Source organism: Podarcis filfolensis (assembly GCF_964270895.1).
Source record: "Podarcis filfolensis genome assembly, chromosome: 9".
Classification (NCBI taxonomy): Eukaryota; Metazoa; Chordata; class Lepidosauria; order Squamata; family Lacertidae; genus Podarcis; species Podarcis filfolensis.
This window is the reverse complement of record NC_139610.1, coordinates 43781754-43853842: the sequence shown is the minus strand read 5'-3', so window position 1 is coordinate 43853842 and position 72089 is coordinate 43781754. Positions and strand designations below refer to the sequence as shown.

General features: G+C 41.9%; 1 protein-coding gene across 1 annotated transcript; it reads right to left on the bottom strand.

Annotated features, from left to right (window-relative positions):
* Positions 1 to 26230: 26230 nt before the first annotated feature.
* PCDH18 (protocadherin 18) lies at positions 26231 to 34944 on the bottom strand. The gene is made up of 4 exons (XM_083572142.1): positions 31935 to 34944; positions 30790 to 30875; positions 30514 to 30677; positions 26231 to 27409 (listed from the first exon to the last, which is right to left on the bottom strand). The coding sequence occupies exons 1-4, from the start codon at positions 34620 to 34622 to the stop codon at positions 26742 to 26744; spliced, it is 3606 nt and encodes a 1201-aa protein (XP_083428268.1). The 5' UTR covers positions 34623 to 34944; the 3' UTR covers positions 26231 to 26741.
* Between the last annotated feature and the right edge of the window lie 37145 nt (positions 34945 to 72089).

Below are 72089 nucleotides of genomic sequence, written 5' to 3'. Positions count from 1 at the left end.
CACTCTGGCTCCGGAGGTGGTTGAGGACTCAGTGCCTACAGGTGAGTCTCCCCCTGGGTCCAATAACCCTTCAGCCTCTCCTGAGCTGCAGAGGCTCAGGGCAGAGAGGTGAAGGGAACTGGTTTCTCCCAGGAGGAGTGCTCGCCTTAAGGCCAGGAGAGGCGGGTCTCCTGGGGGCCGGGACCGCCCCTGGCCTCAGAGAAGATAAAGGCCAGTCAGCCCAGTCCCAGGTTGCGGGAGCAACGTCGTTGAAGAGCTGTTTCGGCCAGCATCCAGTCCTGTTCCCCCAGAGTTCCTGTCCTTGCCCGGCTTCTCGCTGTGGACCCCGCTTCACCCGAGGAGGACTGTCTGCCGACCCTCAACTCAGGTCCTGGACCTCGCCCCATGGTAACCTCCCTCCTGGACCAGCACACCCTGGAGAACTTCCACAATAGCAATGTTCTACCTCCATTTTAAGGGACGCGGGTGGTGCTGTGGAATAAACCACAGAGCCTAGGACTTGCTGATCAGAAGGTCGGCGGTTCGAATCCCCACAACGGGATGAGCTCCCGTTGCTCGATCCCTGCTCCCGCCAACCTAGCAGTTTGAAAGCACGTCAAGGTGCAAGTAGATAAAGACTGTATTTTTCGCTCTATAAGAAGCACCAGACCACAAGAAGCACCTAGTTTTTGGAGGAGGAAAACAAGAAAAACATATATTCTGAATCTCAGAAGCCAGAACAGCAAGAGGGATCACTGCACAGTGAAAGCAGCAATCCCTCTTGCTGTTCTGGCTTCTGTGATAGCTGCGCAGCCTGCATTCGCGCCATAAGATGCACACACATTTCCCCTTACTTTTTAGGAGGGAAAAAGTGAATCTTATAGAGCAAAAAATACGGTAGGTACTGCTCTGGCGGGAAGGTAAACGGCATTTCCGTGCACTGCTCTGGTTCGCCAGAAGCGGCTTAGTCATGCTGGCCACATGACCCGGAAGCTGTACGCTGGCTCCCTCAACCAATAAAGCAAGATGAGTGCCGCAACCCCAGAGTCGGTCACGACTGGACCTAATAGTCAGGGGTGCCTTTACCTTTACCTCCACTTTGCCATATGATACCTTTTATTGGGAATCACAACTGGGGAGAGATGCTGTTACACTCAGGTCCTGCTTGTGAGCTTCCCATAGACCAGAGTTTTTCAACCTTTTCGAGTCCACAGCTCCCTTAACCAACTACCTTCTTTCTGCTGCACCCCTGTGGGGCTCAGGAGCCCAGTTATGTCATCCCTTGCCTGCAGAGCTGGCAACCTCTCGCCCTTCTTCAAACACCCTCCCTTGTGGGGTGTTCCCTCAGCCTCCCCTCCTCTCCCTCTCGTTGGGAGTCCTCTGGGCAGCAGCTGCTGCTGTCCCTGGTCTCTGAGCTGCTTGCCTCCCCTGCCCCAAAGAGTGGTGCCTCCCAGAGGCACCATTTGTGTGTGGAGTTTATAGCCAGAAAATAAGCAGCTGTGCAAGCCTTCAGGAGGCAGAGGCACGAGAGGGCATCAGAGGGGAGGGAAGAGGGACAGAGGCCAGTGTTGTCCGCAGAACCCCTGCACATCATTCAAGGCAGCCCGGGGTATCACGGCACATTGGTTGAAAACGACTGTCATAGGCATTTGTTTAGCCATTTAAGGAATCAGGATGCTGGATTAGATGGTCCTTTGACCTGATTCAGCAGGGAGGTCTTCTTCCATTATTCTATTTATGCAAGACCTAGGGACAAGAGGTGCTATGTGAGATTGATAGGATACGATAAGAAGTTAGGAGGCTGAGAGTTAGAGGAAAGAGAAAAACAGGGAAGCAGGAAGGGGTCAAATTTCACATACTGACTCAGTGGTATGTGACCAGTCAAATATTTGGCTGCATATGTATATTCCCATGCATAATTCCACCACAAAACCAAGGGATACACATAATAAGCAATGCCCTGGAGCAAGAGAACCATGACAACATCCCAGAGTCCTTTGACACACCATTTCCTAATAACACAAGAATACATAGCCGAATTTTATATGGAAGTAAAATAGTCAAATCTCGTTAGAGTAGTCTTTTTTCATATGACTAACAAATTGATAGAACACACAGCTTAAATGTTAGGCTCAGGGAAGAATGAAACATTGACATATATATTTATCAAGAGAATCTTGGCCAAACATTTTCTAAAGGAAAGAATTACCAATTGCCAGCTTCAAGGGCACAGGCCAGCACTCTCTCTCTCTCTCTCTCTCTCTCTCTCTCTCTCTCTCTCTCTCTCTCTGTGTGTGTGTGTGTGTGTCTATGTCCTGGCATCTGAATAATCTGTTATTAACCACTGTCAAAAAGACTCAGTGCAACAACTGAACTTACCCCTATTCTGATCTGGCATGACAGTAATGTGCACGATATTTTTATATGATTCTCTCATTCAACTGTGAGCCTTGGTTAGGGTCTTCCAAATCTGCAGTTATTTTGGGGAGTTTAAAACCCTGCCCTTGCAGAGAAGTGATAACACAGAAGACAGCTCAGGCTGATTTCACTATAGCAGCATCCTAAGACTGAAAATGAAACATTTCTCTTTCCTTAAGTTGCAATCATAGAGCTGCTCAGACATAACTGTCTCCTCCTCCGCAGTCATTAAATTTCTTTAGAATTTCTCCCATCCTTCCTTACCACTTGCACCCTTCCCTTAGTTTTGAGCCACTTAGCAGTTCTGCACAAAACCTTTATGTGGAATATGTCAATATTAAACTATTGTATAGCTCTTATCCTCAGTCAACTCATGACAGCAGAACAATACTTCCATCCATAACCTTGATCTGGAACAGAAATTTTACACTCCATTCAACAAATGTACTTGCTATTACATGAGCTCCAATCAGTGGGGTGTTTTTGAAGAGAAATAGGCACTGGTTTACCCTAAAACCGCCTCTGTACACATTATTATTATTTGTTGCTGTTGTTTATTAGTTTTAACTTGATGTTGTGTTTGAAATTTTATTTTTATTCTCTTCCTCCTCCTCCTCCTTCCTACACATTCTTATACAGTCATACCTTGGAAGTCGAACGGAATCCATTCTGGAACTTCCAAAACATTTGGAAATCTAAGCATGGCTTCTGATTGGCTGCAGGAAGCTCCTGCAGCCAATCTGAAGCCACGGAAGCCCTGTCAGACGTTCGGCTTCCAAAGAATGTTCACAAACCAGAACACTCACTTCCGGGTTTGCGGCGTCCGGGAGCCAAAACTTTCAACTTGCAAGGCGTTTGGGATCCAAGGTGCAACTGTATACATATTTTAAAGCCATAATACATATTTCTGTAGTGCATTAGTCAAGTGTGCTTGGGAACCTAGTTTAAGCATGCTTGCCCATAGGTAAGCTCTCTTGCCGGCTGGGAATCCTTTTTTTTTTTTTTTTTTTTTAGTCTTGGGACCACATTTCTTCATGGGGCCTGCACACTTGTGATGTATGTGGCAAAAGAGGGTGTGGCCAGGCATTTACCACTCTCTACTCAGGCCATTAAGATATATCAGCACAGTTCAAGGACACATTATTTCAGTTAAGTCAGATCTCCAGGGGAGGGCACAGAAGAGTCCCAATGTTATATGGTCTGGGAGGATGTGGCCTATCCTAGGCAGAACCCCAAGGGCCAGACAAAAATGCCTGAAGAACCACATGTGGCCCCTGGCCCTAAAGTTACTCACCTCTGCTCTGTTGCTTCCAAAGGAAAATGTTTCATGGGTCTCCACAGGTCATCTTCTGCTAATGTAGATGCCAATGCCGAGTGTTGTGCCATACAGGAGCTAGATCAAGAGCAGGACAAAGCCAGTTGTTTAAAGAAATCCACTGCTGTGATTAAATTTCTTACATGTGCACCAGACCTGGGACATTTTCGCTGAAAAAGTAGTTGCAGCAGGCACTGATATATGCTGATGAAACACTATTGTTCTGACCATTCCTTCTACAAATGTTGCATTGCCAGTATGATGTAATGGCAAGTTTTGGACTTTGACTGGAGAGACCCAAGTTGAAACTTGTAGCCTGCTGTGAAACTAGCAGGTTCTCTATGCCAATCAGTCTCTGTCTATCTCTTTCAGCCTCACCTGTGACAGGGTTGTTCTGAAAGGAAAGATCATGTGTACTGTCCTGACCTCCTTGGATGAAGGGTAGGATAAAATGTAATAAAATTAATTACAGAACCGTGTATGGACAGACACATAAATATAGCAAGGAGAGAGTCAAATCGCAAGGACACACCAGATCGGCACATAGACACAGCAGTCAGAATTGATAAGACTGATGTGTTATTGCCCATCTGGTGTGTCCTTCTGGGCTGTCAAGGACAGGCACACAAATTTGGGGACAGTTGTCCAAGTGAGCCGAAAGGAGGTGGGTGATCCAAATCTGGCAAATGTAATATCGCAGAGTGGCAAACAAGCAGCAAGGCTGGGGTTGCACTCCAAGTCAGCTATCAGGAAACAGGAGCAGAAACAAGAGTTTAGGCACCATTCTTACACCAGAGATAAGTTGCTCAGCAAACTTTAAGGCTAGAGAGTTATAGGACTTGGAAGTCAGGAATTGACCTCTGGGGTCAGCTGACTGAGGCTGCATACATACATTTAAATAATGTGACTCCCCCAGCAGAATCCTGGAACTTTGGTGTGCCCCCTCACCACTGAGCTATAATTCCCAGCTCCTTTAACAAACTACAGTTCCCAGGATTCTATGGGGTGAGTCACATGCTTTCAATGTATAGTGTATACACAGCCTGAGTATACTCAAACCTGCTGGTACTGCAGCCTAGGGGACACTCTTGAAGCACAGAGATCAGTCTGCTGAGAAACCTGGCTTCATATCCCCCCGATACCTTGAACAGTCCATTTATCCTTTATTCAACAGGATCCTTGCTTTCCCTACAATTGATACAAACCATTTGCTTACTCAAGCAAATTCTGCCCACACAATTCTGGAGAATAACTTTGAGGCACGTTGGTGATATGAATACTTAAAATGAACACTTAAAAGCCGTCCAAATTAAGGATAACGATGGTGTCAGACAAGCTTCAATGGGGAGAGCATTCCACGTGTGTGTATACGTTGCATTTTGCTGTAGTTTTTATATACTTCCCTGGGAACTTTATATAGCCATATCTATAGTTTCATTCTGTTACCTGGAGTTACCTTCTCACTGTGACTTTCCCATCCTACTGCTGCCCCACCTCCAACCGTTTTGTTACTACCCTTGGCTTTTGAATTCCAGGCCTGACATTTATGACCTGACCTTAATTGCATCCAGACTGACAACCTTATGGCTGTTTCTGTGTTTGTTTGTTTGTTTGTTTTGTTAACTCTCAAAATATTTGCCATTTAGTACCATTCCTGGTGGTTCATGTAAGAATATTCCCTGCTTGCAGTGTTAGCGTAGTGAAAAAGGAGAGCGCAAAATATGGTCTGAAGCTCAACATCAAAAAAACCCTAAGATCATTGCCACTGGTCCCATCACCTCCTGACAAATAGAAGGGGAAGAAATGGAGGCAGTGAGAGATTTTACTTTCTTAGGCTCCATGATCACTGCAGATAGTGACAGCAGTCATGAAATTAAAAGACGCCTGCTTCTTGGGACACTGAGGTCCAGCGCTGAGGGTCTTCTGGCGGTTCCCTCACTGCGAGAAGTAAAGCTACAGGGAACCAGGCAGAGGGCCTTCTCGGTAGTGGCGCCCGCTCTGTGGAATGCCTTCCCAGCAGATGTCAAAGAGATAAATAACTACCTGACTTTTAGAAGACATCTGAAGGCAGCCCTCTTTAGGGACGTTTTTCATGTGTGACATTTTAATGTATTTTTAATCTTTGTTGGAGGCCGCCCAGAGTGGCTGGGGAAACCCAGCCAGATGGGTGGGATACAAATAGTAAATTATTATTATTATTATTATTATTATTATTATTATTATTATTAAAGTGATGACAAACCTAGACAGCATCTTAAAAAGCAGAGGCATCACCTTGCCAACAAAGGTCCGTATAGTTAAAGTTATGGTTTTCCCAGTAGTGATGTGAGAGCTGGAACATAAAGAAGGCTGATCGCCGAAGAATTGATGCTTTTGAATGATGGTGCTGGAGGAGACTCTTGAGAGTCCCATGGACTGCAAGAAGATCAAACCTATCCATTCTTAAGGAAATGAGCCCTGAGTGCTCACTGGAAGGACAGATCCTGAAGCTGAGGCTCCAATACTTTGACCACCTCATGAGAAGAGAAGAGGAAAAGACCCTGTTGTTGGGAAGGATTGAGGGCACAAGGAGAAGGAGACGACAGAGGACGAGATGGTTGGATAGTGTTCTCGAAGCTACTAACATGAGTTTGACCAAACTGCAGGAGGCAGTGGAAGACAGAAGTGCCTGCGTGCTCTGGTCCATGGGGTCACGAAGAGTTGGACATGACTAAACAACAACAACAACAACAACAAAGGTGAAATGGAGCTTCCAGTATCATTAAACATTTTGAATTGGTGCTGTCCCCAAAAAAGCTTCCCCTACCCTTCACCCACACAATCTCTATCAATTCACAAGAAAGGAAATTTACACTTGAAAGTTATCAAAGGGGAGTAAAAAAAATAAATTGGTTAAATTTTCATAAGGAGTATGCAGAGTTTGTCACATGTACCTTCTGAGCTGGACAAGATGCATTTCTGAGTTTCCTTTCTTTCATTTGGGGTGGGCAGGCCAAATCTAGGACCTGAGGAGAACTTCACAGCCACAAAGCACTCCAAGCTGTAGTTCTCATAACTCACCACATGGGGCAGCCACACACACAAACATAACCTTGCTTCTAGTTTCTAACCTGGGAGCTTCTGCCACCACAATGGAATCACAGAAGCATAGAATTGTAGCGTTGGAAGGAACCATGAGGGTTGTCTTGTCCAACCCCCTGCAATGCAGGAATCTTTTGCCCAACATGGGGCTTGAAATCATGACTCTGAGAGTCTCATGCTCTACCCACTAAGCTATCCCAGTGGTTTCCAGCTTGGACCATTCATTGCTGTTGGTAGTTTATTAGCTGTTCTGCAATACCCTTTCTACAAATTCAGCAGCTTGTTAAACAGCTCATGTAGCCAAACACCACTTACTTAGATATGGATTCTTTATCTAATCTTCTCTTACCCTGCGGCCACTTATGCCTGCGTTGCATGGTGGAATATGGTGTCAAGTGTCTTTAAACAGGAGAAACAAAAATTAGAACAATAAATCTATCTCCATAATGCAGATTTTTTTAAAAAAAGAAAAATAATGAATAATGTAATCCTACAATTGCAGAGTTGGAAGGGACCACAAGGGTCATTTAGTCCTACCCCCTGAAATACAGGGATCTTTTGCCCAACATGGAGCTTTGAACCCACGACCCTGAGATTAAAAGTCTCCTGCTCTACTGACTGAGCTACCAAGGCATGCAAGTCGTTTTGCGAGATGTGTGAAAACGAAGAACACAGGAAGCTGTCTTACGCTGAGTAGGACCATTGGGCCCTCTAGTTCAACATTGTCTACACTGGCTGACAACTGCTCTGCAGGGTTTCAGACGAGGATCTCTCCCAGCCATAGGAGGAGATGCCAGGGATTGAACCGGTGACCTTCTGCATGAAAAGCAGATGCTCTGTGTTAAGTTGTAGGTGAACATATCAGACGACACAGCAATTCTTCAAACAGCTCTTGTTTATTCAGAGGCCAGAACAGAACTGAGCTGAAGGGCTCAGTCAGCCTGCTTATATAGAGCTCCAGTACACATAATTGTAACAACTTTCTAAAACTATCCAATCACTGAACTTCACTTTTGATCCCTTATTTGCATAACTATCTACAGTATCCCCCTGCTGGCCCAGGGTGAGAACTTCAGTACATAACACTCTGCCACTGAGCTACAGCCCTTAGTAGGTGAAGGTGGGCAGGGGACTTCACCAGAGAATGTTTTGCTTTGTGTTAGAACGGTGGAGGTGGTTCATTTTTCAAGTGCTCTTTTCCAGAGCCTGTGTCTGAATGGCAAACCACTGCAGTGAAAAATATCAGAACCTCTATAACGTAAGTATTTGACCCCTTCACATTGTCACATTTCACAAGGCCAGATCGGAGCCCTGGTCTCAGAGATGGCTTTCTTAACTGTTTGTAGATGTGTATATCAAAATAGTTTACAGTGGGGATGTGGGGGTGGGGGAGAGCCTTCCTCTCCAGAACAGTTTACCTTTCTTCTTCTTTTTATATGGCGCACAATCACTTCCTTGCCCTGCTCTGTGGTTCCAAAGTGAGCAGCATATTTTGTTTACTATAAATGTCAGGCTCCAGATGCTCAAGACTGTGCTTTTATAATGGAATCTTGGCAAACACTTGCAACAAAGAAGGAAAGAAGGAGGAGAAGGGCTGCAGCGAACAGAGTTTTTTGCCTTTCAAAAAAGCAGATGGTTTCTGAACCATTTGCCAACACATACACAACTCCCACCAACCCTACAGCATGGGTGCTCCTCTTCCAAGCCTGATTCTGCCTTAAAGCTGCTGCTGCTGCTGCTGCTGTGTTTTCTGTTAAGTCTTAGAAAAGTCACTCAATCTTGGTTTTCTTTCCCATGTGATTTGTCCTGCTTCTAGCGGTTGAAAAGAATGTGGCTTTCTTTTTTTTAAAAAAAAAAAAAAGCAGAAACAAAAGATTACAGAGGCAAGAGGAGCAAAATATCACTTTGGTTGAAAACTTTGCTATTTTTAACTTGAAGGTCTTTAAAGGACTTTTTGTCCTTCTCATTAAAGTTTAAATGTTTTTGGGTTTGGGGTTTTTGCCATTTTATATGACAACAGAGTCAAAAGAGCACACAACCCTTTATATTTACATTGGCAGTGCATCTAAATTACTTTCAAGTAGCCTTACTCTTTGGCACCTATTCATGTCTACACGTCTCGTCTGACTTTGGTCTCTCACTCACCCAGTTACCAATTTTTCCAGTGTTTCTGTCTCCTAGTATGCTGTGAGGCAGAACAATGAAGACAAAAAGAAATAAAGAGGCAGAATAGGACCAATGAAATGTTTCAGCAAACTAAAACCACTATTTTACTTTCCTTCTTTCCATGGAAGAAAGTGGGAATTCTCCCATCAAATTAGGAGAATTTTCCATGTCTCTTGAAGCCATTCCCTGCCCTCTTTATGGATTCAAGTTTTTTTTTGGTTTTGACTTCCTTTATCCTCAGAATACCCACATCAAGGATAACCTCCCTCAAGCTGAGAATGTCTGGGCGAGGCTCCCTTCAGAGTCTATTAATGCTTCTTTTTGGATACAGCCAGAAGGGACACTGAGGACTGACATGAGCTGTTCTCTCCACTCTCTGCTCCCTCAAAGTGTTCTGAAACTTGGACTAGATGATCTCATATGCATTTTCCCATCTCATGTTGCAATGTTTTAAATAGAAACACAGTATAAATGTTGCCTTTTCTTGTTCTTCCTGAAAGTAATGCCAAAAATAATAGAATGACCTCAACAGAGATCATGCATTTCCCCCTCTTTTTCAATTAAATGAGGTTGTGTGGCAGAACTAGCTTTAGTTTTTTACCTTAGGAGAAATTTTGCTATATGGCACAGCTGAGCCGAAGTTAACCAGTTTTAAGTCTCACTGGTCCATGGAAATCAATGGCATAGAAGTGTTTAACTTTGTTTGGATCATGGTGTTCTCTGGTCGGCAAAGAATTTTGCTAGAGGCCCATTTTAAGGGGTGAGTATAATGTGGTGAGCCAAAGCCTCAAGCTTCTTCACTCATGCTCCACATTTCCTCCAAGTTTCTGTCTCCCATTGCATTTGATGTTAAACTTCTGGGTCTAGTAGCTGTTGTCCTTCCCTCACTGTTCTGTTGTTTGTCTGGTTCCAATGAGGTTTTCTTCGTTGGCCTGTTCCCCACAGTTCCTTTAGGTATGCCAACCGCATGTCTCCCTCATAAAAGCATATAAACATATACTGCTTGGTGGATCATACCCAACTGGGCAACACCATTCTAAGAGGATTAGCTTTGGCTGACCCTGAAATAACTTAGCTAAGCTCCTGCGCATTCAATTGAAAGGCAGCCTGTGCCAACCAACTTGGAGATGGTGGTGATGGAAATCTGTTCTTATCAATTACACAAGTGGGAGACATATATGCAGTTTTATTACACATAATATCATCTTCTTTTAACAGTCTGAATCCCATATTGCATTTGCAAAACCAGCTGTTAATAAAATCTCTGTAGTTATAAAAATGAATGCGGTTCATATGAAAATCTGTAAGAGAAATGAAATGTAAGCTTCTTCTTAAAGTAGATGGCTTGGACATGGAGTTCCTCTTCTGGTCATACAGTGGTACCTCGGGTTACAGATGCTTCAGGTTACAGATGCTTCAGGTTACAGACTCCGCTAACCCAGAAATAGTACCTCGGGTTAAGAACTTTGCTTCAGGATGAGAACAGAAATCGTGCAGTGGCAGCGTGGCGGCAGCGGGAGACCCCATTAGCTAAAGTGGTACCTCAGGTTAAGAACAGTTTCAGGTTAAGAACGGACCTCCAGAACGAATTAAGTTCTAAACCCGAGGTACCACTGTACAATGGTGGTTTTTTTCACCAGTTCCCCCTCAACCTACATGTAAAGGTAAAGGACCATGGATGGTTAAGTCCAGTTAAATGCAACTACAGGGTGTGGCACTCATCTCGCTTTTCAGGCCGAGGGAACCGGTGTTTGTCCACAGACAGCTTTCTGGGTTATGTAGCCAGCATGACTAAACTGCAACTGGTGCACGGAGGACCGTGACGAGTGCCAGAGAGCACAGAAACACTGTTTACCTTCCCGCCACAGTGGTACCTATTTATCTACTTGCACTGGTATGCTTTTGAACTGCTAGTTTGGCAGACGCTGGAACAGAGTAATGGAAATCTGTGTGATTCAAACTGCCAACCTTCCAATAGGCAAGCCGAAGAGGCTCAGTGGCTTAGACCACAGCATCACCTGCATCCCCCATCCTATACCATCTCCAAGGCTCCCCAAACCCTCAGGAGCAGATTTTCAAGATACATTGGGAAGGGCAGGTAAGAAACCCATTCTATAAATAGGAATTCTAGTCCATTCTCCATTCAAGAAAGGGAAGGTGGGATACAAGTCATTGTATTTTATGTATAATGCCTGCTGAGTAAATACATTCTGAATTTAAGATATTTAATGTAGAGAGGCTGAAGTCTATAATACCTTCAGTTACCGTTAATCTGCCATTAAGAACCTAATTATCCACCTTAGGCTGCATTTCAAGACACATGGTTGAAGTGAAGTTCCACTGAAATAAGTGAAAGTTACTTCCAAGTAAATGAGTGTTAAATATGAGTGTTTTCATAGGTCTGTGACTATACAATAAATTTGTTTGCTTGATTGTAAAATACTGGTGTGCAATACGGAAGACAGAGGAAAGCTAATATCTTTATTTTCAGTTTGTGAAATCCTGTTCCTCAACTTGTATTGGTGTCAAAAGCACAAAACACAACAACTTGGATGCAGTAAAGAAAGTAAGTCACAACTTTGTTCCTCTCTTCTTTTATCCTCCTTTGTGTCTTTTTTTTATGCATAGTCACAGACTTTCCATTGTCACCATCTGTTTGCTGAGGCCCAGAGAAATTTGCATTCTGTGTCCTTCAGTTTAACTTTAGCAATCTATGTGCTCCTTTCTTTGTTTCTGCAGTTGTCTACGGACTCATAAAAAAGGATGGCCATTACTGAGAGAATGACATTTTTCTCTGGCTCGGTTCCTTAGTTCTTCAGAATTTAGCAGAGTGTGGGGGGGGAGTACTAAGAGTAGTTTTGGATGGCCAAAATCATTCCTGGATTGTACTACTTCAGGTCTATTTGCATATATTATCTGTGCAGCAAAACGCATGTCCAGATGGGAACTGCATGCTAGATCATTTTTGGAATGAGTTCACATGATGCAACCACCTTGTGGAAGCTAAGAAGGTCTGCGTCTGCTCAGTGCTTGGGACACTGTCTGGGAGCCCCATGAAAGCTGGTTTGTGTTTGATGATGGAAAAAATGTGGGAAATTAGGGTTGCCATATTTCAAAAAGTAAAAACCAATTGTTGAGCTTTTTGTTGTATTTTTTAGACCTGTATTTTAACGCTTTGCTAAATCCAGTGTCTGGCAGCCACTTTCATACTGCAAACATTGATTCAGTTCTAACATTTACTGGATCCAGGAATGTAAGGAAATCTGGCATCCACAAACACTGGTTCTCACAACTCCTAACACACACATGTTAGCTAAACATATCTGTGTAGTCTTGCTTAAACAACCATGGTTTTAGCAAGTGCTTAAAACGTTAAAGGAAAATCACCTGCTATGGCAACGGGTAAGGATTTATATGAGATTATGAAAACGTTGCCGTAAGTATGTTGATCCATTGCAAAATGATTTATATTGATGTAGCAACTATTTAAAAGTAAAAGGAGACAAAGCTATTTACAAAATATTTGGATCTCAACACCTGCTGCTATAATCCTCTTGGCCCACTGATGTACTTTGTGAATTTAAACCGAGCATCATACCCAGGATTGTTCAGAAATTAAAGCATAACTGACCAGTGAGAGTCATTTTATTTTACTTAACTTAATAAGAAAAATGCCTTGCTGCAGCTCCAGATTGTTGCTATTTTCAGGTGGGATTCAACCACATACCAGAAAATTCAGGTTATCCAATTAAAGCTGATTTGGAGCTCTTGCACATTAAACCCAGTTCTCCAAAAGACTGGACTTCTTGTAATAAGAAAAGTGATGGAATGGAAAGCGTGTGGTAACACTTGTTTTGACACAACATCATCTAACTTCCCCACAAACAATTCCGAAGGAATACTCATTAAATAGCCAATGCAACCTCATCTCCCTGAAAACAAACCAGAATGAATGCTCAATGAACATGTCATCTGGAAATGCCCTTTCAGTCTACCCAGAATTAACACCTGAAGAGGGCTATGGTATCCATTCAATAGGCGAAGCTGGATGGTTTATGGACAAGATTATTTTAGGATTGTAAAGGTTTCCCCAAACAGAGGCTGCAAATGTGAAGGAGAAGGAAAGACAGAAAGAAGGAAAGACAGACAAGTTCTGGGAACCTTCTTATAAATGTTACGATCAGAGTCACTTTGGGGTTTAAGATAAAACAGGCTGGCAGATAGAACTTCATGGGTGCTTATTTCTCCTTTGCAGTCTTTTTGCATCCGTCCTACTATACTCTTTCTGCTTTTATTTTTGGCATTTGACCTACTTTGTACCAGTTGCCTTAAACATAAGAAATGCAAACAAACAAATGCACTTCTCTTCACTCCCAACAAGCCCTTAGAAACCTCTTGGAAGACAACAATAACACTCCCTTCAGAGACAGCTTGCACCAAACCCTCCTCATAGCTGATTTGCATATTTCTATGTAAAGGGATTTCTCAGTGTAACAACAGTTCTGCTCAGTCAGAACAGCACACTGAGAAGAGTCTGCACTGTGGAGTGCCCTCATTTCAGAAAAAAACCTTAAAACTACCAGTACCAGCATCCTTGTAAAATAAGAGCCTATACTATGAAGAGACTGAGCTCATTTTAACTCTTTCGAATCCATTTACTAAAGCAGTGTTCTGCAATGTATCTGAATCCCAGCAGAGTCTTTTCAATTTCCAGATTATTGCATTACCAGTGGCTGGTATATAATCATCACATAAGGAGTGAAGGTGAATGCTGCTACAAGGAGACAGTGTCCCAGCAGGTGTTATCACAGAATCATAGCCTCAGAAAACCATGCTATTATGAAATAAAATGTATACCGTATGAGAAATACTAATCTTCCCATAAATGGATGGATCCTCACTTGTGTCAATATTTCCTTTGGCCTATTAATATATCAGTGGAATACCAGATAGATATTATGGTGACATATTCAAGTATTGACTCTGACACATGCAACCCCAAAAATTGCAGAAGCAATTTCAACATCAATAATCCAGGAGGGGTAACTTTCTGAGATCTACAGCATTGAAAGGATGATGACAGAAGCACCCATGTCAATGCATCCTAAGAAAGTAAACAGCATGGAGTTCTATCATGATCACCATTCATGTGTATTGAAAGTTTTGACTTTCAATGGGATAGTCATAGAAAAGAGTGCTCGTGCTGTTGTGCATAGACCTGATAGTGTGTTAATAGGCTTCTGTGCAAGCTTGTGTGTGTCACCAGGCCTATTTTAGAGATTATTCTTGTACAACCTTCCCCTGTCTAGCATCAGAGCTGCGGGGATGGTAGCAGCCAAGCAACATGTCATGGGGGCAAGCAGGTGAATCTCTGCCTGAGTTGGAACAGCTTAGCCTCTTGCCTGAGCAACAACTGCTCAGGCTGAGAAGTAAGACCAGGATCAGCAGCTTTATAGGGTCATATGAAACTGCCTTGTCCCCAGTGTCTCCTTGTCCCTGATGAGCTAGTAGTTCCAATTCTGCTCTAAGGATATCTGAAATGATGCTGTTGCAGCACTTCCTTCATTGGCAAGTTCCAATAGAAGTACAGTGAGGCATCACTCCAAGAGCTCCTATTTCAACCCCCTGACAACTTTCTTCATGTAGTATCTGCATGCTGACGAGTGCCAATCGCAACCTCCATAGGGGATCTTAGTCTATCTTAGTGCAGTAGTGCATAGTATAGTGTGCAGTAGTGCATAGTACAGCTAGAAAGCTTCACAAGCAAAGGGAATTGGCTGAGCTCAGAACTGAATTTGCACCAACAGCAGAATTACAAAGTGTAACTCTTGCTAGTACTCTGTATTTTAGACTACTGCTGGAGAGGATAGCAAAGCTGAATTCGAGCCATGTTAAGTCCCGAAAAGCCAAAACAAAAAGCCTGGCATTTTGGGAAGGAGGGCTTAGCCATCTGCCTGGAATGGAATGTTCAGATAGATATTGATACTGACTCCATGATATAATGTCCCACTACAATTCAAAGTCCAGCAAGCATTTCACAACATTATACCACATTACATGACTAGTTGCAGACCCAAGCACAGCGTGGTCCCCACAGATGGAAGATTAATGTATTGACAAGATAACAAATTGACACAATAACTGTATAGGATTGAAATTTGGCCACAACTTTATTGAATACAGATGTAGGTAGGCTTTGGCTCTGGCATTGGGTGTGTATCGTAAATTAGCCTTCTGACTGAAGGCATAATTTTAACCAAGAGAGTGAATACAGTGGTACCTCGGTTTATGAACTTAATCCATTCCGGAAGTCCGTTCTTAAAGCAAAACCGTTCTTAAACTGAGGTGTGCTTTCCCTAATGAGGCCTCCTCCTGCCAGTGCCCTTCCACCATTCGGTTTCCGTTTGTAGACTGAGGTAAAGTTCGCAAACCGGGACACTACTTCTGGTTTTGTGGAGTTCGTAAACCAAATTGTTCTTAAACCGGACTGTTCTTAAACCGAGATACCACTGTTTAATAATTTACCCTTTGACTGTTTCAGGGCTGATTATGATAGGGGGTATCTGTAATTCTCAGCGTTTTGACTAAGGCTATGTACATATCAGCATCTTAGAACCCAGCAAGGTCATTTCCCTCCACCCCCACTGTGTTTCAAGCTGCATTTGTACATTGCTGTACACACCAGAGGGGACAGGGAAGTATTTACACGATGTTAAGCCTGAAAACTCCTATTCATGAAGCTGTCATATGCGCTGTCATTTGCTTTTGTGCAAAAGCTGTCTCAAATGTACACACCTCAGTTTAACTGCAAAATGAATGTGGTTTATGTTCTCAAATCAGATGGAATCTGGTTTAAGGGGAAGTGCATTAAACAGCATCTCAAGAAAGTGTAAGATAGATATGGGTTGTAGGTAATGCCATGTGCACATGGCTTCAAACACCAGTGGTGGGAACACACTGGAACCAGAGTAACCGGCAATGTGTGCATGGCTCAAGATCAAGTATAGTAGAAAGGAATGTCTTCATGTATGCTTCTTCCTACTGTTGCCTGCTAAAAGCTCTTCTGCACATGCTTGAATTCCCCAGGAACATTGTAAGTTGCTTTACTGCCTGTAATTTGGAATCAAACATTTTGTAATAAAAAGATTGAGCTATAATTTTATTTGTGAAAGAGTGAGTAGATGGTACATGGACACAAAAGTGATAATGGATAGGAACCAAAGAAGGGTAGGATTCCTATCAAGAGAGATTGAGTGATAGAATAATGGATTTTAAAAATAATTCTGGGTGTACTTGCCCCTCCCATTCCTGCTAGTCAGTTGCCAACGCATTCTATAAGCATGCCCAGATTCAATTGGCATTTGCTCACCTGTCTTCTTCTCCACCTGGGTATAAATCCTGAGCCTTAGATGACAAGATATTATCTAGTTCACTAAAAGATGCCACACCCTTTCAGCATTTGCTGTAGTTTCCTCTGCATACTCTGCCAATGCAGTATACAAATATTTATTTAGCACCGCAGATCTTAAACATCTGGAAGGTAGTCTACTATATCTATCATTCCGTGATCCAGAAGCTACACTCTAGTTTGGAACATTTCACATTTCTCTACACATGAGAGAAGTTTGCAGTATCTGCTCTGTATCTGTTTTCCCAAGTTGGAACCTCTCTGGCTCCAAGTTTCCTCAACAATGCCTATCATTTCTTATTTAATGCAATCTAATCCATGCACAGCAAGCATCTCTGGAAAAAAAAAGCCCACACCACATATTGCATACACATTCTCTAGAGAGAAATGATAGTGGAACAATACTCTCATAAGCAGTTCACCAGGGTGACATTCCTCTTCCATTGCAGATTTGAACCCAACATGACCCATCAAACAGATTCTCCTACACTCAGATTTGTTTGTGTTTGCCTCCCACTGGTACTTGTTTGTACTGCTTCTGAGAACCACGTCAGGCTGCATTTAGTTCTGGCACAGATGCTTGTGTTTGACCAGGTTTCACAGGGGAGATATACAATGCCACTGGAACCTCCAGATTCAAAACTGACAGAATCTGCTTTCATTCCTAAGTCTGGCGGACTTTTACCTGTGGAGAGATAATAATAATGGTCTGTATTCAGTTCTGTGTTTAGCATTATGAGGATGATGTAGTCAGTGAAAATACATCTGAGAGCCATTCTTTTTGGAGATGTAAGATGGGCTCTGTGCAGAAGCAGTTTGCCTTCTTTTCATCTGGTTGAGAGCTCCAAAGGGTTTGGGGTCAGGAATGCCAGCTTGGCCCCACAACTGTGGGTACTTGGGGCTGTGGGTGCCATACAGCCTCCATGGCCCTGGTACCAAAATTTGTGGATGCCTGACCCCTTCGTGGGGAATTTTGTGGTTGCTTGGACACCCAGGGCCCCAGGGAGTTGGCACCTATGTCCGGGGTTGATAAAAGAAATGGAATGTGGTTACACATTTAGGGAGGAGTGGGAAAAGAGAAAGAGTTCAGACATCATTCTTTCCTGAAATTCAACCACAGAAATGGACAAATGAGCTGGCTGGGTTAGCAGTCTTTCCCCCTCCTCCCGCCAGTCTGAGGAGTTCTGCCTACAAATTTTGGCTTCCAACCAGGCAGTCAACAGTCTTGAGGATGATACCCTGAATTCAAACAGATTCCTCTCTCAAGAGTTTACCAAAATGGTGTGTTCCCAGTTGTTTGCCAGCTTCTTTGAGAGACAATGGTGGTCATGTTTGGTTCAGTGCCTTGTGCAAATACAGTCTGTGCTTGCCAGAATAGGCACATGCATAATAAAGAAGCAATTAACACTGAATGGTTTACTAATAAAATGAGTGGAACACACTGATGAGTGGACTGAAAGAATGCTGCTGTTTATCTTCAGGTTGCTGTAAATGCAAACGCCTAAAGGGGCTGTCCTCTAACCCCATTCATTTGCCATACATTTTCAGAGCTAGTTTCATTTCAGTATTTTGCCCAGCCCACTCACCCACTTAGGGCCATGCCCTGAGGGATTACAGCTCCCTAACAGAACACTTAATTATCTTCATGAAGACCCAGATTCTGTCCCCAATTAAACTGGACATCAGGTGGTAGAGTTTGCATTTTAGAGAGCTGTTGGGCACAGCACAGCATCAATTAGTGAATAAAGAAATTACATTCAAAAATTACCAAAAGAGAGAGAAAATTTCAGTGAAATTCCCTTAGGTGGGATGCAGTTTTTGTCATGCTCACTTTTGTGGTGAGTGAACAAGGGTTGTTTGTGAGTGTCCTTTCTATCATTATACAAATTTTCTCAACACTGGTCTATACTTGGCAGCCTCCTCAGGTGCCCAGTCAAGAAGCATGGGCAGCCGAGGAGGCTGCAGACTGCAGCAGAAATGTGTATTGGGAGGAAAATTACATCACCTGTGGGCACATTACAATGATAAAGTAAGCTCAAAAGTCCACACACTGAAATTCTAAATAGATTCTAAAATGCCTTGAGAACAAGGCAGAAAAATGGAAGCCTCTTTCAGAATGAAATAAAACTTTAGAAAAATTGAAGGACAGGTTTTTGCACAACACTACTATCCATAGTGGTCCCCTTATTATAATGTATTATATGCAGATCTTGCATTCTACCTTTCTAATGTTGTCCTTGCTGAGTTGATCCCAGGCACAAAGAGAGCTCAGGATCATATTCATAATGAAATGAAGAGTTATCTCTTTTTATTTTCTTTTGAAAGATACACGCTGTGGAAATAATAAGTGTGCCTGCAGGGAACTTCAATTTCTATAGTTCAGGAAAGCACACCATTTTAAATCAAAGGATATTAATTAGAATTTACTGATTTCTAATATCTTTTCATCCTTTTTTGTGTATAAAGACAGTTAAAGCTTGGCTTTCAAATATTGCATTTTATCACAAAGGTCAGGGAAGAAATATTCCAGGGTAGAGAGGTAGATAGAACAAATAAAGTTATAGGAACTGTACGTGATTATCACTGTCTTTTTGGGTTTCATCCGAATACTGTTTTTATACAGCCCCTCAAGCAACACACGACTAGATTTATGCATGAATTCCTTCCCTGTCTATCTGTCTCTCTGTTTATACCCAAAAGTACTAACGTTGCTCATGATTTGTTCGTTCCGTGCCATGGAAGCAGTGAAATGTGAAATTATGGGTCACTTCACACACAAAGGTTTTCTTATATGGACATAAGAATGTAGGGAGAAAGTCCACCATATGTACATCATCATGTGTGATGAACTAAAACATATATGCATATGATTATGTGCATGTCAGACATTATTTAAGGCTGCCATATTTCAAAAAGTGAAAACCAGGACACCCCAAAATTGTTCACCTTTTTTAGGGAAACCCAGAAATGGCTGAGTTTTTTTTAGACAGACCCAAAGTTGTGGTCCCATCAGACATAAATTCCACCTTTGAAATTCCAGGAAAATCTCCATGTATGTGTTTTTCAGACTTTTAACAGGGTCAGCTTCTCATCCCACAGATGCAAAGCCTAACCTGTACTTCAGTCTCAGCTCTATAGCCATGTTAGCTGTTATACCATCAGGGGTCAGCAAACTTTTTTAGCAGGGGGCCTGTCCACTGTCCCTCAGACCTTGTGGGGGGCTGGGTTATATTTTTTGGGGGGGGGGGGGAATGAACAAATTCCTATGCCCCACAAACAACCCAGAGATGCATTTTAAATAAAAGCACACATTCTACTCGTGTAAAAACACCAGGCAGGCCCCACAAATAACCCAGAGATGCATTTTAAATAAAAAAACACATTCTACTCATGTAAAAACATGCTGATTCCCGGACCATCCACGGGCCGGATTTAGAAGGTGATTGGGCCGGATCCAGCCCCTGGGCCTTAGCTTGCCTACCCATGCAGCTGATACCACTTATGTGGTCACACAGAGATCTGTGAAATGCTCTTATGTGTGAGTTGCCAGAACATCAATACCAAATCGTGACTTTTAAATGTTTGTGTGTGTGTGTAACACAGTTATGCATTCCTATTCAATCTTTTCTGCAAAGTGCTCAAAGTGTCATATGTTTTATCCTCACAACAAGCTTGTGACATAGATTAGACTGAGAGGCAGTGACTGGCTCAAGGTCACCCAGTGAATTTCATTATGATGGGTTGCCATATGTCCTCTTTTTCCAGTACACGTCCTCTGTTTCATGGGTAGAGTCGTCATAGCAATCCATACATAAAAGTAGAAGTTGACAAATGTGTGCTGTTTTTTGCTGTTCAAAATATGGCAACCCTAGAACTTTCATGGCTGGGTGAGGATTTGAACCCTGCTCTCTGAGGTCCTAGTCCAACACCAACCACTGTACAATGCTGCCTCTCTTAAGGCTGCTTTCTTACACAGTTCTCTTGCTTTTAAATAATCTGCTTTTCTGTTTTAGTATAAATTCCATGGTTGGCTTGGTTTGGCTTTTAAAAGTCTGTGGAAACTTTACTAGAAAAGTGTAATAGACGGATGGATAAATAAAAGCAGCAATTTCCTATTGTTGCCAACAGAAAGAGAAATTATTGGATTAGAAAAAATAGTGATAATTACTTAATTATTTAATAGTATTTTTATCCATGCTCTTAGTCCAAAAGCAATATGTTCTTTTCAGCTAACAGCAAAAACATTTAAAAATATTACAGTGCTCAAAATTCCCCAAGAAGGAGCAGCACATAAAACAGTTTATAGAAACCAAGAGGGAAATAAATATTCCATAATTAGTCATGCCATAGGCACACAAATATAAAACTTTTTAAGTTGGTAATTTACATTGAAAAAAGTGTCTGCTGCAGTTCCTGGGATAAGGCGTTCCACAGTCTGAGCAACTTGACAAAGGTGTGTATCTCCTGGGTACTCACCAGCTACATCCCTGGCGGCAGTGGTGGGATGTGTAGCAAGACCTTTACCAACAAATGAGTGTGGAAGAACTCTCCTCTACAACACAATCTTGCCCACCTGCTCAGGCTGTCAGTAGAAGATACTGATAGATCCTGGACCCAAAGCATTTAGGCCTTTAAAATTCATAGCCATCAGTCTGAGCTGCACTGGAAATGGGCCAGAAACCACTACAATTTGTATAATAAAGGTGTCACAGGATATGAGAAATTGGCTCAGACCTCTGCATTTCCTGGAATACATTTCAAAGGGAGACCCACAAAAAGTGTTACATTAATCCAATGTTAATGTAGCTAAGCCTTTGGTATTATGACCAGGTCCACCTTCTCAAGGTAGTGCCAGATCTGCTGCACCAGCCTAAGCTGTGCAAAAGCCTTCCTACCCAACACCCTCACCTTTGTGTTCGTCCAGGACCAGAATTATACCAGCACAGAGGTATGACTCTGTGATTTTAAAACACTGTTTAGGGGATATTGGACCAACCATGTTAATAAGTTATGATAGGATGCTTGCCAGCATAGCTCACCCAATAAACATTGGAATCTGAACCATTGCATGTCTGTAACTACAGTAGATGGGGAGGTCACTCTTACAACCACTTGTTTTCATTGGTTCATCCACATCCCATGTCAGCTCATGAGCAGCCACCCAATAAATCCATTCTTTTCCTGGAGATTACCTTTCATACCTGGCAGAGAAAGGTTTAATTTTAGGAATACCACATCCTCTGCAATTCCCAGAAAAGTCTAGGATATGGTGTGTGTGTGTGTGCATGTGATATTCCTGTCATAACTGCTTCAAGTCAGTGCAGTTTTACACTTAAAGATACCTCTCTGTTTCTGTGGCAAACATTATGCAAACTGAGTAGCTAGCCACATTATCTGGCAGGATGATAGGAAATAGGTAGGGTAAAGGGACCCCTGACCATTAGGTCCAGTCGTGACCGACTCTGGGGTTGCGGCACTCATCTCGCTTTATTGGCCGAGGGAGCCAGCATACAGCTTCCGGGTCATGTGGCCAGCATGACTAAGCAGCTTCTGGCGAACCAGAGCAGCGCACGGAAACACTGTTTTTCTTCCCGCCAGAGCAGTACCTATTTATCTACTTGCACTTTGACGTGCTTTCGAACTGCTAGGTTGGCAGGAGCAGGGACTGAGCAACGGGAGCCCACAGTGCCACCCACATCCCTATGATAGGAAATAGTCTTAAACTAATTCAGACCACTGGTCTGTCTAACTCCATATTATCTATTCCAGGTTTCCTCAACCTCGGCCCTCCAGATGTTTTGAGACTACAATTCCCATCATCCCTGACCACTGGTCCTGCTAACTAGGGATCATGGGAGTTGTAGGCCAAAAACATCTGTAGGGCCGAGGCTGAGGAAGCCTGGTCTATCCTACTGAGAGGGGTTTGCCAGGGTTCAGGCAGGGGGTTTTCCCAACCTTACTTAAAGCCTCTCTACTACTTAATTATGGCCCTTCTTCCTCCTAATACCCCCAAGAGTGCCACATGCCACAATTGCTGCTAGCGGCAGAATATTTATTGTGGTCACCTGTGTACCTGACAGTTCTGGGGGATTTTGCCTTTTTTTCCCCACCACAGAGTTTCTTTTCATAACAATGACTTTTAACTAGTTGAGACTATCCATACAAAATGGCCGGCAGGCACAAGCTGATTTAAGGATTTAAAATTTCAAGCAGGTTGTTAAATCCCCTGTGGACTGTGAAAAGTGTATTTATCTAATACAGTTTTTAAGGTCTGAAGGCATTTGTAGTATTTTCTCTTCTGGGGAAAGCAAGGTTTATTGGGGAAGGGGGAGCATCCATCGCAGGCTTCACAAATTAAGTTTAGACTTCACTTCAGTGACACTACTTGAGGGCAGTTGGTCAGGATGCTAAGTAATTCATCACTTCTACCAGTGCATAGTATTTAAGCCTCCTTGAATTTTTGGGTATGGGTGCATTGTTATACTCAAGGCATATACCAGCATAAAAGTTGCTGCAATTTAGCCTAGAGAATTCTGCTTTTCTCAGTAAAGCAATGACAATTCCCACATTGCTTGCTTGGAGAAGGCTCTCTGTGAGAGAATGGGACCACATGTGTCTGAACCTCAGAAACTTCCAAATCCCCAATCAGCCTACTGGTTTCATGTGTACATTGAGTAACTTCTTAAAGAACAAAATGGGATTAAGCACTAAAGTCAAAGGGAGTGTCGTGTGGTTTTTCCAGAAGTAGATGGGTTGATAACTGCTAGACTTGTCATGGTGTATAACAAAGTTAATGGCCACAAGGAATGCTTTTGTGGCTTCCTTTTTCCTAGAGAAAGATAGGATAAGAGGAACCACTAAAGAAACAGTGAGGAAAATAAGGGTCAAGCTACCGTATCTTTTGCTCTATAAGACTCACTTTTTCCCTCCTAAAAAGTAAGGGGAAATGTGTGGGCGTCTTATGGAGTGAATGCAGGCTGCGCAGCTGTCCCAGAAGTCAGAACAGCAAGAGGGATTGCTGCTTTCACTGCGCAGCGATCCCTCTTGCTGTTCTGGCTTCTGAGATTTAGAATATTTTTCCTTGTTTTCCTCCTCCAAAAACCAGGTGTGCCTTGTGGTCTGGTGCGTCTTATAGAGCAAAAAATACGGTACATGTGAACTTAAGAGGAGCCCTGCTGAGTCAGGCCAAAGATCTACTTGGTCCAGCATCCTGTTCTCACAGTGGCTATCGAGATGTCAAATATGTAATGCCTTTGCTTTTAACATGTATTTGTTTTCGTTTTTAATGGAAAGAACAGCCCAAGCAGGGAACTGATACTCATCAGGTTTGCAAAAGACAGGGCTTAACATACACACCCACACACCCTCATGCACACACACACAACTACTATTTGCATGGGGCAAGGTACATATCAAATGCAAAGATAGATTTAGGAATGATATCTTGCTCGGCCCTGAAGGGCAACATTTTCTGAAGTTACTACTCCCCGCCAAAACTGCTTCAGATAAACAACAACAACAGCATTCTAGAGTTTGAAGGCTGTAAAAAAAATCTTTTTGGCCTCCACATAACACAAGCGTCAGGGGTTAGTCTGATATTGCCTCAAAGCAGTCCCAATATATTTTGCTGCCTGAGCCGCGCTACAAGATGGCAACCGCTTCTTATTTCATGTACAGAAGCCAACTGAATTGGTAGTTGCTGTGAGCTGCTCTGAGATCTACAGATGAAAGGTGGTATACAAATTTAATAAGTAATAATAAAAAACCTAGTAAAAATAATCTTACTTTAGGACTGTGGATATGACACTGTCCTTCAGCAGAGAGGAATTGCCCCAGGGATTAGGAGGAGAAGCCATGGGCCTGATATCAGTGGCAATTACCCAAGGCAATTACCTCACTTTGATAGAGCCAGCCTTGTGTCATCTGAACATACTAAAGTTGCTTTCATTGATATTTTCCTGCTTGAACCTTCAGATGTTTTCTTTACCTACCTACCTACCTACATGTAGTGTGCAGAGAGATTATTGCTCCTATACTGTGTTTAAATACAGGGAATATGTATGTGAAAAATGCTGCCGTTTACTCATTCACTTGATTATTCCTTGCCTACCTCACAAGAGCTGTTTAAAAGTTACTTAAATATACATTGAAATTCATTCACATGTAATTTGCTCTGTCACAACCACAGCTCCTGAATCTCATATTGAGCCTCCTGCCACCTATATAATTTGCGGAAATGTTTTTCACATCCCCTTTTGGTGGCTGGATAACTCTTCCAATCCCATTTAGCTCCCAATAAGGGTTTGGTTATCCTTTGCCTCCTACAACTCAGCAGCATTCATGTGCTTATCTCTACACTGATACTGGGTTTAGAAAATTGCTTTAAAGCCCCAAATGAAAAACCTTTTTTGGTCTTGATATTTTTCCCCTATCGTCTCTTTGCAGAAGATGAATTCTTACATACCTGGTTCTGCTGAGAAGCACATCATTGGTTTCACTGAGTCTGGTATTGAGTCAGGCCGTATTGCACAAGGATAAGAATATCAAAGTCTGGCACCCTGAATTCCACTGTATAACTCAGCACCACACAGCAGATTGCAGGCTGGGGGGAAAACAAAAACAGCATGCTTCCTAAGAATTGGAAGGCTGATGATTGTCAAATAATTTCTTTTGTTGGCGATTCCCTGTTTTACTCTCAGTTGTATTACTGACTTTCCATTTCGACTTACATTCTGTTCAATTTAACCAGCTTAGTTAGACACTTTGGCAACAGTCAGCTTTAGGCGATGCAGCCAAATGGTTCTTAAGTGGGAAAGGAGACCGCTTGTGTTCCTGTATATAACTCTAGCTGAATTATAATCAGCAATAGTCCCAAGAAACCCTTAAGGTTCATAACACCCAGACTCACAAGTAAAACATAAACCATGTTCAGGGTCCAGAATTAGGCAGAAATTTTACTCATACCAACAACTGACAGGCTAGGCCAAACCTTTGTGTGTGTGAGAGAGAATAAACTATCCATATTCAAAACGCACTCCAAGAGAGTTAGGTGATTAAAATAGTCCCCCTTATTCACTCAGGAATATACCATTAATGGTGATACATACATCTTTGAAAAAGTGAAGATGAAAAGAAAGGCGTATATTTGCATGAAATTCTCATATGCTAATGTAAATTTACAGATGCAAACATAGAAATAATTATAGTAATCTAAATAGAAATGCAATGCATCTCACAATAGCAGGGAAGACTGACCAGGTGTCCCTTCTCAGCCTGCTGTTCAGGTGCTAACTCCTGATGGGCAACTTCAGGGCTCCTTACCCCTTGTGTGATTTGGACCAGACAGCATTTTAAATAGAGCACATCTGCAAACAGAGCACTATACTATGTAAAACAGGACACATGGCTGCCCTATACATATGTGTGGAATATCATTAGCAGGTTGAAATTGGCTTTTTGTCCTAGGCTCCCATTTCTGCCTCAGTGTTATTTGCATCTATAAAACATCATCACCTGTAATGTACAGCATATCTTTAAAAGACTGAGCAAACAATAACATGGCTTTTATTTTAAAAATGGGTGACATGACATGGGTTGTGTGAAAAGGAGAAATAGGCTCAATACATGAAAAGGTATTTCTACAATTTTCCAACAGAGTTCAGCTGACCTATTACAATCTGAATCCTCTGCAAAGGGTCTTCAAGAGATATTTTGAAAGTTGTGCTCCACATGAATATGAATATATATATATATATATATGCAATGTGTTCTTGGGGTTCAAGGCTGCTCTTTGTATCCCCCCACCCCTTAACTTTGTGGGAGAATGGATTTGTCCCAGCCTGAAAATAAAAGAACTTCTAGCCTTCAAGGGAGTTGATAACTCTTTATTATAAGAATGAAACATTGTAACAAGATGTTAGATCAGTTATTGAAACTAACATTTGGATAAGGTTTCACTTGATTTGATTTTTGTACCATAACAATTGATTGTGGGGGTGGGGGTGGGGGGCAAAACCCATGGAAAATGGCATCCCTTAGTTTTTATACACTCTTGTGGTTAGAATAATGAATGTCAGACACAAACAGTGCCAGGTGCATATATGTAGGAAAACATGCTTGCCATGGGAGTACAAAAATAAAATTTATTTGTTAAATTACACATAAATATAAGGTACAAATGTATTTTTAAAATACAGTTAAAGATAATCACACTTGCATTGTGTACATATGAAAATACAGTATTTTAATATTCAACATACACAGACACATTTATGATAAATGTAACTAATTGGCAATGCCAGTTCTTTTCATTCTGGGTTCCCATCTCTGTTTTCCATAAATATGGAAAATTAATATGCTATGAAACAAAACTCTCTAGTTCTGTCGGACATCTTGTAGCAGCTTGTTAATTTCTGCCACCAGCTCGCTAGCATCCATCAGTTCGTGTTTACCGTCACTGAGGTGGTTAAGCACATTGTCAAAGTCATCTTCTTCATAATTCTCTGGGATTTCCTCCATGGCTGGCAGCCATTTAGAAGATGGCTGGGCCCCAGAGTGAGTCCCCAAAGGAACCCCAGTGTTGTTTGCAGGGTTTTGGAAGTGTGTGCTGGCTGCCCAAGCTGCCACCCCTTGTGGATAGCTTACAGTCTTGGCAGGCAAATGTCCTTTCCTGCGCTCTAGTGAGCTGGAGGGATCCATTTCGTTGCATTCCGTGTAGGCATCTAATGAAGGAGGCAAAAGGCGCTGGAAAACACTGTTCATTTCTGACAGCAAGGATGAGGTGCACATGTCACCTGCTTCGTCCTCGCTCTGACTTTCTTTGCCAAAAGTTGAAAAGCTCTTTTTCTTTTCAGTCGTCTCAACGGCTTGAGCATCCTCTTCCAGTACCTGCTGTTGTGGTGGTTGAGTTTGCTGTGGCTGAAATTCCTCCCCAGGAATAAACATATTACTTCTGTAATCAGAAGATGGAGAAGGCAGAGGTGGCATCCAGCACTGGTCAGAATGTCCCAGGACTCTGCATTCCTCTGTGCATAGTCTCATTGCTGTCAGTAAAATGAAAACAAGAAGTTAATATTTATTAAGTTTCCAGGCACTAGTCACAGTGTCACTTTTAACTTTGAAATTTTTTGGGACATGCTTATCCATAGTGTAGTGGTTTGAACAGAAGACATTTAGGCTATGACTTTAGGGATGAGGAACCTGCATGGCCAGAGATGAGCAAGAACTGAATGACCAGAAGTTCTCCATTCCTCCTAGAAACACTTATATGGAAAGAATTCCTATTAAACTAAGGAGGGCTTACATCTAGAGTAAGCATGTACAGGATTGCCCCATCAGTGAATGTGTGTTCAATCCTCTTCCACAACACTTTAACATAACCATCCAGGTATTTAAAGCCTCATGTAAGTGATTGTAATGGGGATATGCTACTGGCCCTCTGTCCTCCATTGTGCCCCCATTGCCTGGTCCAATTCCTCCAAACACTGGAGGATATTTTACCCTGTAGATTCCCACCCCATTTTTGTTGTAAATTGCTTTGGATGTTATGCTATGAAACAGCATATGGATTTGCAAAAAAAAAAAAAAAAGGGGGGAGGAGAAAGCAGAATTAGAAGACTTGACAAAATGATTAATATGTGAATGAGCGTTGTAACATCAACTTTCTGAGTCACTATATTTTAGTGACAGTGAATTTCACAGACTGACTTAAGTTTCTTCCCATTTTAATCAACTTAATAAAGATGGCTAAATAAATGTAGCCTATATACCTTCAAACCCATCCCATGTTCCATGTATGTGATTAAATTTTACACTTGCAATTGTATTCTTTGCACTTAAATATATTTATAATCATCTAGCTTTGTGCTTCCTTATATCAGTTCTTGGAAGAAGTTGAGATGGCTATGGTCAAGTTACTATTGGTGTATTGGTAAGCTGCAAAAATCCTGTATGTTTAGAGAACTGAAATGCTCAAAACATAGACATGTTTGGTAACTGAGTAAAGGTTTACAGCCTAAGATTACACAGATTCCATCCAATTGTTGAAAATCGTTCTCATTTACATTAGTTTGTATTGCAGGACAGCAACAACAAAAAGATTTTAGCATTCTTGTAGTTACTGGGAAATACTTTTGCTCTGAGGTATGTTTGTGGACATTTTGTTTGGCAGAAAGCCCAATACAAATTGTACAACTCCTCCTGCCTCTACATAGTATCAATAATTATATACATGGCTATCCTAACAGTCATCAAAGGACAAACTTAAACTCCTTAATTTAAATGGGCATTCTCTTAGCATGACTATAGTTGGATATCACCTAACGTTTGGTGCATTCATAATTGGTGGACATTCATCTGCAAAAAATAATAATCTGCTGTTATATCAGCATAATGCACATATCTATAGAAGGTTGGGAAACTCCTATGAGTCTGATGGCCTAAATTTGTGTTAGTTGTTTTAGAATTACCTAATAGCAAATGTTTAATGTTTAGAAAATTATTTCTGTCAATTAATACTTTCCATTGTTTAATATCTGAATAACCCAATGAATAATGAGTATATGTTGGCTCTCATTTACCACTACAGAATCAAACAGCTCAAGAAACGTTGTTCTGTGACATTGTATTTAGAAGGGTAAAGATGTATTGGCCCATGAAGATAGGTTGATCTGGAGACAACTTCTTATGAACTACCCATTCATCTAGCACAGTACTCTCTACACTGACCAGGAATAGCTCCCCAGGGTATCAGGCAGCGGTCTTCCCCCATACCTGATCCCTTTTTCAAACTGAAAATACATAGAACTATTGTTCCTCCCATATGAACGCAGCCTAAGAAGCAATGGGACCTGCTTCTATGTATACATGCATACCTCTACCAAAGGCATTATGGACTTTGAAGAAGCAGGAACTCAGGACAAAATGGAGAAATGAGCTAAGAGGAAGGCACATTTGGCAAATCCTCACTGTGATCAACTCCCGCCCAGAAACCTATGTCCCCACTCTGGAAGGATGTGTGGATCCAGAATTGGCCTCCACTTATGGACACACTGTTAAAACCATATTCATGGAAGACAATCTCACTCGGCTATGAGTGATAGCCAAATAAGAAAGAAGACTCATGCATAGAATTTCTCTATAAGACTACAACTCCCATCAGCCTTAGCTAGTGTGGCCAATCATCAGGAATGATGGTGGTTGCAGTCAAACATCTGGAAGGCTACGGATTCCCCATCCCTGCTATAAGAGAAACTGTTCATTAGGTTGCAACATGGTAGACTATTTGGAATTAATGTTGAGAGTACAAGGATAGAAGGGTCCCCTAGTAAGGTTTAAGGATTTTAGATCACTGCACATAGCCAGTTGTGGATGGCATGGTAGGGCAGGGCAGCTGCTACTTAATGGGAAGTAGAGGGGTAAGTCAGTGATGAGGTTGGTGTGGTGCAAATGCCAGTTGTGAGAGTACCAGTTTGTCTCCATTGGTGTGTTTGCATCATGCTGACTTTGATGTAATTGACCAGAGGTCAAGTGGGCTATGCCACCCCACTATGCCATCCACTATGGCACATAACAATAAAAATTCAGTAACAGACACCCAGTGTGAGTTTACAAATGGCAGGCTGGAACACCAATCGCCATTCTAACAACTGTGGTAACTGCATACATATGTGCCTTCCTACTTTTTTCAGAGAACTGGATCTCATATAGCCTTTCCTTTTGAATATATTTCTCTAAAGGCATTTTGAACACAAAATCTGTAGCACCCATGCATTGAATATTGCCATCCTCAAAACTAGATATCAAATTGTCATTCATTTTGTTTTTTAATGCAACCATGAAATTGGCTCCACCCATTATAAAGGGCAAGAGCAACCCACTTTGAGCCAACTCATCGGACTGCAAGTGATACCAGTTGTGGTGTTTGTGGCCATTGAACTTGAACAAGTGTGCAGCACTTTGGGTAAACGAGGTGCCATGCTGCACTTGAGCATAAATTGGGCTATAGGTGCTGCTATGTGAAGAAGGAAACAGGTTTTTTTCAAAGCATGAAAGTTAAAGAGATTGTTTTTCATCATTGTGAAGTTGTCTCAGTGTGACTGGCAGGGAGCACTGTAAATAAACTGTTCAACTTTCATTGCATTCTTACCTGCAGGAATTCTCCCATCTGTAAGGAAAAGGTCACTGAATCCTTCTCCAAGAAGTCTGTCAATTGGAGAATCTCTCCCCAAATCATAATCGCTGTCTCCTGCTTCACTGTCACCACGGCCGCTGTCTTTCAAGCTGAACTTATCCATATCTTGAAGGGCGTACCTGCGATAAAACAGAAGTGACATGTGGATTGAGTTATGCTCTATTGGCTTATGTGCTGGGCACTCTCCTCAGGTAAAACTGCTTTCAACATTGATCTGAGTAAAACCCTCACCTGTAGCTCCTGGAATATTTGTTTCCTCTAAAACTTGGCCTTGGCTGATACTGGCCTTGATGAAGCATTGAGAGAAGTTGAGAGACCTGTAAAGAAAAACACAAAAGACTGATTCCTGAAAAATAATGCCCAAATATCTCCCTAAGAGAAAACATGTGTTAAAAAAATTATTATTATTACTACCACTATTATTAAAACTTCAGCTGTTTAAAAATAATCATTTAGAACCTCTTCATGTTGCAAAGACATAAGACAATACAGCCAAAGTAGAAGACAACTGGTAATATCTAATGACACTTTACCAATACAATTTAGTCCTGCTTTTATTAGCCTGAGGATGCCAAATAATTAAAGACCTGATCTTCAGTCTAGTCAAGCTAAAGTATTTGGATGTGAATGGATTTAGCTCCATTGAAGTTAGTGGGCCTAGAAAATCAGCTTACATTCAAGTGTTTTGAGCTATGGCTCAGGGCCTTAAAACATATTCATTAACAGATTTGCATGCACAGTTGACACAAGCTGTTAAAGCAGCTGCAGTTAGAATTTCGGCACCATTGGTAATATATGCCCTCATTGTTTTGTATCATTTGTATATGTAAATACACTATGGAATGTGTTCGAATAGAGAGGCAAAGAACATGCAAGTTTAGCATACTTTATTAGAAGCATTTGCGGGAAATGTTCCAAATAAAGCTTGAAACCTTGATTAACAACAATAATAATGCCATTAAGAGTAACTCTTTTTTAATGTTTAATTGGCATGGCAGTGTAGCAAGGGGCTGTGTAGCCTTTCACGATTCACATAAAAGTCACACACACACAGAGAGAAACAAACTCAAACACACACAGGGCCATTTTACACATTACATATTTCCAACACAGAAACAAATACAGTGTAACAATCAGTTTCAAAATCATGCACTGTGTGCAAAGATGTACTGTTACTGGGAAGCTGCTGCCAATCGTGGCTTCCCAGTCCATACAGAGAGAGATTGAGAATACAAGTGTGTGCAATTATCATACATCACAGTTGGCACACTGGCTGCAACTGCATTCTGAAATAATGAATCTGTGAAATGGCCATGGGGTGCCTGCTTGCATTTGTGAGTCAGTACTAGTCCATGTAGCACAGTAAGTGAGCTTACCTCAACAGCAGGTGTAGCATGAGTGAGCTCAAGGGAGAAATTCTCAGGTACGTGATTTGATGAGATGGTCACCAGACTGTTTAGAGACTGGTGACTGTGGTGGCTTTGGCGACTGCTCATCTGCCCTCTTTCTAGTGTTGGAGATGATGAAGGTGAAGCTTTATGGTGTGACCTGATTGGCAAAGTACCATTAACAGTAGGCACTAGTGTAATGTCCCCTTTGTGGATCTGTCTTGATGGCCTTTTGGGATGATGCTGGTATGTGGACTCTGCTACACGACAATTATAGGATCTGGTGTCCTTTTTCTCACGATTGCACCTTGTAGCAAAGACAACCATGATAACTAGCAAAACAGCACATATTGCCCCTAAGGATATAATTGTGATCATGGAAACATCTAGAGAAGGTTGGCTAATGTACGTAGCTTCTGTAGCTGAAGGCAGATAAACATATTTAACAACACTGCATTTCAGAAGTGCTTTGGTACTGAGCTGAGGACTTCCTTTGTCCTGAACCACCACTGAAAGTTCCCATTCTGTTGATTTGGCAGATTCAATGCTAGCATTGAGATAGATGTCACATGTCTGTGGGTCCATTATGAAGAGGTGGTCCTCACTACTACTTGCTAATGAACAGCTGAGTTCTGAGTTCATCCCTGAGTCTTTGTCTATGGCTCTTATCCTAGTGACAGGGTAGTTGATTTCAGCTTCTTTGGGGATTGAAATCTTTGCTGTATTGTTGTGCAGTACTGGCTCTATAATCCAAGGGGCATTGTCATTTTCATCAATGATAGTGAGCACAACTGTTGTATTGCTGGCAAGTTGCTGACTCCCTCCATCTCTAGCCTGAACCACAAAGGCAATTTGGTTTACTTCTTCATGATCAAAAGTTCTAAGTGCATAGATGGCTCCATTGGAAGGATCAATGGTCACATAGGTAGTTATGGAGCTTCCCAAAATAAAGCTCTCCAAGATAGTGTATGTCACCTGCCCATTATCTCCTAGATCTGGATCTGTGGCTGTAACAGAGGTGATATATGCACCTGGAGAGTTGTTTTCCAGAATTACAATTTCATATCTATTGGTCTGGAACTGAGGTGGGTTGTCATTTTCATCAATGATCTGGACAGTAAAGTGTTTCACTGTGGAGAGACTTGGGGTCCCCCTGTCTTCTGCTATGACAGTCAAGCTGTATTCAGATCGCTTTTCTCGATCCAGAGTAGTATTTGTTAAGATGAAATAGTTGTTTTCATAGGTCTTTTGGAGTTTAAAGTGACCATGCCCATGGAGCTTGCAAACCACCTCTCCATTCAACCCAGAATCTTTGTCTTGCACTCTCACCAGGGCCACAAATGTCTCTACCGAAGCTTTCTCAGAAATGTAAGCAATTTCCTCCTTCCCAGGAGACATCAGGTTTAAATTGATATCTGGCTTGTTGTCGTTCACGTCCACAACCTTGATGATAATCTTGCAGTGAGCTGGGATAGAATTGGGACCCAGATCTTGAGCCTGGGCATCAATTTCATAGGATTTGGTGGTTTCATAGTCCACTGGCTTGAGGAGGGTCAGCTGCCCCCTCTCAGAGTCCATCTTAAAAGTCTCGATGATCTTGGAAGACACGTGGCTACTGAAAGAATAGACAACTTTCCCATTCGCCCCCTCATCCGGATCAGTCGCGTTGAGGTCGATGAGCAAAGTCCCAACTCGGGAGTTCTCCAACAGCTGGATGATATAGGTCTGCTGCTCGAAAACGGGGCTGTTGTCATTGGAATCGGAAATGCTGATCTTCAGGATGGAAGACCCACTGCGCTGAGGAACCCCGTTGTCCGAGGCGGTCAGCTGGAGCTCGTAGCTCGATTTCAGCTCCCGGTCCAGCTCACTCACTACGATCAGCTCGGCATACTTGGCCCCGTCGGTCCTCGTGCGCACTTCGATGGTGAAGAAGTCGTTGGCCGACAGCGAGTACGTGTACAGGGAATTGTCCCCGACGTCCGGGTCGAAAGCGCTGTCCAGAGGGATCCGGGTGCCCACAGCGGCGCTCTCGGAGATCTCGAGGGGGATGAGAGCTCGGGAGAACTGCGGCGAGTTGTCGTTAATATCCAGCACCTCCACCTCGATGTGGAAAAGCTGGAGGTGCTCGGTGGGCAGCGTGATCACGTCGAACTCGATGGAGCAGTTCAAGTTCTTCTGGCACAGTTGCTCGCGGTCGATCTTGGCGCCGATGCTGATCTCGCCGTTATCCTCGCGGACCTTCAGCAAGGGAGAGTTGCCCCTCTGCATGGCTCGGAAGCGTACGGAGGAAGGGTTGGGCAGCCGGTACAAAACGTCTGCCACGTCTTCCGAGAGCCGCGCGATGACCGAGCCCACCCTCTGCTCCTCGTAGATCCGGTATTTCAAAGTCTTGCCCACGGCGCCTCCCCAGCAAGCCGCCACCGTCGCCAGGGCGAGCAGGGCAGCCAAGTGCGTCTTGCCGGCGCTCAGCCTCGGCATCGCGAAAGCCTTTCCTTCCCCACAAGTTCGCAAAGCGCTTCTCTCAACTTCTGCTCGATGTCTCCGCATGCATTTGCCTTCCCCACCCACGCCCCACGCCCCCAAAAACTGTACCAAAAAAGAGAGAGCAAGAGTCCTTCTGCAACCCAGCACAGTTCCGATATCCTCTCCGAGCTCAGAAAAGTTGCTTACATGCATGCAGATGGTGGCGGGACTCCCTTATACATCCTGGAGGCGAGCCGGCTGGATTGTGCTGCCGCGCTCTAGTCCAGGAGGGTTGGCACATCAGGGCTTTTATTCCTCTTCCTTCTCCTCCTCCTGCCTCTGCAGTTTACTCTCCGCCGAGTGCGTGTGGAGGAAGGAACTGACGCTGGCTCGGCGCTGGGCTCTTTCCCCCGAAGAGATCCTCTTTCCTTTCCCTGCTCGGCTGCCGACTAAGCAGCCTCGATTGCTGACTCCCGTCTAAAAATCTGGGGAACTTCACTCCAACTCAGACAAAGCTTTTTGCCCGGCTGCATGTGTTGAATTGCTTCCAGCCAATCAGCGGGCTTCCAAATCAAAGGACAGTGAAGTCACACACATGCAAAAAAAGAAAAGAGGGGTGGAGGAAGGAGCTGGAGGAAGGAGGGGGGCAGCTCCTTCTCCCTCTCTCCCTCCCCCACCCTACGTTCACTTTCTGTGAGCGTGCCGTTACACCCCACCCCACCCCCAAAAGTAGGCGACTGGCTAAAGAGCTACTTTAAATCAACTTTTTTGTTCTCCTCTTTATGATGGTTTCGACGGGGGTGGGCTTGGTTTTGTTTTCGTTTGGGGTCTTGTTTGTAATTTTAATGAGCGCTTTCAAGAATCCCCTCATGCGCGGACTTCAAAGTTGCTGTAACCAAAGCGAGTCTTTTTTCGAGTAAGTTTTGCGGAGTGAAGAAGTTTGCCCTCCCTCAGCCTTGGTCCCCGCCTCTCTTTTGAGGAATATTAAGATGCTGCTTCTGATTTCCAAGCAATCTTTTCCCCTTTTGTCTTTTCTCTCTCTCCCCCCCCCCCCACACCTTATAATAGCCTTTTTACTTTTAAGCATTTGCTTCCCTTCATCTTAAAGTCAAGAAAATGCTTGCATAGCCTTGTCCTTTCGCTGGCTTCTGATGAAAGTATATATAGCATTTGGCACTGATGTGTGTGTTTGCCTTCCCTGTACTTCCCCAGCCCCACTTACTGTAGCCCTTGTAGTTCTTCAGAAGCTCCCTTTCATCTTCCTTTTAAAAGCACCCTTTCCTTTTAGCATGATGGAGCATGCTAAAGCATTGTGTCCACATGTAAAACACTTTTATCATAAGAAGCTGTGGGGCACACCATAGGTCAAATATGGTAGGGATCCTCTAAAGCAGGGGTGCCCAAATTTTTTTCAAAGAGGGCCAGATTTGAAGAAGTGAACATGCATGAGGGCCATGTTGAGCTTTTTTTTTTTTTTTGCAATTTTACCCCTAAGTTTTTGAGCTTTTACCCCAAGACATATACTGTCATGGGGGCCAGATTAAATCGACCAGCGGGCTTTGGCCATGCCTGCTCTAAAGGGTGATGGTTGTGATCTACCAATGGCAGTGCTCTCATTAAGTTTAACAGAACACAATTTCACACATTGCTGTGCTCTGTCATTTATGGTCAAAGCAGTTGGTTGGTTGTTGTTGTTGTTAACATTTCTATTTTGCCCGCCATTCAAGGATCACAAAGTGATTGACAATATAAAAACGCAAAAATATATAGCATAGTAACAAACTATGATACTTTCTGCTGCAATGAAACTCCCCCCATGCCAGCATTTTCCAATCTGTTCCAGAAGATCAGAGGAGCCCCCAAAACAGCTTTAAGGGGCGCTGGAACACACAGCAGGGGTGGGTGGGGCAAAAGAGGGAGGGGAAGGTGCATTGCATGAATAGAAGCCGTTCCACGAATGTGATGACTTCACTAAAGACAAACCCATGTGTTTGGCAGAAACCTCCTGATAAGGAGGACTTTAAACTGAGTCCTGTATGGGCGGTTAATGAAATACTAGAAGATAGCATGACATCATCTGCTGGAGATTGGAATATGAGTGAAACTAGGATGCCAATGCAAGTAAATTCTAACGTGTAATTAAACAATAGAAAGTTGGTGATACAGCCCAAGGTTTCTGATGTCTCTACACCAGTGTATGGGAGATAAATACAATGGGCTTCAAATTTTAGCAGGAAAGCAAATATGGTTTGATTGTCATTACTGAAAGCTTGTTGACTGCAACTCATAGCTGGATGTAGGGCTTAGCATGAGATATTAATAATAATAAAAATGGTTTGCAAGCCATGCTCCGAGAAAGGGGAAGAACAAGGAAATGGTAGGTCCACTGCAAAGAGAAGATGGAGAATGAAAGTGTGTGACAAAGAGAAGGTGGAGCTGTTCAACTTTCACTTTGCCTTAAGGCTCATCCATAGTTCCTTTTCTGCCATATTTCTAAGCACAGATCCACGATTTCCAGGACTGTGTCCAAGTGTTTTGTTTTGTTTTATTCTGCCACTTTGTCTGGGAAAACCCACTCTTTTTTTGCTAATTGGAGCCAACAGCAATTGGGTTTTCTGCAGATTGCCTTGTTCTCTGATTCAGTGGTAAAATGCAGGTTTTCCAAGGGAAAGCGGTGGGGGAAGAAAAAAAATATTTGTTCAGATATGGACCTGGTAACCCTGTACCTGTGCCTAGAATGTGTGGCACAAAAGGAAGTGTGGGTGAACCCTTAGTCACAGTCAAGGAAAATGTGCTTGACCTGGCAATAATAGATCAAATGATAAATGAATTGAGTTGTAAGAAAAGAGCAGTATCCTAGGAAGCAGTGAACCCCTGCATCCTAGGATACAAAAGAATCTTTCAGACGTAATATCAAATAGCATCTACCAATTTTTTTTTAAAAAAATATTGGAGAATAAGGTAAGTGCTGCGAAACTGAAAGTAGGCAAATATCCCCATATTTTTAAAAGGGGAATAGAGGAGGCAGGCAACAACTGATTAGTCAGCTTAACATCAATAGCTAGAAAGGTTCCATAGCAGATTAGTAAGTCATCATTCTGTGAGCATTTAGGGGAGGGAAAGCTGTGATCACAAAGAGTTTCTCAAGAATAAGTCATTCCAGACTAATCTTATCTCTTTTTTTGACAGTTACTAGCCTGGTAGATAGAGGAAAAGTTGTGGACAGTGTATATCTTGATTTTAGCAAGGTCCCCCATGATATTAATGATTTGTTAAATGTGGGCTAGACAATACCACATGGGTAGGATTTAAGCCTGTTGAGGGGCTACAGCCAACCTGGAGAGAGGAGACAAGTGGTGTGCCACAAAGTCGTATCTGAGGACAGACAATGTTCATCAAATTTCAGGTGGCACCAAATTGGCTGGAATAGAAAATGAACTTGACTGTATGGAGATCTGGATCAAAACTAAGTCAGTATTAGCTAAGAGATAAATGTCAGATTTTGCATTTAGGGAGACAGAATCAGATGCAGAAAAACAGGACAGGTGACAGGCAACTGATTTGACAGCAGTACCTGCAAAAAAATCTTAGGGTGCTTTTGGAGAGTACATGCTAAACAAGAGTCACAAGTACAATGTGTCAACTAAAAATGCTAATGCAATTCTAGCCAGCATCAACAGAAAGAAGTATAGGGTTCAGATCACACAAAAAATTAGCAGCAGCAGCAACAACAACCCCACAACAAAGCTTCCTAAATACCATGCTAGCCCCCAAAAAGTCTGTTCAGACAACAGTTTTCTATTCTGAGCACCACAGATTTTAGAATGATGTTGACAAACTGGAACATTTGCAGAGGAGAGCAACTTAGATGGCCTGGAGACCAATTCTATGAGGAAATGTTGAAAGAGCTGGCATGTTTACATAGATATGAGACAATTAAGAAGTGATATGATAGCTATAATCAAATATTTGAAGGGCTACCACAAAGATGATGGAGCAATTCTGTGCCCCTTGTTGCTCCAGAGAGTAGATCTACCGAGTTCAGATTACAAGAAAAAGGATTTAGCCTAAACAATGGAAATAACTTTCTGGTGGTATGAACTGTTTGACAGGGGAAGAGTGGAAAGTCATAGATTCTTCTTCATTAGAAGTTTGTAGATGGTATTCAAGGCAAGTCCTACCTAGAGGAGACCAACTGAAGTTATTGGCTGCTCATGCATGCTAAGCGTTTCTTGAATGATCTGCTATGTTTGAGTTCTCTGTTCTCTGCCATGGATTGTGGGATTGTTCTGTCACTAGGCAAACATATTGGGATTGGGACTGCATTCAACTTAAGTTCTCTCTGTGGATTCACCTGATCTGAAGCCTTTGCATTGTCTTGCATAGGAGTTGTGTTCTCTGGCATGTCCCCTCCCTGAATGATCTGCTTTGAATGGATTTTGTGTTTTTTCCATGGATTCATTAAATTTGAAGTTCACCATTGTCTGGTCTACATTATCTGTCCCTTACTTAAAGGTAGTCATGTAGTACCCTTCAGATATCATTGGACTGCAACTCCCATCAGCCCCAACTGGCATGGAAATGGTATTTGTAGTCCAACAGCAAGTATAGAGCAATGCATTGGCTATCAGTTAAATGAACAGCATCTTTTCTTTGAGTTTCTACACTTTACCACTGGATTATGGATACATGAGCTCTCCCCCTTTGATACTGGGCTCAGGGACAGATACCCTGCTAGAGTCTGTCCCTGAGCACAATGGCCTGTTGTTTTACTTCAGTGTTCCACCCTGGTGCAGGATTATTCCAATTTCTGACCTGTTGGGTAGCAATCTTTTTCAGAAATTAGCAATATACATATATAGCCAGTATGGTGTAAGGGTTAAAATGTTGGACTAAGTCCTGAGAGATCATGGTACAAACCCCCATTCAATCATGAAGCTCATTGGGTGACCTTGGGCCAATCAATAGCTTTCAGCCTAAACAACCTTTTGTCAGGATAAGGTGGGGAGAGCAGAACCATGTACACCATTTTGAATTCCATGGCTATTGCATTATTATACATGCAATACTATAAATAACATGTGAGTGTGTACATACCTATACATATTCACAGCACAAATGCATATATACATCCATGGTGCATCATACAGCCATGGTATACTATGATCCAAAGTATTATTACATCTCTACAATTATCACATTGGGGGAACTGTTGGATATAAAATTTGCTTTGGATTATTATGCGAGCTTCATCCTGCTTCCAGGGTGAAGAAACTTGATAGATTTCCTTTCATTTCAAGGATAATAATTTATGGCGTGCTTTTCCTTCCCCTTCTCTGCATTTTTGTTCAAGTTCATCATTATCTTGCCGCACTTTCATTTTCTTTACATTATTTCTTTGATGTCTTTATCCACTGCTTTATTTGCAATGCTCATAATCTTTCCATCATTTCCCTCCCTCTCTCCTGGGTTCCGTTCTCTCATTACCTGTAACCATGCCCCAGATGTAATAAGTAAAACTCTGAATTTCCAATCGCCCCCAACAACAAAAAAATAGAATTCAACCGAAGTCACTAAGAAGCTTCTTGTGGCAAAAGAAGAAAACAGAAGATTCACAGTGTGAGCTCGCCTTCTTTTTAAGCATTCAAAAGCATTTTATATGCTATTGTCTCTTCCTCTCTTTTTTTTCAGAAACCAGTGCCGTGTAGCAAATTGTGTAGAATAGAAATGCCTATAATGAATGTATTTAGTAGTGGGTCACGCCGATGAACATTCTGCCCCCATGAATAATGCTGTTTTACAAGTTTGCAACCTTTTCAGAGTTCTGATCCCCAAACCCTATAGGCAAACTCAAAAATCTAAGACAAGCAACTGGGACTTTAGAAACCTATAGCCATCTGGCCTAAATCTCTAACAATCCAAGCCAATAATTATATCAATGCAGGCTTTAGTGAGCCCCTTTGCAAACACCAAAAGAGCAAAGAAAGGAATTAGTGTCCATTCTAAGTTGGGGTGAAGAGAATTCAAAGATAACCTAATTCCATTAGCTGCCAAACAGATTTTCTTGCAGCTCTAGTAAACCTTTCTAATTTATTTATTTTTTTAAACTCCAAGTACATTTACCCCCTCTGGCCATAATTGGAAAATTGTTTTATTAAAGGACCTTTTCAATTTCCATTAATATTATTGTGTTGTTGGAAATGAAGCTGTTGCCCTTTTTAAGAGCATTTAAATAATTAATAAGGGAAAATAATTTCAGAGCTGAGCACTGAAATATTGAAAATGTAAATGTAAATTAATATAGATACCAAACGAACCTGTTCTTATGCACAGCAGTTCAGCAAATGCAGGGATGACTCTTAGTATTACAGCACTTATTAGCTTGTCTTCACACAGTCATTCTTTATTACATGATTCCCCTTGATTTAGAGGTTGGGACATATTGTGCTACCTCTAGACAGAAAATATATACCTGCAGACCTCTCCTAGAACATGACTTTAGTCTTCCAAAGGTTATCAATCAATCAATCAGTTATGAAACTGACAGCTCTGCCATGTCTAGAATTAGGCTCATGGCCACTGCTGATATCTCAGTGTGGTCAAATATTTATAAAACAGCTAGATAATTTTGATGTTTAAGAATGAGGTAGGGAAAAATCAACTTTAAAGAGTAGCACATTCCTCACAACCGAGGAGCTAGGCAGAAATTCATTTAAAAACTGAGTGGCTGTGAAACTGTGGCAGAAAATTTAGACATTCTAGGTTATCATCAAGTAAACTGCTTACAAGCAGTTGGGGCTTTCGCTTGGCTTCCTTTGTATGAAAGAGTTTTGTTTGAATTTCCCTTAAACCCCAGTCCACCTTTGACATGGTAGGCTTTAGTCACAAAGGAAGGAAAAAACACCCATGTGCAGTCAGCAGACATTTCTTACAGAGTGTGCCATTGTGAGGTGTTGTTAGGCACGTGAGTGGAGTGCTGTTAACCTCCTGGTGGGTAATCTTGGTTACTTCTGCCATATCACACTTCCATTCTACCTTAGAACTCTTATCCTCAGAAATCAATTTCCATCCAACCACAAGTATCCTACCTGGACTGAACAAACAAGCTGAATCTAAGAAGTACTTCTTGAGGCAGACATAGCTCTTTCTGAATCAACCATTATCTAGAAGCTTAATTAACTTTGCTCTTAGCCAAATATTACTTTATATTTGCACAATGTGCACATTACAATTTCTATTACCGCCCCTCCACTTTCAAAGGAGAGATTTTGAGCATATTCGAAATCTGTTATTTTTAAAACTTCCTAACCTTTAGGCAACTAACTAGAGGCCTATGGGAAAATGGTCCTTTACTTTTGGACCATGGACAAGAAAGAAAGAAAGACACCTGACCCAGACCAGGATTAAAAAACTTCCAAGGCAATACTTTAAAGTAATGAAATTAACTCTGCTTTATTTTTAAAAGATGAATTCATATTTGGTTTCCACCTGGTGTATTGCCTTGTCACATCATGTTATATCATGTCATTCCATGCTCTAGGAAACAAGATGTACTCAGATGAGATGTGATTTGACACCTTTATAATGAATGTGAAAGACATGACTTGCCAAGTCTAAATTGCATTTTAAGATAATATTTCCATCAAAATGGAAGAGGCAAGAGCTCCACTTTGTGAATAACCCAGCATCTTCGTCCTGTGTAGAAAAGTCGCAAAGGAGTTTTTCACAGGTAGAGCGTAGCATAAGCCCTTCACCCCGACTAGCAATAGCAGAAAGAGAAGACCCAGAGGACATTCTTGGTTGGAGGAAGAATCCCCCCATTAGTTAAAATTCTTCTTGATCCAGTCTAGGATAAAGAGCTAGTATGGTACAATGTCTACAGAAGTAGCTTGGATATTGGAAGTGGAAGCTCAGATCTAAGCTTATTGCCTATGAAGGTCACCAGGCAGTTTTTGTCAAGCTCCCTTTCTGTAGTCCAGGATTACACAAAAGATCAAATGAATACCACAGGTGACTTGAATGCATGGAAACAAAAATCTAAATTTCAGAAGGTAAGCATCAATAAAACCTGCTCAGAGCATTGGGGTATATTATTTGCATTCCTAGTACACATTTATACCTAGGCTTAAAATCTAGTTTATACAACTGACTGATAGAAAAATATGAATTGCATTGGGTGAGACTACATGTGGCTCACTAGATGAGCTCTCCCCAACCTGATGTCATCCAGATATTTTGAACTCCTATCAGACCCAGCCAGCATGAGCAATAGTCAGAGATCATGGGAGTGGTAGTTCAAAGCATCTAGAGGGCACCAGGTTGTAGATGTCTGCCCTTCCCTGACTGGTGTCTTTCCAACACCACACAACAGGCAATATTTAAAAAAAAAAAACTTGTTTTGAATGAAAGCTTCCTAAGCTTTCCTAAGCCTTTGGGGGGGTTGCCCCCCACCCACCTCCTTGGAGTTATAAATAAATGCAAGAGATGAAGATTATATCAAGCTAGAAATGGACTAAGTATCTCAGTACAGCCCTTAGCATGTGTGAATAGTTTAACTTGATATTTCCATATATATACTGCAGCATTGCAGAAATACCATGAAAATTTACTCACACAGCAGAAAATCTGTTCGCCCACCCTTTCTTCTGATGATTGATGATAATGAAAAAGTAATATTTAACTCGCTTGTCAAAAAAAAATTCTCACCTACTGGCAGGTAGGGAGGAAGATTCAGCAAGCCTTGTAAAGTTTAATATATTACCTGATTTCCCACCTCTTCCTTTTTAAATGAATAAAAATATTAAGGCCAATGGAAGCTATATATTCACAACGAGATATTTTGATCTGCTTTGTTATTACCAGGGGCAGACATTGGTCTTTCAAATTCCAGCAGTCAAAATTTGGCACACACCCCACCTCTCTCCTTCTTTTCTGCTCAATTCACTACGTCATAGTTGTGACGCCCTGAAGCACCCCCTAGGCTCGGCGCCCAGTATGGTGGAACTGGTCATGCTGTCCTAAACTTGACTCTGATATTACATAAATATTTGAACCCATACACAGTTCTCCTCATCATTCCTTGAAGAGGATACACAGTGTTGTGTTCTTTTCGGTTTATAAGCTCTACGTTCTATCTGCTGAAACTCACGGTTTGTTTTAGCTCAGAAACTGATGGTGAGGAAGTTTTAGTGTTATAATGCAATCACACAAATGCTCCTCAAGTGTTCTGCTTTTTGAAAGTAAATCCCATATTGATTATCTGTTCTCTAACATTTTGTCTATCTTTGAAAAATCTGGTGCACTGTTACATGGCAACCGTCTCAATCTCTCAACCCTTCAAGATCAAAAAAGGGACTTTGTATGACTCGTGAAGGCAATCAGAATGCAGAATGTCTCAGAGGTGTAATCACATGATCTTGCCTAAAAGAGGTTTAACAGGTATAGGATAGCTTGTCTTAGAGCTGGGAGTTGGACCACTGAGGTTTTCAACTTGTTTTTAATACTTGTTTTTATAGGTCACTTTGAGTCCACCTCACTGAAAAAAGTCACTAATAATGATCATAACTAATGATGACATCGACCTTTGAAATCGCTTGGTTCAGGTTTTTGTAATTCAAAACTACATTTATTTTAAACTGACTTGTATTTTCTGTGCCTGCACAGCTTGCAAAACTAAGCACAAAATAGCATCATTCCTGTGTCTGCTCACTGAGATGTTGGTTGCCATAACCCTTTGCTTTCCCAAGAAAATGAAAAATTCCTGTTTGTGATACACATGGTTTTAGTCTAATATTTTGGTTGTTCCTTTAGCAAAGAGTAAGTGATCTAAAATAACATGTTGTGACACATGACACTGTGATGTAGAATGGTTGTTTTTTTGGCGGTGAAGGGACAGCAGCAAATACTATACTGTCAGTGCCATATTTGGAGATGCACATACATGCAGAAAAAATCATAAACTTAGAAAACTTCGAATAACAGAGAACATTTGACAGTATGTTTGTGACATTGGGATTGCAACTTGGTGAGTTAATTACTATTTATGATGTGGTAAGGTCATTCAGAACACAGAACAGAGCTTAGCAATTTAAGATGCTTTTATAAAATGTTTATTGCTTTTTCAGAAATAACGACAATCAGTTACTTCACTACAACCCCAAATTAATACCCCTGTCCCCTGAGGAACTATTTCATGTTTTTCTTTACAATATTAGATACATAATAAAAGTTCATTTGTGAATTTCTCATTCTATCATCAAAAATCTTAGGTACTTTCAGTCTTGGCTGGATTTCATCAACCCGTATATTTATTCCCGCATTATATTTTCTATAGCTCTACAACGTGTCAACGTGTGGTGTGGTGGTTAAGAGCGGTAGTCTCGTAATCTGGGGAACCGGGTTCGTGTCTCCGCTCCTCCACATGCAGCTGCTGGGTGACCTTGGGCCAGTCACACTTCTTTGAAGTCTCTCAGCCCCACTCACCTCACAGGGTGTTTGTTGTGGGGGAGGAAGGGAAAGGAGAATGTTAGCCGCTTTGAGACTCCTGAAGGGGAGTGAAAGGCGGGATATCAAATCCAAACTCCTCCTCCTCCTCCTCCTCCTCCTCTTCTTCTTCTTCTTCTTCTTCTTCTTCTTCTTCTTCTTCTTCTTCAGCTTTAGGGAAAATTTCTCCTGATCTATTAGGTACCTTCTTTATTTATATGTTCTTTTTATAGATGGCTTCATTCACCCTATTCTGATGTTTGCTCCTCCATGCAATGTTAATCATGTGGAGGAGGAAGAGAGGATGTTTTGGACTTTAGAGGTCTAAAATTTGCAGCTGCATGAGTAGAGGAGGCTCCTGACAACAGATGGTTGCCCTCCAAATGGTGGAAGTTGACAGGGAATGTGAGAATGGGGCAAACGTGCTCATTTCTGCTTCCTCCTCCACATCATTCACATTGCATGGAGGAACAAACAGAGCCATTGTTTAGTCTCAGTGAAGGTGCTTCAAATGTGATAATCTTTTGTGGCTTTTCCCTGAGATGTGGAAGAGAGAATACTACTCCCTGCTTTATTTTAGGACTATTTGTGGTATTAACAAACACAGGCAGAGGCCAAAATGGCAGTGGATCTTGTCTACTTGTAACAGATGGGTGCATATCACCATCCAGAAGGGAGCACGAATAGGGAGCCCTATAGATGGCTAGGTCACCTTAGGAAAAGGATTGTTTCCCTGCTGTGATAAAGCAAATAGACTCAAGACTTATCAGTGACTTGTGTTGTATTGATGAGATACAAAACAATGCATCCATGCCACAGCAGTATGTGCGCCTCTTTATTTATCGCATTACCCAATATCTAAACTGGGCTTTAGGATCAACAAACTTACGAGTTTCTTTTTGTGAGGCATAGCTGTAACAACTATGTTACACAAAGACACTTTGTGGGAAGATAGGAATGCAGTGGCATTCTGGGCTGCCGTTTTTGTATGACATTAAATTCAGTGATGAAACACTCTGGCTTATCCTTTGACCTTGGGGCAGGCTGTAGGTGGGGGGAGTCTGATCTGCCAGCTCCTAAGACTGATAACTGGGAAGTAAGATCTGTCCTAGTGTATGAAAGCTGCTCCAGGACCAGAATGGGAACTTGACCCTATAGAAGAATCAGCTATTTTCTTGTGAGTCCAGATCCCGTGATTTTATAATGTGACTATTACTTGAGAAGGGATGGACCACCAGATATCCTGGGCTGGTTGAAGGTATTTTGCTGCTTGAGGCAAAAGACAAGTTGCCATCACAACTACAGATGCTGAATGGGCTTATCAATGCTGGTGATATGATATGACCAGTGATATGGCAGCACTCTCCACTGCCTCATGGTTGCAGGCTAGCATCGAGCGTGCAGGACAGACTATACACAGCTGAGTCCTTGAACATCTCATGGTTGCTACCAGTGGCGTAGCGTGGGTTGTCAGCACCCGGGGCAAGGCAAGTAATTTGCGCCCCCTAACCCGTGGATTTGCGCCCCCTAACCCGTGGATTTGCCCTAACCCCCAGATGTTGCGCCCGGTGTGGCCGGCCCCCCTGCACCCCCCACGCTACGCCACTGGTTGCTACACATGACACTCACTTTTTGCCTACTCAAACAAATTCTGTGCAGTGCCTGCTGTAGGGTGAGGCCTGGGACACATGTCTTTCTGCCTGCTCACTCAATGAGGTGCCTTTTCCAACACAGCTGTGGAAGAAGGTGACCAGAAGATGGGAATAGCCAGGGTACTCAGGAGGAGTGGCTATGGGAGTCTCAGGAGAAACAAAGAAGAGGACTGCTGTCACAGCATCTGCTGCCTGCTCTTAGACCAACCCTGGCATTAACAACATTTTCTTTTTACACACATTCATTTTAAGGTGCAGGGCTCCTATGAATACCCAGAGCACATATATGGGAAACCTTGGAACAGGAAAACAATTCACTGTGAAGTACTGGGGACATTATGCATGCAAATACCAGTTGCTGAGGAGCACAAGTAGAGAGAGGGCTGTTGTGTTCAAGTCTTGTTTGCAGGCTCATCATGGGCATCTTGTTGGCCCCTGGGAAAAAGAGGATGCTGAAGTAGATAGGTTTTCGGTCTCACCCTGCAGGGCTCTGTGTACATCCTTACAGCTGCACAGAATGCAAATGGAATAGCACTGTTTGATCTCCCTAGTTCAAACAGTAATTGTATTTGGTTATTTTCAGTCCCAGAATAGAGTGGAATATAATCTTTTCGACTCCTTTTTTCTCTGATTACTTTCAAAAGTAGGATTATGCTTTTAAGCATAGCAGTGCCTGTGTTTGGAAGCAATTATTTTAATAAAAATGACCAGAATATTTGAAGAGGCACTTGGAATAATAATAATAAAAAAAATGCTAGTTCCTACTCCAGAATGTTTAGTGAAGCAAGCCCTGTTAAGAAAATGTTACAGCCCTCCTTTCTTTCCCAGGCTGCCTTATTTCATCAGTCTCAAAAATTCAGTGCAAAGCATTGTTTTGTATGACTGCCATTTTCACCCATTTCCTAGCTTATTGGTTTCCCCCCTCTAAATATAAATTTGGTATCCTCACAAATGCACTCAATTAAAAGCACTATAATATGTTCCTTTTCAATGGGAAACTTTGTCATTCAGTCAGATTGGATAATTAGAGTCAAAAGTCAAGAGAGAGGAGATTTAAAGCATAGCACCATTCACATTACAAAAACTACCATAGAGATATCAACTTTTTTGAAAGTAGGTGGTCCATGGCTTCGCTTTTAAAAACAGGGGGTCTGCAGAACTTACCTAATTGGACACCACTGGTTTAGCCAATGTAAGTGCAGCACAAATGACATAAAAATCACCACAAAGATGACCAGGCATGAGCTAGAAGTGTGATGGTGAAGGCAGCAAAGAAATTCTACTTTACTAAGTCAAGGAGCTAGATCCAGCTGAGGCAGGGTTTATGAATATCTAACTTGTTTAAAGAGATGCTGGTACTCTCAGAAGCCTGCTCTGACCAGTTTGCAAGTTCTACCTTCTCACATATGTTGCTGTTGTTGTTGTTTAGTTGTTTAGTCGTGTCCGACTCTTCGTGACCCCATGTACCAGAGCATGCCAGGCACTCCTATCTTCCACTGCCTCCCGCAGTTTGGTCAGACTCATGTTTGTAGCTTCGAGAACGCTGTCCAACCATCCTGTCCTCTGTCGTCCCCTTCTTCTTGTGCCCTCCATCTTTCCCAACATCAGGGTCTTTTCCAGGGAGTCTTCTCTTCTCATGAGGTGGCCGAAGTATTGGAGCCTCAGCTTCACGATCTGTCCTTCCAGTGAGCACTCAGGGCTGATTTCCTTAAGAATGGATATAGAGCTGACCAAAAGTTTAAACCTGCAGATGAGGCATGCCTGGTTGCACCACAGGCTGCTGAGATTCATCCTGCAACAATCAAGGGGTGGACCTTTTCTGTCAAGATGCCCAGTCTATGGAATCATCTCCCCTTCAAGCACCAGCTTTTTGATGCATGCTAAACAGCTTTTTTTAAAAAAGATATTTATTGAAATTTTCAAAAAATAAAGAAAAAACAAAGAAAATAAAAATAAAAAAACACACATATAATTGCATTCCTTTCTTTCAATAACATATTTCCTTGACTTCCACACACCTCCCCTTCTTGTATTCCAATTCAATTTTTAGTTCAGCAAGTTCTTATCCAAATATTATGTATTTGGATAGTTGCTAGGCACCCCAGTATTGCAAATGAAGGGGGATGTAGAAATGTTTAAAATAAATATACACTAATACAGAGAAGCTGGGCTGTGTCCAGAAAATGGTGTTGGGGGTTGAGTGCTCAGACCCCTGGGCTCTCACTTGTGGGGTACCCCAGGGTTCCGTATATCGTAACACCGTCCTCTCCTCCATGCTTTTTAACATCTATATGAAGCCGCTGGGAGAGAGAATCATGGGGTTTGGGCTGGGTGTTCATCAGTACACGGGTGACACCCAGCTCTACCTCTCCTTCAAATCAAAACCCGTGAAGGCAAGTGAATGTCTGTGAGTGTCTGGAGGCGGTTGGAGGATGGATGGTAGCTAACAGATTGAGGTTGAATCCTGACTTGACAGAAGTACTGTTTTGGGGGGACAGGAGGCAGGCAGATGTGGAGGACTCCCTGGTCTTGAATAGGGTAACTGTGCCGGGGAGTCATTTTGGACTCACAGCTGTCCATGGAGGTGCAGGTCAATTCTGTGTCCAGGGCAGCTGTCTACCAGCTCCATCTGGTACTCAGGCTGAGACCCTACCTGCCCGCGGACTGTCTCGCCACAGTGGTGCATGCACTAGTTATCTACTGCTTGGACTACTGCAATGCACTCTATGTGAGGCTACCTTTGAAAGTGACCCGGAAACTACAACTAATCCAGAATACAGCAGCTAGACTGGTGTCTGGGAGTGGCCACCTAGACCATATAAACACCGGTCCTGAAAGACTCCCAGTACATTTCAGAGCACAATTCAAAGTGTTGGTGCTGAACTTTAAAGCCCTAAACAGCCTCGGCCCAGAATACCTAAAGGAGCATCTCCAGCTACATCGTTCAGCCCGGACACTGAGGTCCAGCTCTGAGGGCCTTCTGGTAGTTCCCTCACTGCAAGGTTACAGGCAGAGGGTCTTCTCAGTAGTGGCACCCACCCTGAGGAATGCCCTCCCATCAGATGTCAAGGAAATAAACAACTATCTGACTTTTAGAAGACATCTGAAGGCAACCCTGTTTAAGGAAGTCTAATGTTTTATGTTTTATCATGTTTTTAATATTCTGTTGGGAGCCGTCCAGAATGGCTGGGGAAACCCAGCCAGATGGGTGGGGTATAAAACAACAACAGCATTAACAACAACAACAACAACAACAACAACAACAACAACATGACCAAACAAGCCTGTTATGAATGCCCTGTGTGCATCTCAGAATGCTACTTCCAGATTGTTCCATGTTGAGTGGAATTTTTAAAAGAGAAACAGTTCCCCTTGAATAGCAGAGTGAGTGATGCTGAGAGCTGTTGTCCAACAACATCTGGAGGGCCACTGGTTCTCCATCCCTGCTTTAAACTAAGGCATAGACAGTGGATCACTGGTAGTCCACATGATCAACTGACCACTGTGATACATTTAAAGCACATGGCTTTCCCCCAAAGAATCCTGGGAACTGAAGGTTGTTTTGAATTGTAACTCTGGGAGGGGTAAATGACAGTTAGCACGATTACTTAGGGTATTGCTTTATACCATGACTGTTAAAGTGGTATAAATGGACTTTCAGTATATGGTGTGAAAGTGATAGCTGTGTGGCTAGAGACAACAAATTTTAGTCACTTGGGTTAAACCTGCAAAAGAGCAAACATTAAGCAGACACTGAAATAAATGCTTGTATTTCTGCACCTTGGAAAAGTGATATTTAAGAGATGAATCATGTCATTCCTATTTGGACAACATTTGTGTCTTTATGCAGACTTTTTGCCTTCAAAAAGAACTGACATTTCAGACCAATATACATAGACAGAGAAAATGGATGTCACAATATTGCTTACAGTGCTCTCCCCACAAGATCAATGTTAGATCTTTTGTTTGTTTCTTCTGTGTTAAAGAACAGCCACTTTGGACTAGGAACCAGCGAGAGATAGAGTCAAAACAGAACTTACAAGTGCAGGATTCATGTGCATCACAAGGGTTTGAAGATAGAATGAAACACCAGTTTTCTTTCTGTGTTCCTATCCCAGTTGTATTGGATGTCCTCACAGTTTTCAGTTTTCTGAGGTTTTATTCTAGAAGAACAATGTAAATGACTATGGGGATTTTCATGGTTCTTACAATGCGAAAAATCATGTGCTGAATTTTCCATTAATTATATATAGATCAGTGGTTCCCAACCATTTTAAATTGTTGAGGATCTTGGTAGATCACTTAATGATTTTTCTGGCTGTTTTACCAATTGCAATTCCATATAATTTAGCCTGTCAAATATAATAAATAAATAAAAGAAGCAATAAAATTACAATTAATAATAAATATGAATATTTGATGCAATGAATGCTCCATCTCCCATCTTCAGCCACAAATCCATAGACCACCTCAATGAAGCTCAGGGACCACTCACCACAGTTTGGCTTAGGTTAAACTGGTGAAGACTACCATTCATTTCACATTCTTTCTCTTTACATACAGTTCAAATGCTATCAGGTTTGAAGAGTCCCATGGAAACAGAGTGGTGGAATTGGACTCAGATAGCAAATGAGTGCTATTTCCCAACTTAAGTTTGGAAGGTTTGTGGATACCTGACTCCATGGCGAAAGTCATGCATGCCTATTTGGCCACATATTTAAACAACACCCATAACTGAAATTGTGGCTGTGGGGGAGAATAGCTGCTGCGAGAATCATTTCTGACAGGATGAAAAACCAGAAGAAACAGCACAAACAAAGGAGTGGTATAGGAGGAATATTGCTGCTCTGTTTAGTTGGGGTCAAAGCAGGATTCTGGAACACCAAAATTATTGCATATGTGGGCAAAATATGTGACACAAGAGATTTTGATTCCAACAAATACTAATAAATTTCTTTTCTTTCCCTGACTATCTTTTCCATTGCAGAGTCATCTACTATAGAAACAAAAGATATAATAACTTCAATCTATGTTGTTAACAAGCGGTTGATTTATTAATTTATTTAGTAATGGATATTTATATCTATTTCCCTCCCCCCCCCCTTTTTTTTTCTTTGCAGCTGCACGAGGGAATATATGTGGAAAACATGAACCCTGATAGGCTTGCGGGGAGCTGTGAAGGGGGAAAAGCATGGTGGTTTATCAGCAAAAAATGTTACACTCGGTATTCCAAAACAGTTGTTAGTGCTGAGTACAAATGTTCCTCCTTCAGAATCAGATGTTTCAATAGCTCCAGTATGGCAAACCTGGTGCCATAAAGTCATTGTAGAAGACAGCAAACAACTTTGTTATCGTAACAGGGTTTTTTTTTTAATAAAAAAAAATAAACAATAGATCTAGCAGGTGGCAAGTGGCTGAGACTGGGCCTATCACCATCTCCAGGGTGCCAAGATATCCCTTAAAGTTTCTGTGGGAGGAATTTGTTGGTGGGATTTGGATTGTAAAGGCACGCGAGCATCTGCTGCCTGCTCAGTCTCATTACCATTCACACAATTAACTCCTGCAGCTCTCAGCCCAGCAGCAAAGACCGGGGATTCAATTTTACTGCCTCTTTGACAGTTCTCATTATCATTCATCTGAACAGAGTGCTCCTCTACTTCAAATCACTAAAACAAAAATTTTCTGTGGAAGGGGGAAAAAAGAGGGGGGGAGCAACTTGGAGAGAAACAGCTCCTGTAACCAAGGCAGAACTGACAATGAAAGTTACTTACAGCACTTTAAAAACAACGTCTGAGATCTATGCCAAAAGTCAATGCTAATAGAAATAATGGCTTTTATAACTACCCTGCTATACAAGTCATTTTGAGGTATTCTGCTTTTTCAGGCAATTATATGTGACCCTTTGTAAGCATCTGCTAGTACTTTTCCATGGAGTTTCAATGGAGGGAGATACAGTGGCGTCATGTACCTTTTCGTAGGAACACTCATTTGCCCTCACTTTCATTCTCTTAAACATTTTGACTACAAATGCTGCAATGTCAAACACAATTACAGGGGGAAACAGGTACCGTTAGAGTCAACAATCAACAGAATGCACATTCACATATACGTTCTGACACTCAGGTGTCAATTTCTTTCTTTGCTTTTTCAACAGCTTTCTGAGGTAGTGTGCAAAGTACTGGATATATATATATATATATATATATATATATATATATATATATATTTAATAGGATACAGAATTAAAAGATGTTCTTTGACAGTCCCTGCTCAGCAGGTTTGATTAATCCATGATAAATTACATAACTGTCTAAAACAATCTCTGGAAAGAACAGCTGTGCTTTCCTTTAAGTTTCAGGTCTCTTGACTGATATTCATAAAATTACCGTTAACATCACTGCATGCTGAATTAAAATGGTGAGGTAATAAATTTTCATTTCTGAGCAAATGGAATGTGATCAGTCCAAGAAAAATGGGCAGTTAGACACTCTGTTCTCATTGATTTCAGTTTAAGATTTAGATCTTCTACAGACGATAACTTGAATTTTATTGATTGGTTTAAAAATATTTATAAACCACTCTTCATCGATATAGATACCAGAGCACAGCACACAACACAAACTAAAAGCAACCAAAGCATAAAGTAACAATGCATACTGAAATGCACCATTGAACAAATAACACAGCTAAAAGCAGCCGAGCAGATTAAACACTAACAAAATTTAAAATGCCAGGAGAAATAAGTTAGTTGTAACCTGGCACCAAAATGCTGAGAACATCTACACCAGTTGTACCATTAAGGGGAGGGAACCAGCATCGAAAGGGGAGGCTAAACAAGTGCATTTGTCACTGGGTTTTTTTTAGAACATGATTCTATTGGTTGGAATTACGTTGCCCCCACCTCCAGGTCAAGGCAGAAGACAAGGTTCTGGGTGCAAAGAGCTATATTTATTAAACCAGTGATCTACAACATCATCAACAGAACTTCAGCAAATGCAGGAATTGAATCTGAAGGAGGCAAGGAAAAGAGCCCCTGTTGGGCAATGCCATCCTGACTTGAAGCAACTGGATAAGTCACAACCCATTAGCCTGCCTAGCTTATGTAGCACTTTGCATAGCTGGTCACTGAGTTCCACAGTCCTATTTATGGAACTGTTCCATAACTGTTCCAGTCAGTGGCGCCAACTCCAGGGATCCCAGAGGCCTAGGCACCCACAATTTTTTTGTTGTGGGTGCCCAGTCTCCACCCCCACCCCGCTGCTGAGCGCTGACTGCCACCACCATTGCTGCACACCACTGGCCACCACCTTAACTCTGGCACTAACACAGCAACTGGGCCAGGGCCTGCGTCTCTGCCACAGGACCTCTGTTGAGGCCCGCTGCAGCCATGGTTGTGCTTCCAGGGTGCATCTGTGGCCATAGTGGTCCCCAACAGAGGCCCTGCAGAGAAGGTACAGGCTCTGGCCCAATGGTTGCTGCGGCGCTGAGCGTGCGCATGCCCCATGCTGCACTGTCATGACATCACATGATGTCATCACGTTACGTCACCATTGATGGTATTTCAGCATGCTGCGGTGCCGGGCTGGCCACTCACAGTCTGGGTCCCAAGTCAGTACTGCTGATTCCAGCTATTTTCTTTCCTTTTGTTCCTGGAATGTGAATCATTCAACGACCCTTTTTATATGTTAAAAATTGCACATCGCATTATGGGTTTTTAAAAGAAATCGCTTACTTATTTGAAGAAAATGTTTCCAAAGAACTTACAAGAAATCAAATGAGGCAACATTAGCCTGCAGGCTTGTAATCTAAAAGATAGGCCACAAAAGGAAAGAGGGATGGGGAGGGATAAGAAAAGCAAGCAAAGCCACAAGGGCTGCATCTGCACTGCTGTTTACTCAGCATCTAATATGTACCCACTGGTGGGTGGGAAGTGATGCACACATGAGATTGGCCACAATCCAGATCAGTCCTGTATCTTGTCATTGCTTGTGAAATAATGCATTTTGATGTGCATTTCCCCAAACAAGCTCCAAACAAAATTGAGAAACAGAATGACCCAGTTGTGCTTTGAGCTGGTAATGTGCGCACACACAAGTTCTTGAGGTTATAAAAAAAAGTTTGCTTTTTTGTATATGGGAAACATCAGGGCCCTCCAGATTCTTCAAACTCAACAATTATTTATTATGATGCACAAAGCAACAATATTTGCCTTGTAAGAGAAACGTAAACATCTTAACTGAATAATGCCCTGATTCTTGCCCAGGCTTTTTTACAGTTTAGCAGACCTCAGGCTTTGCATCCAAAAATGGAAGTCTTCTCTTTTATATGTCTCACCTGGCCTGCTATCCTAAGGCCTTCTGATCGTGTATCTCAAAAAAGCAGTGTACAGCTGTTCTTATAACAGTCAGCTTGAGTGGAAACAGTTGATGGAGAACCAAAAAGAAGTGGCCTCTCAGAGGATGGAGTGGGCTTTAGTTCCCATCTCACACTGCTGTGGCCACTTGGGATGCATTCAGAGGATTACTGAATTAGTTTTCCTGGTTATAATGCTAGCATTTCTGTCGCACGTTATAATCTTCCTTTTACACTGCATTGCCTGTTGTATTATGGACTGAACGCTTTTTGAATGACATACCGCCATGCAGCACTCAATTTCATTCACACCAGTGGCCATGGTGTGGCACAACAGCAGATGTCATTGGACATGGTGCCATCCCCACCCTTTATGTCCATGTGTGCTTCAGTTCCTCCATGATTCACCCATGAAAATGGCAGCAAATAACAGTACGCCAGCACAGAGCCCCAAATTACACCCTGCAATTTTCAGGATGACAAACAGATTTTTTTTTTTTCATGGAAGCCATTAACATAGAAATGAGCATTAAACTTCCACTAGATTCTGCAAGAGCTCCAGAAGTGGCTTTTTATGTTGTGCGAAATATCACATAAAATGCAAATAAATGCCAGGTAAGGAAATGTCAGGGAAATGGAATGAAGTGCCACCTGAAGGCAGCTCTGGAATGGTAGCTGTTCGGTGACATAGTGTTGGGGGGGGCAATGGGGCCTTAGCCCTAGATGAAAATATATGAGGGGGTGCAACCTGGCACCCCCTCAACAAGCTCACTCATCGAGGCTGAAGTCATGGGGAAGCAAGCTGTGCCCAGGCCAGACCTTTGGGATGGGGTTAGCAGTAGCGCCTCCTTCTCCTTGTGTCCAGCAAAGGGATGCCCAGGCATGCCCCACCCCTAGGCCAGCCAAGAGGAAGGGAGAGAGAGGGCCGTGGTGCTGCCCACCAAGGAGGAAGGGAGGAAAAGGAAGGTGAGGAAGCACCGCCAGAGCTATGTGCATTGCCCAGAGCACCTCACTGCAAGGACAGGAGGGCAAGATGACACAGAGACACTCTTGACTTCGCACTTCTCTGCCCAACTCGCAGGTTGGGGATAGTTTGCAAGGATAGACTCCCTTGCTTAGATGCTGGCTGACAAAGAGACTGACCGTTGCCCAGTCCACCGGGGGGCACAACACTTGCCCCATCCCGGGCACTGACAACCCACACTACACCGTGCAGCTGTTAGATCAGAGTTGAGAAGAAGTGCCTGATAGAGCTGGTCTCTCCGCAGAGCTGATGGAATGAGTCCTGCGTCCTGTTTCTATTTCTATGCAAACATATGCATGCTATGTATCCAAAGTTCCTTTGGCAACATTTCAAAGCTAAAAGAACCAGGTATAGATCACTCCTGAAACAGTCACTGTGGTGCTCCTTGTCACATCTTTAATTAGAGGGAATGAAACTTCCAAGCAGCAATAACCAAAATTCATTTGCCTAGCCCCTATCAGAGGTAGTGCATTGCATCTACACTTTATGAAAGATGTTGACTATATGTATTCACACTGTAGCTTTATTAAAGACCCATTAGTTAAAATGAAAGGCTTGGACTGTTTTCCCCTCTGTGCAACTGGCCATTTTTGTGATTTAGTGAAAAGAGAAACAAGGTCATAAACAATACACTGAGACTCTTTGTGGCCCTACTTTTCAATGTCAATTCAGTACAAATTTAGCGACCTTGGGGATTTTGAGGCTGATTGATATCAAACCATAGTTAAAAGAGAAGAAGAAAAACCCAATCAACTCTGTGATGCCATTGAAGTGAGGGAACATATTCCCACCCAATCTACAAAAGTAAAAAACACTCCTTCTTCCAAAATATTCTATTCCACAACTGAAGGACAAATATTGTACTGCGTTCAATGTATAAAAGTTTTTATACTATTACTTTTAAAAGAATATTTGTATGATCTTAAGTGTACTATACATTTGCTCGCTCTCTAGTCTACATCTGCTTGGTTATGTGAATGTACTGACCTTTCACGTACTGAGCTGGAAATTCTTTTTAAAAATTCTTAACACAAGGTAATTGAATTTGACATAAATAAATTCTAGGCTGAATCACTCTAAGCCCACTTGGTATGACTTCATAATTTTAAAATATTTAACATTTTTTGTTACTGAGTGCTTTTTTTCCTTGAGCACAAACCCACCCAGACCCACACTTTTTTATTAGAATGTTCAGCTGCTTTGCCCCTACTCGCCCCCCCCCCCTTTTCTGCAATAAAGCCATTAAGCAAATGCAGAATAAGTCAAGCACACATAGCATGGCATATGGGTAATTTCCATTAAAGAAGTTCAGTGTGTGGTTAAAAGTAAAAGTTGACACAAAGAAATGTCAGTGTCAATTACATTTGGCATATGGTTATAGTGATTTAAGTATAGTGATTTAAGTATTGCACAGGTTCTAAGAAGAAGTTTCATTGTATTGGGGCAGGCTCTTTCTATACGGTGTATTCTGTTGCAAAAGTTAAATTTGCAACAACACATTAGATACAGCAGTACATAGTTTATATGCACATTAGAATTAGAATGCCTGGTCCAAACTACACACAAGGTTTTCCTATTTCATTCATTCCTGGATTTAATGTATTGGTTACACTGTCTCTAAGACTGAGGATAAGAACTGAAAAAGAGCAAAGCTAGCTTAGACCAAAGGCCTATCCTGTTTCCTTGCAATCATACAGTTTTCCCTACAACTCTGAAGAAGACTTGAGAGCAAGCATCTTGGTAGAACTGCTATATTTATTGAAGTATAAGATCTGCAAACAAAGTGTCAATTAATAAGTATGGGCAAGTGAGTTTCTTTGTATAGAGGAGACCACCCCTTTTATAATCTCCTGGGCATGTCAGCCACTGGACTCAGTGACTTCCTGTTCAAGGATTGGGTATACTCCCCCCACCTTGTTAGGTGAGCATTGGGGGGTGATGGCTGAGCATGTACATCATGACCCCACAGCCAAGTATCCCTGTCTATTCCTGTGGACGCTCTGAAGGCCCACTCCTAGTTTGAAGCTATAGGTGATGACTCTCACATGCCCACAACCCTATAATGCCTAAGGGAGACATAGAATTATATCTTGATTTGCTCATCTGCCTACACTAAACACCGATGAGACCAAAGTGACCACATTCAGAAGTAAACAATTTCCAGTCAGACCAATACTTTAAATGAGCAGCCCATCGCCAATTAGACAAGGCAACAGATCTCACACCCATCATATCTCAATTCTCCAGTTATGCAAGGAAATGCCAGTTATACCAGATTCACCAAATCAGACAATGGAAACATTGCCAGTCTGATGAGACTCATGAAAGGAACAGACACACTAAACTGAGCAGTGAGAGGTAGGTGAAAAAAGGGAGAGTTCTGGATAAGAAGAAATCTGAGAAAACAAGAATCCTAATTGGCCCCAAGAAAAGGCAGCAGGCAGAAACCCACATTGTAAAAGGAGGGCACTGCAGAACAGAAAGAGGGCAAGGAGGGGGGAAAGGGTCCCTAAATTGGCCAGGGCTGCTCCCCGGTGATTGGTCACTTTGCCTCAGGTTGCCATGTGCCCTCTTTCCTTGGGGTAATTCAGAGTGTCTTTCAGGTAAGTGGGTGAGTGAAGCAAATCCATTCCTACTAATGGCAGGAATGTCATTCCTACAGTAGCCAGTTAGATTACCACAACAGGACATGAGAGCCTGCTTCTTCAGATCACATACAGCAACTATAGGCAACAACAGTGTGCTGGTCCCGGGGGGGGGGTTACCGTGAGGCGTAGTCAAAGTCCAGTCCTGGGCTGAGGGTCTGGAGACTGTCCACCAAGGGGGAAGCTGGGTTCAAAGCAAAAAGCTGGGCATGGTCAGGAACTCTAGAAAGACAGGTCTGGGTGCTGGCACAAACAGGTTTCCAACGTCGTTGCTCCCTCAACCTGGGACCGGGCTGACGGGCCTTTATCTTCTCTGAGGCCAGGGGCGGTCCCAGCCCAGGCGGTCTCCTGGCCTTAAGGCGAGCACTCCTCCTGAGAGAACCCAGTTCCCTCCGCCTCTCTGCCTTGAGCCTCTGCAGCTCAGGAGAGGCTGGAGGGTTACTGGACCCAGGGGGAGGCTCACCTTCCCCTGACAGGGCTGGAAGAGGCGCACCTGTAGGAAATGGGTCCTCAATCACCTCCGGAGCCAGAGTGGATTCATCTGGTGTCTGCTCCTGAGGATCCGGCACAGGTGCAGGCGCTTCAGATTCAAGGCCCTGCCCCAGCTCAGCCGGCCCTGGAGGCGGGGACTCCTGTGCAGGCTGGGATTCCTCCGGTTCAACCTCTGAATCAGATTCCCAGGCCATCACAAACAGCTTGGATCCATACTTAGAAAAGGCCCAGTGAAATCAATGGGACATTATTTAGCCATGATTAACTCAAGTCCCATTGACCTACCCTGAGTATGGATCCAACCCAATATGTTCATCAAACCTCCAGCTGCAATTGCTCCCTTCATATACCCCATCTTGTACATTCCATGTCCACAAAAGGTCAGACTGAACCAAAAGCATTTGCACCACATCCAGAAGATGCCTGCACCTGGGTTTTGGCAAGTTCCTAGAGGAAAGGAATTGAGCAGGTGAGGAGCAGCTAACGAAGAAGAATGCCAGTTTTACGTTCTTGTGGTTTTGACTAGGTTCACTTATTGCAGTATTTCTGGTCACTTTTCCAAGTTGTGATAAGATATAAGGATAGAGGCATCTTTTTAAGATATGCTAGGCCAAGGTTGTTGGAAATTGCCTGTCAGAAGGCAGGACAAACATTCTGCACCAACCAAAGCTTCTCAGCAAGGGTAGCCCTTCAAAAAGCTGCTGTGCCTTTGGGTAGCTAACAAGACTATTTCGTGATCAACTCTGATTTCTTTTGAAAGACTTGAAATGTGGAGTGATAAAATGAGGAAATATTGTGTCAATTAAAAAATGAATTAACATCTGCTTCTGAACAGATTTAGTGGTGCTGTCACTGCTGACTTCACAGCACTTTGAATAAAAACTGAGATTAACTTATAATTAAGTTGCCATTTATCCTCTTTATACTAAAATACTTTTCCACAGAAAACAATGTGATTTTACTAGACTTCTTGAGGACTGAGGGAAGCTTGGATTATTCTTTGAAAAGAGAAAGGCGAGAAGGCTTAAGTACAAACATACCATATAATATCATTAACATTGTCCATTACTGGTTTATTCTCAGGAGAGATTTTGTCATTTACCTAACGTTTACACAGGAACGTGCACTGTTTGCTGAGGTGATGTCTATATTGCAATTACTCCTGGCATAAAATTCCATCTTAACTATTGTTAACAATAGATAATTGGGTAGCTCAGAAGTCAATAGCCCTCATTCTGTGAGCACAGAAAGAAGCTACATATTCATTGCTGGCCTCACTGTTCTGAAGAAGCTTTCAGAAAGTAGAAGCTTCTCTTAGCTGTACTAAGTTTTCAGATGGTGGTGGGGTTGGGGAGGTAGCAGTGGGAAGAATGTACTAATATTAAGCTCTGGGTGCCCCCCCCCCGCTCTTAATAGGGGTAGGGTGTTGTTATTTCACATGACAAAAGTTGGGGCAGTATCCTGGCATGTAGTACTTTCCTGCTGGTTAAATATTAGCACAGCCTAGTGGTATGTTAACAAAAAAGGCCATAACTCCATAATGCAACTGGTACTGCAGTGTAAAAGGAATGTTAGAAATTGGAAGCGAAGTGCTAGCATTATAACCAGTACAGTGGTACCTCTGGTTAGAAACGCTTCAGGTTACAAGCTCCACTAACCCAGAAGTAGCTGCTCCTGGTTGCAAACTTTGCCCCAGGATGCTGTGAAAGTGCGCCTCAGGATAAGAATGGTTTCAGCTTAAGAACGGACCTCTGGAACGAATAAAGTTCGTAAACAGAGATACCACTGTAAAGCTAACACAAGAAACCCCGTATTTGAATACGGCACAGGACAAACACTGTTACATCACTCCTATGCTATATGAGTGAAATAATAGGTAAATATATGTTTCCTCTTATTTTACCTTAACTGGTGATGGGAGTTTCCAGGAGCAAGCACAAAGGAACTGGTAGACAAGTAATATGTTTTATTTGCATAAGGAGTAAGCAATTTGCATATAAAGCAAATTAGGTTGTCTGTATTTGGAGAAACTGGAGTATGGCAACTCTACATAAATGTATGTGTTTCAAAATCATGTTTTAATATCTCAGTACTTCAAATTATTTAAATGTTTGTTATCATCTCTTAAAAGTATGTGTTTAAGATACCTCACAACCTATAAATCATGGAAATCAGGAACAACTGATATTACTAGCTTTGCTCATTAGGATAATAAATGCATCTGCATGCACATACATAACTTTGGCATTTTAAAGTGCAACCAATTTGGTGTGAAACTTATTTGCCAAACACAGTACTATTATCATTCACAAATAGTAATAAACCATACTGACTTTTTATCTGAACCTTGTAAAACCATAAAAAGCTGCCTAACTTTTAGTCAAATAGATGTGCTGCCTATTTATAATAATGATTCTGTCTTTTTGATGCAGAACATAAAAGAAATGAAATGAGTGCCAGTCATCAGATAAAGGCCCACAAAATATTATATGAATTCTAATGGAGTATATTTTTGAAACGAAACATGCATACACATGCACGTGTCAATGAAAAAGGCATATTTTATCTTCATGTAAAATAATTCAAATTTAGTTTTTATAAATGAAATCCAGTGAAGTAACAGGAAACAATAGCACTTAAGATCAAATCGTTATGCTACTTTATTTTTACTTTTTAATGGTAGCATGATCTTCATTCCTGTCATTATTTCCACACACTGCAAAATCACTCTCAAAGTAGCCATTTCTTTGCTAAACATGGAGCTGTTCTGAAGCATTTTTGTGGTGTATGAAAATACAGTGACTCAAGTGGAATTAGCAGTTGGTCTCTATTTTTTGTCAGGGCCACTTGACTAAGTATTCTATTTTAATCATGGGCCAACTGCTTTCAGATACTATGAAAACAGGCTATGTTTAGATAGCTGACTTTGTAATGCCTCACACTGGCCTTTCTGGAGACTTCTTTTTCATACGTAAACCATTTGAAATGGCCGTCACCACTGCACCACTGTCTTCTTAATACTGCCATTTGCTGTGACTTTTATTGAATATGTATTTCACTCATGTTCTTGAAGAGTCTTGGAATGAGTTACCATTTAACTTGCTCCAACTGTGGATTGGTATCCAGCTAACCTTTTTCCAACAGTGCAAAGATTTCTGCTTGTGCAATGGAAACTTCCTGCTTCTCCTTTCCCTGTGTGTGTTCTTCTCCCTCCCCAAATTTGCTCCAGAAGGCTCGGGTAGAACCCAGAAGAGACCTGGGGACTTTGGGGCAGGGAGAAGAATGGAGAACATTTGACTATGCAAGCAGAAATCCGAGTGCTGCTAGAATGAGTTAGTTGGGTATCACCCACAATTTTCTTTTACTATTTATCTCCCCTTCTTTCCTTCCTTCCTTCCTTCCTTCCTTCCTTCCTTCCTTCCTTCCTTCCTTCCCTAAAATCTGCCCAGAACAAGAAGTGGCCTTGGATATAAGAAATGGGAACAGCAAAGGCCAGTATCCAATTTCTCATTGAGATCTGAAATTAAACTTTTCCATCTTCTCCCATGATAAAATAAGTAGGGCAGGAAACAGAATATGAAAAATTAATTCATACATGATGGAAAAGCACAGAAACAGGAATTGCAGGTGCTTCTACTTTTTTGGTCAACCATACTTCTGACTATCCAAAGGCACTCAACAAAAATGAGGCACTCATCCTCCCACCCCAAAAAGGATTTATCATTTGCACACTGGATAGTCAGGAGATGAATATGTGGTGTGTTACAGAGATGCTCTCTTGGTATCTACCATGCTATCTTTTAAGCACCAGGCATATATTTTATATTCTGCAAAACTTTAAAATTTTTGAGTACTGGCCTTTTAATCTGCTTCTTTGAATCTGTCAATTATTTTGTTTGTGGTGTAATGATTTCTTTCAATTTCACTACATTATTTTATTAAATCACTCTTTGGACTAGATAGGTCTTTGGTCTAGTTGAACAGCACTCTTATTATGTTCCTACAGATGTCCTTTAGGGGGATTAGATGGGTACCCCAAAACTTTTTGGACCCAGAGGTACAATGAGAAACCTAAGTAACTGTTCCGGATACCACAAAATACCCTTTCACAAAATAAAAACTGGTGATCCTCAAAAACACCCCCAAATGGATAAAACACAGAAAAAAACAGCAGGCAATGTTCTCAAGGAAGCTAAGCCCTCCCACCAAACAAAAAAGAATCTTAAAAAAAAATGGAAGAACAATAAACTATGGTGGGCACTAAGGAGAGAGGTCAGAAGGTGCCATGGTGGCAGTGGGTTCCACACTGGAGACCCGAGATTAAGGCTATCAATGGCTAATCATCATGATGACTACATTCAGTCTGCAGGTTCAGAGGCAGTATAATCTGAATCACCAGATCCTGGAGAACAATAGTGGCAGAGGGCCATTGGGTTCAATTTGTGGGTTTTCTATAATTATCTGGTTGACCACTGTGAGAAAGACGTTGGACCAAATAGTTATTTGATCTCATCCAGCAGGATCTTCTTTTGGAAACTCTGGTTGAATGGTCTTTTATACAAATCTTTTAAGTAAATGAGTAGATTCAAGGAGCAATGAAAGAGCTTCGATGGTAAACACTTTTGAAGCAGTTTAAGCATACTGAAGACAAAGAGAGAGCATCTCAGGAAAGGCTTTGTTGAAGAAGTTTATCCTGAGAAGAGCTTCAAAGAGGAAGTGTGTGTTCCATGTACAGACTTCAGAAGTAGCTTTACAGCACATGCCCTACTGAGAACTTGTAAATGCTAGAAAAGGTTCAGAAAAGGGCAGCCAAAGTGATCAAGGGATGGAGTAACTCCCCTATGAAGAAAGGCTACTGTGTTTGGAACTTTTTAGTTTAGAGAAAAGGTAAGTAAGAGATGACACGAAAGAAGTTTATGACATTATGTGTGGCATGGAGCAAGTGGATAGAGGAAATTTTTTTGCTGTCTCTCACAACTTTAGAACTCATGAACACCCAATGAACCTGAATGTTGAAAGTTTCTGGAGAGTTAAAAGAAAGTACTTCTTCACATGGTGCATAGTTAGAACATGGAACTTGCTCCCACAGAAGGCAGCGATTGCTACCATTCTATATGGCTTTAAAAGAGGATTAGACAAATTCATGGAGGAAAGGCTACTAGCTGTGATGGCTATGCTCTGCCTCTGCAATGCTTCTGAATGCCAGCTGCTGGAACCACTGGAGGAGAGGGTCTCTTGTGCTCGCAACCTGCTTGCAGGTTTCCCACAGGCATCTGGTTGGTCAGTGTGAGAACAGGATGTTGGATTAGGTGGGCCATTGACCTGATCCAGCAGGCTCTTCTTATGTTCTTAAACAGAAACCAAAGACTGCCCGTCTTTTCAGACCCTGCGATGATTTCCCAAGATGTTCTAATGCTTTAAGCAGGCTACAGTGGAGACTGCCGTATATGCACAATGGGACACCTCAGTTTGCCTTCATCCTGCCCCCAAATGCCTGCCTTCTTACCTACAGCTTGTTCAATGGATGGCTATACATGTCACCTTCCTCCTCAGTCTCAGCACTGCCCCCTGGTAGAAATCAACAGGGGAAAGGATGGGGACAAAACAAGTTACTTGGCTCTGCCTGTCATTGGTTCTGGCTCCACCAACTATTGGTCTGCCTGACTTCTGCTGCATCAGTCCCAATGGGCACTAGCCATGGGCAATGTACAAAAGAACTCTTAGGTTGCCATACTATACTTCAATAGGATACACACACACACACACACACACACACACACACACACACACTGCTAGACACCTAAAAGGTGTCTGATCATAAGAATAACTCAGGTGAACTGTTGCCATGTCTTAGAACTATAGGAGGGAAGCAGCAATAAAAAGATGACCAAATCAGTGGGGCTTCCTGAAAATGATTTAGGATAGGTCAATATATTTTCTAAAATGCCAGGCTCTGAATTGTTTATTTCTCCATCAGTCACTATTCAGTGTGTCTTTTTTCATTTCTTTGAGTTTAGCTGATCTCCCTCTCTGGGTTTGATTTCTCAGCCAATATGCTGATGCCCAGCTCTATGTACATTGACACTTCTCATGCTCTCTTCCCCGACCCCTCCAGTTTCCCAATATTTTATTTAAGTACTGAATGTATTCTTCTGCTGTCTTGGTTTACTATCATTATGGGAATTAGCAGTTTCAAGCGCTGTTAAAATGTTGGTTACGTTTTTCTTTTACAGTATAATGACCATTAACCATGGAGATCAAGATTAAATAAATGAAAACTGAGGCCTGGAGCAAACATATTTCAGAGGTTCCTACTCCATTATAGTCCTAATGAAAGCAAAACACTTATCACTTTCAAAAAGTCAGATAAGTTACTGGATAAACATAAAAGGAATTTGGAATGCAACGTAAAGTATTTTTGGGGACAGTCCAGAGGTTACTGACTCTCACTGTGGGTGAGGGAATTCTGGAGCATTCAATGAACTGTGATCAACTGGCTACACATTTTGATGAGAATGTTGCTTGACTCTGCAGTGCCCTTAACTCTGCAACTGTTGAGTTCCAGATGAAGTGCACAATGCCAGAGTCAGTGGTGTGGTGTGGGATTGGTTCCAGCTTATTCAGTCTGCTGATGTTTCATCTTATTCAGCCTGCTCCTTTTGGCTTATTAAATCTTTCAGAGGGGCTTTGACTAGTTGGCTCCGGATTGTAGTTACTGCTTCATGGTGTGAGGAGGTGCCTTGAAATATGCAGTGGTACAGCCACTCCTAAAGAAACCATCCCTGGACTTTCTGGATTGGAATAACTATCAATCAGTCACAAATACCCTCATTCCATCTTTCCACCAAGGCTGGGCTTCAAGTAAACTTAGAATCCATGTTCAACAGTACAGAAACAAATGCACTGCTTAAATTCCAAAATATACAGAAGTAGTAACAGCATTTGAAAAAACAAGCTAATGAATATTATTTGCTTTCAAAGGCTAAAGAGAACAATTCAATGCCATCCTGTTACTGAAAGAATAACAAGATCCACAGGTTATCCTTTACTCCAGGATACTCCAGCACACTCCCACCACTGGTGTTTGAAGCCAAGTACACATCATGCTAGGCACAAGTCATCTGTATTCACAGAATAGTCCCTGACTCTGGTAGTCACTCACCTAACTTCTGAAAATGGTAGTTCCTGGAGCAGGGCCCCAGATGGTTATGTTGGCAGATGGGAACGTTCATATGGGAGGTGTCCCTTTGCATACAATGGTCCCACCATTTAGGGATTTATAGGTTGAAAACTGCCCTTGGAATTGTGCCCAGAAACAATCTGGGAGCCAAGGCCTTTAGGAACTTGTGGAAAGTAGAACAAAAGGCCCGTGTTCAAGTGTTAGCAAAGAAGAAGGAGAGAAAAACTCTGTATTTTTTGGCACCACAGCTAGAATCGGGTGGAGTTCATTATAAAACTGCAGAACTGTAGAAAATGTAAACTCAAATGTGGAAGTTCCTTGAATTTTAATTTAATTTCAAGAGTAAACGATAGCTTCTGAGAAATCCAAGAATAGGAACAAAGAGCATGAACGAAGCATTTTATTATAGCCATAAGTGATCTACTTTCAGCAAGTAATTTTCTACCAGTAACTGGAGAGGTTTGCATGAGCTGCTGGATATTGAAATGTAAAGGTATGTGCTATCTTATCTTATCCTCATCTAGCATAATTAATATTTGAAAGACTTCATTATGGAAAATCAAAATAAAGCAATATCCCCTTTCCTGGTTTCTAATTCCTGATAAATATCAGTTTGAGTCCATAGCATTTATGTCTTGCCACATGAGAAAAAAGTCTGATTCTGGAGTATATAGACCAGAAGAAGAGCCTTCAGGATAAGATCCACTGTTTCCCACAGTGGCCAACTCGGTGCCTATGGGAAGCTCACAAGCAGGACATAAGGACCATAGGCCCCATTGCTGCAGGTGCGTATTGCCACTGAAGTAAGAGATATAGCCCTCATGATTTGCATGACTTGCACCTATTGACAGTTGCATCTTTCTTGAACTCCCCAGTTTTATCTTTTAAGATCAATCCATGTTGGTGACCATCACCACATCTTATAATAGCATTATATATTAGCTGTATGAAGAAGTTGTGTTTGTTTGCTGTGCCTTTGGACATCTGCTAAGATAAAACCAAGTTTTGCATGATGGTCTCTGAGATCGAGGAGCAGGTTTTTGTCCATGTTTGGATGCAATTGAACTCCGTTTTGAATCCAGATGGCAGACAGAGCCTACACTGCAGATTGAACTGCACTGATTTTAAGCACTGCACAGATTTTAAGATTTGTTAGAATTCCTCAGCAATGCTGGGTAAGAGGTTGCTAGTTTTATATGCCATGGACAGTAGTCTACTAAGTCCAAACCCATTGAAATCAATGCCTCATTACTTAAATCCTATTTTAATGAATCTATTCTGAGTTTGACTTACAATGAATATCGCCCAGTTAGTTTAATGTTAATTAATGAATCCCAGATTTTCCTTCATGCATTTTATTTTGCTTCTTCACTTTCTTCTTTGTCTTGCAAAGATCAACCTTGCTGCCGTTGTTGTTGGCATCTGTTTGTCTCAAGAGACAATGGAGTACACATCCAGGGGTGAAGTCAAACTCCTGCATTAGCAGCTCCAAAGTGACTTCCCTGGGTCACAAGCCTGAGCAGTGTGCATGGAGGTTCTGGACTGCCCAGATGATAAGACCCCCCTATTGACCTCACTGATGGGGTCCAAAGGAAAGCAGAGCAATATGTTTGGCCCCAACTTGGCTACAGCAGTTGCCAGAAGGAAGGAGGCATACAAGGTGCCATCCAACTGTCTTAGGGAATCTGTTCTGGATTTGTGCAGGGTATACTCCTTAGCTTGAAGATACCCTGCCAGGCAGCAGTGCTTTAGGATCAGAGTTTTCCTTCTCCTAGATGGGCTATCTTCTAGGCAATGAGCCCCACCTTGCTGTAGCAGGCATATAGAAAAGAAGTTAATGTATTGTTGAGGAAGTACTTTTGACTCTACATAGTCAACGTACTCTGCAATGGAAAAACTATTTTAAAAAATGAAAATTTAGTGCCAGCACACAGTTTCTGAAAAATTTATAGTTTCTGAAAAATTTATAGTACTGAAAATGTAACAAATATCCACATTTTCAGCCCTAGTAATATATGTAAGAAGATATAAGCTACATTTTCTGCTTTTTATTATGTAAAAGATTTATGCCTAGTTGTCTTTTTAGCTGGCAGATGTGAAGAGATTTCATGACATTCTGCATTCACTGAAGAGTGCCAGCTTGTCCCTTTATACTCTACTGCTGTGATATTCTAAAGAAAAATAACTTTCATTAGTTTGGTGAGACATAAACTTCATGCTCTGCGGTTTCTAGAAAAAATAGGATTTCACCTCTGCATTTTAATGCATCACATTTGCGAAATACTTCCACACGATTTGTGGTGATTGTCCATGACTGATATTTATTATGAGGAAATTATGATATCATAAAGTCACATGAAATTACCTATAAAATATTATGAACCAGATGCATAGTGGGTTGAGCTACAACTATATGACCTATTTCTGGCCATCCAAAAACAATACTTTTCCAGTGTAAAAGAGAGCTGATACTTCTCAAAATGTCCACTGCACAGAGTACCTAAGAAAGGTCAGAGTAAACAAATGGAACTCTTTCAGGACCCAAGACATTTCACAACATAAAATAAAAATACATACAATGAAAAACACACAATAAATATAAATACTAAAAATCAGTTAAATAAGTAATAAGGAATAAATTGCATGACCTTCACACATAGAGATGCTTGAATTGTGCCTGAATCTCAGGCTCATGCATCTCAGTGCTTCTATCAAATTCTATACCACTGGCATGAAAAATGGACCTCCTATTCATTGTAACCACAGATGCTGTTGCCATATTACTACACTGAGGAAACTTGAATTGTGGAGGCTGAAGAATATAAGGAAAAATAAATACGGCTAAAATCCAGCTTAGCTGAGCATCAAGAAGTTTTATGAGACTATAACAAAAATAGAATGTGATATGAAAAGAATTCCAAAAGTTACTTTTTGTAGATCTGCTGTATACTAAAAGGAAATAAAAGATTAATAAAAAAATAAAAGATTAATGCCAATTCACATATTGCATCAAAACTTAATTAGTACTTTGCCTCCATATTTATGATGGAAGAGGATATTGAAACGATTGTGGAGAAATGAAAAAGGCTTTGTATCTGCGCCTGGAATAAAATGGAAAACTTTCAACGTATTCCCACCACAAGAACTCACACATCTACATGAAGAATATTAAAGAAGTAAACAAAAGTTTTGAAAGCAATTGAGCTCAAGACATTTGGGAGAAATGTCACTGGTTATTTCTGTTTTACCTCAAATGTTAGTCTCATGTCTACACTTTGCCCCTCCCACTTTAACCACTTTGCCCTTCTTGTATTAGAGTGCCTGTCTTTTCAGGTTTAAAAACTGATCAAGATTTGGAAGTTCTGCGGGATTAATGGGCCGAAAATGCAAGGCAATACATACAAATAATTTAAAACCAGAGTGTTTAAAATATTACTATGCTCAAGGAAGGAGTGTGGGGATACTGCTGCAGTAAGACACATACTGTGGATACAGAGTGCCTCAGCAGGGGTTGGCTGGCGCTCATGGTTCCAGGTGGAGCTCTGGTGATTATCTTTGCTACAGCAACCATGTCCATTATATACTAAGAAAATTGTTTTTGTGAAGCAGTAGAGGAGGAATAGTCACCAGCAAGTAACAAAAAAGCTGGCAAAGCTCGTGACAGCAGGGAAAAACAATTTGGAATTAGCACCAAGCCCTCCGGCCCTTTGCAGTAGCAGCCATCACTTTGTGGGACCATATTTACCATCTGCTTCAGAGTCTTCACCTACTGTGGCATCTACAGGCTGGTGCATTGATCTTTTGGTGTACACACACACACACACACACACACACACACACACACACTTCAGTCCACTTATATTGATGGTTTTCATTTTCCTGGGTGGTGGCTGTTGCCTTCTGAAGGTACTCAAAACCTTCAACAAGTCTTATCAATATTCAGTAGCCTATGTCCTATGCCCATTCTGCCTTAAAGTGCCTTCTTCCCAATATTTTTACCTTTTCTCTTCCTTTACTGCCTCTTCCTTCAACCCATTCCTCTAAGGCACTTACCTGAGCACCTGTCAAAGCCTCAGTTTTTGCATTTGAAATATTTTATGCAAATTAAATTTTTTTGAATCACTCCCTTTTTGGGGGAAAATCTAAAAAACTATGTGTTCTATACACACTGTGTGTGTGTGTGTGTGTGTGTGTGTGTGTGTGTGAATGATCATGGATATTTTTTAGTTGGCCTTTGTGGGATGTACTCTAATGGGCCCTTTGGCTTAGATGCTATCACTCCTGGGCCCCTTCCAACGTCCTGCCTTTCCAGTATTTCAGTTATCTGTCTTCAGCCCGTCTTTGATGTTACCACTTCAGAAAGAGCCAAACCAAAAAAGGAAGTGGATTAAACTAGATTATCATTGCCGTTCTACTTCTATGACATTTTGTATAGCTGGGCCGCCTGTCAGAGTGAATATATCTTTCCAATTAGACAATTGTGCTTGGATAGCTTTCCTTGCTGGCATTTTTACAACCATGAGAAGGGCAGCTAGCAAAGGGGCTAGCCTGCCTATAAAATCTGAACCTTTCAAATGGTTTGAAATACTATCTTTAGGAAAGGAATCAGTGATATTTTTGTGTAGGAAAAGATTTGGTAGCCTATAAAGAGCCCCTGTCACTATCCATCCTGCTCTGGTCTGTGAGAGGGTTGGACAGACTGATTTATAGATGGAAAGGAAATTTGACACAGACAGACCTCAGAACACTGTAATTTTTCTTAGATTCATGAATCCCCTCAAGCAAATCTCGTGGACTTGAGTATTGGGTACATTGTGATCAATAACCAATTTGAAACACAATATGACTATGGAACAGGTTCTACATTCATAGACTGGAGTACACACAATACTTTTTAAAAACATGCATCCAAGAATCATGGGAGCTGTAGTTTAAATCTCATAGAACTTCAATTCCCAGCACCCCTAATGAACTATAGTTCCCATTATTTTTGGGGGGGAGGCGCTTTAGGGTATGTGCAAACTGCACAATAATGTGAATTTGGCGCTGGATGCAGTTGAAGAAGGCTGTTTTACATCTTCACATTGAGAAGAGGATGAAGCCCACACCAATGTGTTCTAATAGCCCCGTGCTTCACTTCCCACCACTTCTTCCCTCTTACATGAGAACGACACCTTAGTGGAAGATCTGGTGCAAAGTCCCTCTGGTTTATCTAAGCTGTCAGGGAACTGCCATCGGAGCCAAGAGTGGAGGTAAGGCTCCCCAACGATGCAGGAGAAGGGACCAGCAGGGAGAGAGAGAACACTTCCTTTGGGGAAGGAAATCGGCGTGACACCAGGAAGAAAGGGGAGCAGGGAAGGACTTTGGAGAGATGGCTCCAAGACTCTTCCGCAGAGACCAGCGGGGAGAGCCCAGGACCTCCGCAGGCCACGCCCACTCTGCGCAGAAGACTTCCGCGCAGGGAAGCTAGGCGGAGACTTGGCGTCAAGGAGCTTTTATGTTGGAAGAAGTTCAGGAAACACCCACTGACAGATTCTGCCAGTGACTGACACAGCCACAGAGAAAGGGCTGTCCAGCCAGGGAAAGGTTTAGCCAGACAACGTTGCCTAGAGCAGCAGCCCCCTTACGCACGAGCAACCCCAATTCCCTTTACATAAGCGTTAGATAGTGAAAAGTTAGTTTGCTTCTTATAAACTTTCTGTCAACTCTTTGATGTCGACTTTGCATTCAGTGGCCCACTTCCTTGGACTATGTCTGTTCTCAAGAAATTAAATAGCATTACTTGACCAAAATAAATGTTATATCACAAATACAGCCTTATTCTAAATATTGCAAAGAAAGTAGTTTTTTGAA

Bases quoted from the DNA above. Each gene is read 5' to 3' on its own strand.
- PCDH18 (XM_083572142.1), bottom strand. From the start codon at position 34,622: ATGCATGTAAGCAACTTTTCTGAGCTCGGAGAGGATATCGGAACTGTG. The intron at 30,678-30,789 runs GTGAGGGTTTTA...GTTTTATCGCAG, and splicing joins AAATATTCCAGGAGCTACAG to GTACGCCCTTCAAGATATGG. The intron at 27,410-30,513 runs GTAAGAATGCAA...TTTTACTGACAG, and splicing joins AGATGGGAGAATTCCTGCAG to CAATGAGACTATGCACAGAG.